A 72,089-nucleotide genomic window follows, 5' to 3' on the forward strand; every position below is an offset into this window, starting at 1 on the left:
TTTGGTTTGGTCATGGGCAGATCATGGTTCCCAAACCTGCTAGACTGTTTGCAAGGCAGCCACCCAGGACATACATCACTGAAACGAGCTACACACATCCCACATAGACTTTGAATAGCCCTTTTCCAACATCCCAGGCACATGTTGTATCCACAAAATCAACAATCTGTGCATAAATCTGTATTGTCATATGATGGATTGGCAACTGGTCCACAGATAGATCACACAAGCTAAGAATTGTGGAGTCCTGTTCAAGCTGTTAACACCTGCTGTCCCCCATGGTGCAGTCCTGGGATTGCATAAAACAAAGTTCACACACATTACCATGTCTAGTCTGATGATGTCAGCATCCTACAAATATAGCAGGAAAAAGGAAAACACCCAGTAAAGCATATAGTGCGTCGCGTTAATGTGTATTTCTCTAGTATCATAAAATAGTTAGGTAGGGGTTTGAATCCTGCAATTGCTGTGTGTGTGTGGGTGGGTAAATGTTTGTGTGTGATTTCCTTTGAGAGGAGTGCCTTTTCTGGAGAGTAGAAAAACACCTCAGAGGTATATACCTTTTTGGCAAGTCTGATGACGTCAGCATCCCACAAATAGAGCAGTGGAAATGAAAATTCCCAGTAAAGCATATAGCACGTCATGTTAATGTGTATCTCTCTGGTATCATAACCTAGTTAGGTAGGGGTTTGAATCCTGCAATTGCTGGGTGTGTGACACTCTTGGTCAATGTGCTATGGGTTTTGCTTTTACTACTGCATGACATATCAGTAAAACAACAGTATGTGCATTGCACACTTCAGGTATCTGTGTGGCAAATACATATATGTACGTGTGACCTCAATTACAAGTTCATAGGTGTGAAACCTGCTTTCTACATTTATACATCTGTTACCTCTGACAGACTGTGCTACTGCTTCTCAGACCTTAGGTCACATATGTATGTTTGTGACAAGGCCGGCCACTGTAGTGATCTGTGGCCTAGGTCATCTGTGTCACACACACCCATGACAGTTTCTATAGAATAGTGTGAGTGAGGGTTCATGCCTGGGGTATATTTCAGACATGTTCAAACACAACAAAGTCTATCAATAATGGACATTCATTATAGGTGTACGACAACTTTGTGGATATGCAGACATACTCCTTATTGCTCATGTGATACACCGAGGGACTTCAGAATACCTTTGGAAATGTGAATACCAAAGGACAGATGACATAACATGTGGCTGTATGTACACATCGGTACCCCTTCTACATGTCGTGGGCTACTACCTATGTGGCACTGTTGGGATACTATGTTTAGTAAATGTGGATGACTATGCTATAGTTGGCTTATAGCTTTACAGCATGGGTTGGTCAACAGGTATCTGTCTGTATGATACCCTTGTGGAGGATAAGTGTCTCATCTGGTGAATGCATTGTAGGCCACTGTATGCATTAGCAGATGTGGATGGACATATCCCTAGTGTGTTTGCTTGTACCTAAGAGGGCTACATGCCAAACAGGAGTGGTCCCAGGAATGGGTGACAGTCAATACCACTGGTTACTGGTATAATATTGTACAGGAAGGATCCAAATGCTACTGTGTTTCCTACATCTGTATGTCAGTTGTCAAGACATCATCTAACAATTGGTTATAGTCAGGCTGTTGAGGTTGTGTATACTACCAGAATGCAAACCAATGACCGATATTAACAGTATCACCCACAGCATAGTGTCAAACCATGTCATACACACATGTGTACCCAAGTTAAAACATATGTGTAGTAAAATGCATACTGGCCAGCAATAGAAACTATGAAGTGTTAACACTGTGTAATACAGGGCATGTCACCCTTCCCATGTGTCCACTATGCATGTACATGCAGACAGTGCACCTCGACCATGTTCACAAATGTACACCTGCAAATCTGTACTGCACACATCACACATGTACTGGCCACTCACCAACACATCCTGCCAGAACTAGACACATCAGCCAAGTGGCACATTGGCGGACAATACATTTTTGGAATTAACACTGGTGTAAACAATACTACATTGATAATCATAGCTTTAATGCATCATGCCTGCTCAGATATACCTACAAGGATATCATTACACTTTACTGTTGACACCATGCTAACATTGCTACACTGCTATTAAGTCACCCTGTGCATCAGCACCATATTAGCCTATTCCTGCATCAATGTTACAGATAACAGGAGGTGGCACAGTTTCATCATATGCACAGAGTGTGTTGTTGGTTTACCAGAACCCGACACTGACCCATCCAATCGACATGTATGTGTGTGTGTGTGTATGTGTGTGTGTGTGCGTGTGTGTGTGTGTGTGTGTGTGTGTGTGTGTGTGTGTGTGTGTGTGTGTGTGTGAGGGACAACAGTACAGCGTGGGTCAATGTTGATGTAATGTGTGTGTGTATGTGTTAGCCCTAGGTGTTTGGTTTATGTGTGTGTCTGCGTGCACACAGCTCCACCATGTGGCTGCCAAATATGGGCGGTTGTGGGACAGTCACAGACTGTACCTGCCAGGCAGTACAGATCACCATCTCTGGCCACAGACACAGTACCTGTGCCTGGCAGGGGTGCCACGGACAGTATCAGGTACTAAGCCAGACTGGGTACTATCATCAGAGGCAGAGGGATGTCGACTGGACCCATGTCCCTGCTGTGGCTGGCCAGAGCCACATGCACGTGGTCTTCTAGGACGGTCTATTGACAGCCCAGCCCCAACATTGCTGGAGCTGGTACTGCCACTACTGGAGCGGCTGTGACTTGTGTGCCATCCGCGACGACTGCCAGCTGATGATGTTGCTGGCATACATCCACATTGACATCTCAGCCATCCTGCACTGTCCTGGCACATGGACATAACATTGCAGAGGAAATCTAGTGTCTCCCCCTAACGTCTATCAATGACCTCAGTGTAATTATGGATGGTACCGGCAAGGTCACGGATACTGTCATTGATAGCGGTGTTATGAGCCCTCTGCGCCCTTAGTCCCTGTCTGGTGTACCGTTCCATACGTGCCTGTGCTTGCATTACAGCCCGGAACATACCTGAGGTTGTAAGACCTGTGGGGGCACATCTGCTAGGGGCATTATGACCAGCAGTGCTCCCACGAGAACCCCTTGGCATCTGCCTATGTGGTTCCATTCCAGGAGTCTGGGTATGGCTGCTGTGAGGGGATGCATATGCCATAGATACCACACTGTCCTGGTCAATGCCTACTGTATGCTGTCCCTCAGCTAAGGCCATTGGTGATGAGGGATGTATTGGCAGTATGAATGTGCACATAGATGGGGTGGAAAGCTGTGTACTGTCGATTGGCGGACCAACAACAGACCCTGTCAAACCTGTCTGTGCCACAACACATGTATCATCATTTCCACTATTTGTGGCAGTGACTTCAGGTTCCCTGCTGCACTCAACTAACACAACCTCAGCACCTGTAAGAGGAAGACAGGAAACACACTTTACAATCTGTACATGATATTAGCACACATAAACACATGCACACATGCACACATGAACACATGCACACATGAACACATGAACACATGAACACATGCAAACATGCACACATGCACACGTGCACACATGCACACATGAACACATGCACACATGCATACAAATACACTACTCAGTAAAGTTGACACACACACACACACACACACACACACACACACACACACACACACACACACACACACACACACATGCACACACACACACCAACAGCAATCCAGAACATACTCATTAGTGGTTGATGGTGGAGTACAGTATCACAAGCCAAAGAATCCTATCACACGTGTCAGCATGCAGGAGGTGTGTTGCTCATCAGCATGCAGTGCGAGTGTAGAGTGTCTTTGTTAATAACAGTATACATGTCTTTGATGCATGTGTGTTGTTCAATGATTGGCCTCACCCTGGAACACAATGTGTACATGGACACAACATTGCTGTGCAAGTATTAAATGCTTTCCAATGCCCTGTGCACCATCACTCATAGGTATACATACCATGGCCAGATGCACATAACTGTCAGGTGTATAGCAATGAATGCTATGTTTAGTACTGTAGTTACTGTAACTGGATGTAGTGTAGTACCATGAGCCATCATAAGGCAGCATCATGTGGTCACTCAAGGCCACTAATGTGTGCCACACTGGCAACTATCTTGCTGTACCTGAACTGCAGCACTTTGTCTACATTAACCATTTCAAAGGCAGTTGTTACATGGGTATGTAAGGTGTTCAGTAGGGAGCATTGCCTAACATGATTGTATTGTGTGTTGAAGAGTGTCGCACCACCCCATGATAGGCCTCTACCCCTCAGGTATAGTATGTGTACTGTGTGAATAACATTTGGGTTACTGGAGTCTGACCTTACAGCAGGTGTCTAAATAGGCCATGTGCATCATATTAACATTGACTGCGTATGACAAAGTGGTGTATGTTGTGTGCATGTGTATTGACTCTGCCTATACAATGTCCACTACAGTATACCACAATTGGTTGGGATGCTCTGTGTATTGCATGTGTTTGAGGCAGCTGCTCATGATACTGGGATGTGCATAGTCTCACAGAAAACATGCAGAGCATGCATTATGTGTTGGTGTTTTAGATGTGTATATGGCCTACAACTCACCTATGACATGCACATGTTATTTGCTATATTAAATGTAGAACACTCACCAGCATGGGTCTTCTGTCTTGCTGTCACACCAGAGGGAACCTACAAGGATATGAGACAGTCTGTCAGTGTCAACAATTATGGCATTGCTGCTGTGAGTTTGCAACTTTACAGTAGTACAACATGTGACAGTCACAGGCATACAGGTTATGCTCCAAATTATCAGTATTGCACAACACCAGGCTCCATATCTTCTAAATACACAGTACACATCTGACATATCCAACAGAAAAAAGAAGAAACTACAGGTACTCCACAACAATCGAAGCCAACCAGTTGCTAGTGTACTAAAACAGCTTTATTGTAAAAGTAAGTGCTTTCACATCTGCTCAGGATGCTTCATCAGACTTTAACAAACATCTAGCTTTCAAATATTTAAATACACACCCTACAATTCATTGGGCCAATGAAATCAAACAAACAATTATCACCAAATTGCATCCAATGCTATATATTAAAGACATATATTCATAAGGCAAAAACATATATATATATATATATATATATAAATGCACAGTAAATAAGGACATCCATTACATATAAAACTACTGTCAAAAAGTTGCTGTCAAAAAGTTGATTAAATAATCTTTATCAAAAGGTTAAAAACTTTAAAACATTTATATGTACATTGCCAGATAAAACATACTACTATTCTATAAAAACTATTAATCATTACTAATGCTTTAAAGGGTGGTCCATAAGAAATGGTGATACAACTGCAGCGAGCCCATATACTTTTGGCCCAGTAGTGAGGAAGAAGACTGTTACACAATCGGACACCAGTGTAGAACCCAGTGAACACATCACCACCGATTTATCTTTCCCTTTATCCTATCAAGGTCTCAAGCAGAAGGCATGGAGTCCACAGTACAAGGGAAAGAAACGGAAACAATCAAACGAGTCGACAGAAGGTTACAAGAAGACACACAGGACATTTCAGATGAACTGGTAATTAATTTGTCTGATTATAATTTATCAGAAATTGAAAGCAGCATTTTAAATAAAGGTTTGTCCTTTGTGCCTTCACAAGGCATGGACATAAGTAACTTAGTTGTAGAGCTTAAGAGTTTTACAAGGGGATTAGCGCTAGATTTGCATTTTGAGAATTTTAATACAGATAAAAATGTTACTTGCAGCTATAGGAAGCCTTATACTTTTATTCCTGAATCAAATCCTATTATTGAAACGTTTGAAAAAGCTTGTATTAATGACTTTTTTGCACTATATAGGAGTCAGGATTTTAAACCTGAATTTCATAATTTAACTTCTATGGAAGCCTCAGCGTTGAAATCATTACAGGGAAATGAGACCATAGTCATCCGCCCAGCGGTTAAAGGGGGAGCAATTGTGCTACTTAACAGCTGCTCATATAAGAACAGCATGCAAGAAATGTTATCTGATGTTGACACGTATAAGATTATACACCTGTTTGAGTTGAACAAATTTATTAATAATGTATATGCTGAGTTGTACGATATGCTAATGTGTAATATCATAGAAAATGATCTCTACAGATATTTCTTGATTGAAAAACCACTAATACCAGTGACTAGAGGCCTTCCTAAAGTGCACAAAACTTTGGTAAATCCCCCCCTTAGGCCCATTGTATCGGGAAAGGGGTGGCTTACTGAGAGTATATTGATTTATGTTGAGAAGCAGCTCAAACCCATTGTTAACTCTACACCTTCTATTCTGAAGGATACTAAGCAGTTCCCGGAGTCCTTATCGAATGTTACACTGGACAACATGGTGTTTTTAGATACAGACATCATGGTAACTTTAGATGTCCAGTCTTTATTTACCAGCATACCCAATGATATAGGAATTGAGTTCTTGCGATTATTTTTGCTAAACAAGGGAATGACTACTAATAAAGTGTTAAGAAACACTACGCTGATGGAGATTGTTTTAGAGAACAATGTATTTCACTACGATAATGACTATTATTTACAGACACTAGGAGTGGCCATGGGCACGCCATGTGCCAATTCATATGCTAATCTGCTATTAGCCTATTGGGAGTCTATGTATATTCTGACGCATGAATTTTACTCTGGGTTTATTAAGTACTACAAGCGGTTTGTAGATGACCTTTTTCTAATTTGGAATGGCGATCTAGCCGCACTAGAAGATTTTATAGTTTACATTAACAGTACTACTACATTTTTGTGATTAACAGGTGAAAGTTCACAATTTCAGATAAACTTTTTAGATGTCACTCTCACAAAAAGAAATAGAAGTTTGACTACGAATATTTATAAGAAACCATGTAGAAGGAATGCCTATTTACATCGTGATAGTATGCATCCACCACATGTTCACAGGAACATTATTGTGAACCAGGCCACACGCTGTTCACGGTTAGTGAGCAATGATTTCGATTTTCAGCTAACAATAACGAACTTACAGCAGAATTTTATGACTAGAGGTTATCATGATAAAGATCTAACAGCTTTGAAGAAAGTAGAACGTAAAGGTGTAGCTTTACCATACATTAGGGGTACTTTGAGAGAACCAGCTGCACAGAAGGGATCCCCCAAGAAAATGAACAAGATAATGGTCATTACCTATAGTAATAAGAATAGAAGTATAACAGGAGTTATTAAGAAGAATTGGGACATTTTACAGTTAGACGAGAAAATAAAGGCCTTAGTAGGTCCAAGATGTAGTTTTAGTTATAAAAACACAAAATCTTTGAAAAAAATGCTTTGTTATGAGAGACATACATTTGATAGGCCACTGTCAATAAGAAAGGGCACCTATCCTTGTCATAACTGTAATCAGTGTACTTTTATTACCAGCAGAGACAATTTTATACATCCAGACACATTTAAGTGTTATAGATTTAGTCACTATGCAGATTGCAAGACTAGAAATTTAGTTTATTTAGCCATATGTAAAAAATGTAGTGCGTTCTATGTGGGCAAAACAAACAGGACTCTCAGAGAAAGGATCAGGGAGCATTTGTATGCTATTAATAGAGAAAATGAGAATAATGCTCTAGCAAGACATATTTTGACGCATGGCACTACACATAGTTTTGAGTTCATGGCTTTAGAACTCATATATACCACCATGAGATTAGGTAATACTGTTGGTTTTACAGAGATAGAAGAAGGGAAATGGATAATTAAATTACAAGCGGATTCAGGACATGGCCTGAATGATAGGGTTAGTTTAAAACCATTTCTTATGGACCGCCCTTTAAAGCATTACTAATGATTAATAGTTTTTATAGAATAGTAGTATGTTTTATCTGGCAATGTACATATAAATGTTTTAAAGTTTTTAACCTTTTGGTAAAGATTATTTAATCAACTTTTTGACAGCAACTTTTTGACAGTAGTTTTGTATGTAATGGATGTCCTTTTTTTGCTGTGCATTTATATATATATATATATATATATATATATATATATATATATATATATATTTTTTTTTTTTTTTTGCCTTATGAATATATGTCTTTAATATATAGCATTGGATGCAATTTGGTGATAATTGTTTGTTTGATTTCATTGGCCCAATGAATTGTAGGGTGTGTATTTAAATATTTGAAAACTAGATGTTTGTTAAAGTCTGATGAAGCATCCTGAGCAGATGTGAAAGTGCTTACTTTTACAATAAAGCTGTTTTAGTACACTAGCAACTGGTTGGCTTCGATTGTTGTGGAGTACCTGTAGTTTCTTCTTTTTTCTGTTGGATTTGTTGATTTGGATACAACAGGTACCTTACCCTCAGAGGACTTTATTTTCAGAGATACATCTGACATATGCTTGTTCTAACAATCAAGCTAACAGTAGTCTACAAACATGCCATGTTACCTGCATGCTCTGAGTCAACTTGCTGGGTGACTCCGGCCTCCATGATGACACATGTCTGTTGTAGTGGTTGGCCAGGAGCCACCACGCTGAGGAGCAGCTCTTCCACTCTGGTGAGGGGTGGGTGTGATGCTGCACCACCACCTGTGACAAGCTGTTGTCTGCGGACATCGGAGACATGCTGCCGGACATGTCTAATTAAATCACTGCAGTGATGGCGTACCTGCTCATAAGTCCGGTTATGCATGCCTACGTCATTCACCCGATGGACAACATCTTGCCACAGTACAGTGTGCCCATGCTGGTCCTGGCTGGTTCTGGAGAACAGCAGGGTGTGATGTTGTAGTAGGGCATCTAGGATTATTTCCTCCTCTTCAGGAGAATATGCAGGTTTGGGATTGTGAGACATGTCCCTGGAAGACAATAAAACAATAATTGTGAACAAGTCATGTGGCACACTTAACATTCTAAAGTACAGACATCAATGAAATGCCATATATAGCAACCTATTGGCTGTCAGTAGATACACACTTTTAATACCACATATCAGTGCTCAGCCCACAACTGCCTGACAGTGCCTGGCACATTATATATATTAAACCATGTTCTGCACAGCAACAAAGTGAAACCAGTATGTAAGACTATACAACAGCACATAGCACACTGTATGTGGCACAATGCACCACCTAGCCACAGGAGGTATATATCAAGCTAATGGATGAAGAAAGATGTCATCCATTGCAATTAATGTAAAGTACAGTTACAGTATTACCAGTATACCACAGTAGTCTTTGATGCCAAACCCCTGCCTAACATATGTGCACAGTAGGTTGATATAGGTGGCATACTGCTGTACTAGACTATACATGTTGCTAGATACACACGTATACCCTGTAACACAGACATGATTGAGGTCATGCTACAGGCATAATTACACACACATCAGACATATATACAACACACAAATGTATGCCAATACAGATGAGCTTTACCTGTGTACAATACAGTACTGTGTGTCACTACTTACAAAACCTTATGCCTGAGGTATGTAATCTGTGAGGACTACAGAGAAGACACAAAACAGTGTTTCCAAGCAATGTGAACATACACCATACTGTACTGTTTAGGCCTACAGCTTCAGGTAGTACTACAGTTCATATGGGAGTTGGATTCACTAGCAGTACCACTCACTAAGCATACATGTATTGCTTTAGCCTACAATGGGACACCACAGTCGACATCAAAGGACTATGTCACACCGTATGCCATACTACTTTTTCTGCCTAGCAATAACATACACATCTTTTGCTGGGATCACAGCTAGGACACAAACTACCATGACAGAAACAATTTCACACTAAGCTATCACACCTTTACAGACCTTGCACACATTCACCAACACATTCATCATCACACTCAGTCAACCTCACATAGGAATTATTACACTAAGTACATGTGTGTGTGCTTCGTGTCATGGGTAGGTAATACGCTATTGTCCCTAGGACCTACAGCAGCCTAGCCATTCGCTACCCTGGCCTTTGACACACATGTAATTTAATTTCACTTGCCCCTGTCAACCACAGCCACAGAGGTGATTCCCGGGGTGTATTTCTTATCTCCCAAACAATCATCAGGAGTATTTATGACAACTGCTAATGAGGAGCTTTATTTGCTATTGATAGGTGGTTTGTTCCACAGTATGGCATGTCTCTGAGTTAGGATTCTATCCCTCCATCATGTGCTGTTTAGTAAGCTGACAAGGTGTAGGGCCCTACAGCGTGCATCTGGGAGGGATTGTAATATGTTTACGTGGAGGATGTCCAACAGCTATGGGTGTGACATAGCTCAGTTTGTTAGGCAGAGGTCACCTCTGGGTAGGCGCTATGCAACACAGTGTAGCTGTGGTTTTGTGAGTCGGTCTGCATAGGACATCTGTTTGAGGCCGGTATTACTCTTTGTGAGGTATGTCTATGGCCTTTCCAGTTGGTGTAGTTGGCATTGTACTCTCTAATGGGTTTTAAGTGTGATAAGTAGAGGGGAACACTGACCTATATTTCCCTAGATGACACAGCTTTTGTGATGATGTGTACCAAGTAGACAGAGTATATGACCAGTGTGGCACTGTGATTATCAAAGGGGAGGCTACTGTCCACCTGTGTCCCATGTTCCCTTATCACACCTTCGATGTTAGGTAGGCTACCACCTATGTGGTAGTTAATGGGTATAGTGTTCTGGCAAGAAGGAATAGCACTGCAGTGTCAACACTGAGCTTCAGTCCATACCTTGGTCACCAGGCACCTGTCCCAGTAAGTATGTCCCATGTCTCTCTCCCTCTATCTATCTATCTATCTATATATATATATATATATATATATATATATATATATATATATATATATATATGTCTATATATCTATATATAGCTACATATATTTACATATCTATATATATATAAATATATATATATATATATATATATATATATATATATATATATATATATATATACACACACACATACATACACACATACATATAAACATCCATTGCTGTACATATAGATGTACATATAGGCACATATACAGTACACTATTCATGGTGGGAATATCACTTATGCGACAGTTGGGAGATATACAGTTATGTAATAATATTGCACAGTATTGTGCAGACTGCATTGAAGGTGTCCTCAGCCCATGTAGCTTTAGCAGGCCTCACTGGCTACAACACTGCAAAACTGACAGAGCAAACCCACAGCGTTTAACCACCACATGTCATATACGAGCATAGCATGCTATTTTCTTTTCCACACACTACAACCTACATAGAAATATGCACATAACAACCTTCAACAATGTATATATGTACACCCTTCACAAACAGATGCAGTATGTCCCTTGCCCTATGCACATGTACAGATACATAGAGATACATACTGCTGCCACATATGGATGATTCACAGTATGTAGAGTACTCTTCATAAACATCTACTACATGCCAGCAAATACATATGTGTTACATACATTTCGTTTGTATTGCTGTGTTCCGTTTGTTTTTAAAGGAAATGTTTTTTTTTTTTTTTTCTTTTCTCTGTCGTTCGTTCTTTTTCTGTGTTTCTCTGTCTGTCTTTGTGTCTGTGTCCGTGTCTCTGCCTCTGCCTCTGTCTCTGTCTCTGTCTCTGTCTCTGCCTCTGTCTCTGTCTCTGGCTCTGTCTCTCTCTCTTGCTGCAATGAGATTATTGCATGTGTAGACAGCAAGTACAGCCTGCTTTTCTTGGTATCTGCACATGTGCATGTGATGGCCTCTGCACCAATTGGTGCCCACCATTTACTAATTGCATGCAGCCTGCTGTGTGGCAATTGCACTGCTCACTGTCATAGCAGCCCACTGCTATACAATACTAGGTTAGGTAGGCATAGCCCTTTCAGCTTTCCAAAGTGGGGCCAATGCTTGTTTGCTGTGGATACCATTGTGTCAGTCAGAAGGTTGGTATACTTCTTATCTCTGAAGCTAGGGTTGTAGCCAGTGATTTGCATGTTGTACTCAAACCTGAATGTTGCTGCTTCTAGTACACACTTGTTAGTGTATAACTTTACTCACCCCTCCACATGCTTGCACAAGATACATGGGAGTATGTACTTTCTTTTCTAATTAGACAGTTAACTGCCATACAAAATTAGTTATTGCAATGTATTCCTCTGGCACATGAACTGTTTGTGAACTACTATACTGTAAATATTAATTACCTCACTTCTGAACAGTTTGTTGTTTATTTGTGTTGACATTAGCACGGGCTGCTCAAGACAACTGGACCCATTTCAGTACTGAGTATGCCAACCTACATCCTTGGTAGAGCCTGAATACACAGGTATAATGTTCTTTTTGATAGGGGTGCAGAAGTACAGAAAGCATTATATATTATTGTGTGATGTTTATCTTGCTGAGCATACAGGGTTGCTGTGTACCTGTTAGTCTAACAAGGCAAGTAGTCTGTCTGCGTAGCTCCCACTTGTGGACATATCCAGATGGTAGCCAGAGGTTAGACTATTATTCTTTGTCTGTGCACCACACCAGTCTTTTCTGCACTGGAACAATGGCATTGTCACAGTTTGTTGCTAACAGTACATGGCTACATCCTTTGATATTTCTGTGTTGTACTCCTACATAAGGGTATGCTTGTGGGACTCATTCCAAAGCTATTTGCAGAGTGTGTAACAGCAGACAAGCTGATATACCTGTGTGTTTCTGCCTTTGCCAGGCCTCTTATATACTCAGGCATATATTTGAACAGCCTCAGGGAAAGGTACATATAAGTGGGGTACACCTGTAATATATTACAGACATTAAGTTGAGACTGTGAGTGAATCTGAGCATATGTATTAATACACCTGTTCTGACATGCATGCAGTGTCTACTATTACTTATTGACATTATTCATTAAGTGTAATTCCCCACTCTCCAGCCTACTGTCAGTACTTTTCAGAGGGATTCTGAGAGACAAAGCTAACATTTGTTTAGGAATCAGGGACATCCCTGAAAAGCAGTCACAGTTGGGAAGTATGGCCTCTGCCCTATTCAAATATGCCAGTGTTTATCCTGCTCTGATACTGTGTGGGGTTTGTAAAGTGCTACTGTAACATTATTTCCTGGTAGAATGGTTGGTTCTCATTTCACAGTCATGTCATACAATTCCGCAACAACTGCTGGTAAAGATCCACAGAACAAGATTTGTGTTATGACATTCCTATTTTCCCTTTACATTCACTCATTGTAATGCATGATATATTTATTACAGCACCAACTTGTTGTAAATCTACTGTGGCCTAGTAGTACTTTATGCAGTCTACTGTGGCCAAGGTCCAGGGTTCGAGACTGACGGCGGTGTTTTATTTTGCTGCTCAGCAGAACAAGGGCCCTGCCATGCAGAGTGACTAAGGCACTTTTAAGCAGTTGTAAGCTGGTTTGCGTGGGTTTGCATGATGCTTAGCTAAGCGTACACATGCGCACACTCACTTAAACCCACTTACTACTGCTTAAAAGTGCTTACTTCCGCTAACCCCCACTTTAATTTCTTTGAAAGAAAAGAAAATGGGGCGATAGGAAAGTGGTGAAAAAGGGGGCACAAAGAGGGAAAGACAATAGGGAAACAAGATCGGGATATGCAGGATGGGTGTAGGGAAGGTCCATAACTGCCCATTTCTTTACCAGCAACAGCTGTGCATATGCAATAAATTTGGAGTGAAATTTGAAACCTTCCACCCCTGAGAGACAGGTGAGGACAACAAAGTCTGTTGTACTGCCAATTATAATTATCAGTTTACATGTCCAGCGGACATGTGTGCTAAATAGGCAGCTATGTATGGGGCATCAATTTTTTGTCGGAAGAGATTGCCCCTTTATTTTTTTTCAGGTGAGAGCAGAAAGTGAGGTAGAAGAAGTAGGTATATTTGGGGAGGTAGGTTTGGGAGGTAAACAGACAAGACAAACAAGACGCATACAGGGGAGGAGTATGACACATGGGGTGAGTGAACACAATTGATGGGGACGGATGTTTGGAAATCGCAAGCCCATGAGCCCACAGATGGTAACAGTGGAACTGAGATCCGCACCCATGGGCAGTCACCACTGCACCTTCACAGCCCCGAGGGTGGCTGTGCTGGGGGCTGCGTAGGAGGGGCAGGCTTACCCATGAGTCACACCACTCTCACTTCAAGCTGGCATAGGGGATCAGCGACTGAATACTGGATCTCCCTACGCACCACAGCCCGGATCCTTTGGAGGGTGACAGGTGGCCCTTCTCCACCCACGCTGGCATGGGGGGATGAGCCCCATCCCCTGCAGTGCTTCCACCCGAAGGTGGCACAGGACCAATGGAGGAGGGGAGCCTGGGCTGGGCACCGGACCTGCTGGAGCCAGGTGCAATCACCAGCTGAGGAGGGACAGGTGGCTCTGCTGGGACCGGCCTTCCCATACGTTCTGTGATTAGGTGTGTTTAATTACAACATAAACAACAGCATTCCAAATTAGTTGTAACAGCATGCAGTAATATTCCCATTAACCCAACACACCAAGGTTCCAACAGTTGAACAGCAAGCATAACACATGCATATATTGAATGACAGTGGACATTCCAACAGTATGCAGGGATGATTTGTGGCAACAGGCCACCAATATTGTGGTGTTTGAACAGGGCACATGCATCAAAGTAAATGCAGATATTTATAGAACAGTAGGACATATGTCCCAACAAATGTTTTGAGATTAGACATACCCATTGAGGTGTGGAATTGCATTGTTTATGCACATACAGTAGGGTGTAGAAAGAAACCTCAATTAACATCTCATAAGTACTTTTAGTCTACACTACATTCCAATTGACTGCAGGTGTATATCCCCTACATGTATTATTACACTTGGCAACATGCATTAGGTTGTGTAATGGGTTTGGCTAGTTCATTATATACCTGACCTATATCTGACATACTAACTGTCCAAGATGCAAATGTTACTGCTACATAGTTATTTATTTTATTTATATTTATATATCTACATATATGGATGTGTTCATGTGACATTTTCAGTTAAATTTCTACAGAACCCTACATTTCGTGTAGCACACTCACATTTCTGGGGAACACATTAACAAGATACTTGTGTGCCAGATTTACTTATGCATGCCAGCCATTAACTGACTGTTGAGGACTGTATTTATGCTTCACAGCTACTGGCACTTCCATCATCCACTTTATATGGGACTGCCCAACTGTGGGTTGACAGCACTTCTTACAACAGTACTATTTGTATAATGCAAGGGTACAACAACATTTCAAAGTAAGTGACACAGACACACTCCAAGTATTATACCTTTATTAATTACATAACACACTTTTCTACAGGCTCTCTCCTTTATTTGATATTACAGTGCATACTGAAGACATATTCAAGACATATTATACCTTTATTAATAGGTTACAACACTCTTTTTTAGGCTCGCTCACTTATTTCATATGACAGAACATGCAGATATATTATTCCGGACTCATTTTACCTTTCTTAATGGGTTACTACACTCTTTTTCTGGCTCTCTGACTTATTTTATATAACAGTACATGCAGAGGTATTATTCAGGGCATTTTATGGCTGTATTATTGGGCTACAACACTTTCGTTCAGGCTCTCTCACCTATTTTATATAAAAATACATGCAGAATAATTACTAACCTGCCTGGTGGCGCAGCCTTAGCAGCCTATCTGCATAGGCTTGCTGATTTGCAGCACGGACACCTGCAGCTGTGAAGTAAATGAAGGGATATTGAGACATACCTATCCATTATATAGACTAAATTAGCATGTGTTACTTATACTGCATTCCATGGCTACCTACTCAGTAGTGGGGCATCTTGCATGTCACAAGCCTCCTGTATCCATTGGTTCAGTAGGTCCTGCTTCCATCTCTTCAGGTCTGCATGGTGGTGACAGACCTGCTCACCTGACCGAGGAATGCCTGTGGCACTGGTGAGATCATGAGCTAACCGGTTCCAAGCCCCTGCCTTGTACTCTGTCCCTTGGAACTGGCCCTGCAGGAGTCTTGACTCATGACGATGGACAAGGAGCCAAGCCATGTATTTTGACTCCTCGATGCCCCAGCGTTGCGCTCGAAAGCAAGTACCCTCTCCAGCACCAGCCATTCTAACTGCAGATGGGAGCTACAATCAGTTATGGTGAGTATTCCTACCTTTGGGGCTTAAATATGCTGCATTTCCCACACTTTTTTGTGATTGGCCATTTTTGAAAATTCTCAGCTGACTGCAGACCTGCTTAGCAATGGGTAATCTACCATTTATAAGTATATGTATATTAACTGTGGATGCTTATTGTAGGCTGTCATGGCTTAGTGATTCAATACTTTGATTATGGTGCATAGTGTCCTGGGATCGAACCTTGTCATTGCTTTTTATTTTACTACTGTCCAGACAGGCTAGGGGGTGTGGCTGTGTTTAGGCAACTTTGCTCTATGTTGCTCAACGTTGCCCCACGGTGTGCTGGTTGGCATGGCGCACACCTCTGCACAAACCTATTGCGCTGGGTAAAGCGCTGCTTAACTACGGGCAACTATATTGTGCTGGGTAAAGCGCTATTTAGCTATGGACAACTCTATTACGCTGGGTAAAGCGCTGCTTAACTGCGGGCAATTATATGTCAGTATCCTTTATAAATATACATTTTGTTCACTGATACATAGGCCATTTCAATGCTTTTTAGTAAAATGTTAATCATATATGTCAGGAATTATTTCATATACTAATTTAAAACATAAAATAGAAAGGGGAGTGGTGGGACTCGAACCATGAATGCCTCCTTTTTGTGCGAAGGCTCTACCACTACACTATTGCTATTTGGCTTAATTTACATAAACATTCCTTATTATGCTCTTCAATGTCGAGATTGCTAACTGCAGCTAAGCAATGGGCACACCCGCATAAACACACGTAAATACGGGCAGCTATATTGGGAATTAGAAAAAAAAAAATTAAAGTTTTACTTTTCATAACTGTACTGGGGGTTTACAATGTGAGGGAGTGTAGTGTTGGGTACGTAGACATTTCAGCGGACTCGCTCATGTGTATTGACATTTCACAATTCAGACACTTGCAGGGGCGTGGACCTTTGGACTGCTCGGCAGTCAGACATGCCCCCTGCCTTCCTGCATGGTCCATGTTGGACTTGGATTGGACTGAGAGTGCCCTCATGAATATGCATGGCATGCTGATGTCATACTGTTCAACTGCAGTTTCTGAGTAAGATTTATTTAGTTTTACATGGAGTATTCGTGAATCCGGGGGATAAAGTATAATGTGGAAGTTAAACAAATATACAATAAACCATAAGTGAGTGTCAAGGTGTCTTGAGACAAATGTTTAGTGTAAAAAGTAACAGACACTATCTGTTAATAAAAGGGTAAAGTGTTTGAGTAACCTTAATTTCCTGCTAAAAGTGAATTTCAGCTGTGTACTGTTTCCCATTTTGGTATGCTTTAACACTAGACCCTTTTGCAAAAACTACCAAATAAAACTGACACATTCAAGGGCTAACCACAACCACCAGTAAACAAAATATTAGCAAATTACAGGCTACTTTTTAACAATTTGAAGTTCCCTAACCAAGTTATGGAACAGAATAAAGCAATTTTATTCCTGCTCATCCTAATGATTATAATTAACTTTTCTACCTCTTCAGTTATACCATAAATTTTATAAAACAACTTATTCTTACCCTTCCTAGCAGAATACTTGAAACTACAGGAATACATAATTAGTTGTAGAACTAGACCCAATTTTATAACAATCCAGCAAACTAAACTGAGTCAACTACTGTAATGCAATTTAATAAATTCTTAAATAACTGGGGCCCCAGTCAAGCATCACAGTATGAGCAGCTCCCCCACGACTCTGATGAAATAAATTTTTCTCTCTGAACTTTCATTATTTTATTATAAATATATTGTGTTTACTCAAAATATGTATTCATGCAAGCAGAAATTATTGCCTCACAAGGAAGCTGGGAATTATTATTTTAATCTCATGGCAGATAGTTGTGATGTCAGTGACCCACCAATGCTCAAAGATGTAAACTATTCAATGTGCAATTTTTAGTGTCCAAAAATTAGCCGTAGACCTCAACAGAGATCATTAAAAGTTTCACTCCATTTAGGTAGTGTCCAATATGGTTTATCACACTATCATTCATCCATTCTAAATTTAATGATTTCTAAACTGTCCATCACTATTTCACATGATTGCTAACTTAACCAACCTGTTAGCTAAGATATCATATGTCACAGCTGCTATTAAAAATAATAAAAGACTTGGTTTGCCCATGGAATTTGGGGAATTTGTAGAGCTAGTACAACCTTTTAATGACAACTAAAACATTCAGACCCTACATTCACAATAAGCCATTCCCCAAATTCAGAAGTCCAACAAAGAGAGAGCATGGATACTCAGAAAAATCTGGAGGTGATGGAGAAAACACAATGCAGAAATTTTAATTTAGTGGGCTACCTGATGACATTAGATGTTAGACTTATGCACTACACAGTTGATAGTCATTAAAAAGGATAGGTTTAGGAACATGTTTTATTTTGTATGGAGGCTTGGTGGTTGCTTAGGAAATTACCTTCCTCATATCATGTTAACAGTTATTGTCTTTCTTTATCATATTGTTTTTTTTTCCCCATGTATAATTAATTAATTTGTGTTAAATATAAGAATATCTACTTTCACAGTGTAAAAGGTTGATCATAAAATGGTTAAACAGGGAAAACAGGTGTAATCTACTTAAATGCAGGCAATCTTGCTCTGAAGCATAAACATTTGTTGAGAAGTTTCTGAAAAGGGGAATGTGTCAGTAGCTGTCCTTCACGAAGTTATTGGTGTCTGCTAACTCCTCAACAGCTCTGTCAGAAATCCAAACATATCTCTGTTCTGACACAACCTCTGCTGAAAGCAACAGAGGTACATCTTGTGGGGTATGCTGCAAGGCCTCAGAGGATACACAATATTTTGATTTCTACCCTCCATCTGGAAGAATACATTTGCCATACCTCCCTGTGATCCCTGGGTGCATCCAAAGTGTGATCCACTGTATCTGTAGACAATGTGGATCTGTGATGTGTGTATTCTTAGGCTGTTGATGCAGGCCAAACCAACTGCAGAGCACTTTAATGCTTAAGTACAGTCTTTACTGGCTGCAGCATCAGCCATGGCACAATGGATGGTAACCTGCTCCTGTACCATCCTTGCATTCACTGTCTGTACTAGATAAGCGATATAACATTTAAATACAATGGACTGAGAGGAATCAGCAAATCCTTGCACATGGCACAGATACTGTAATCACATAACTTAATATTGAAAGCATAATATGAAGTTTGATGTCATCACTGGTATGTAAACATGTACCCAATTAACTTGCATAACCACACACTTTGTGACAGGGAACGGATGGTCATTTGATGAAATTGTATGACATTCTGCTTTGAATGATAAAACACCACCATAGTTATTGTGATCAAATTTGAAGTTGCTGCACTTCAGGGGAAGGGAAGTCTCTGGTGTTGCAGTTTTATCATGTCAAAGCACATTTTCCACACTTTAATATTATCAGTCAGGTAATCAGTCATCCATCACTCTTCCAGTGACATACAGAGGAAAATTATTGTGTCAGCAGTCATGACCAGAATGTTATCTGTTTGAGACACTGATGCCAAAAAATTCTTCTCAAAAGTAAAGCTTGAGCAATCAATCTTGACATCATGTTGAGAGCATATTACATGAAGAATTATGATCAGATCTGATCAAAACTAACTTATGTCTTCTGAACATAGATGGCAAGAAATTCACCTCAACAGCAGAGCTAAAGAGGCGAATCTTGGCATTCATGTTGCAAACATGTAATGAGTGTTATAATCAGCGAAACTCAATCATAATTCTTTGAGGTCCATGGAGTTTTATCTGCTCCATCTAATACAAGTTACATAAAAAAAAAGTGTAGAAGCTCAAAGTGATTTACCAGTTTTCAAAGCCATTGCAAGCTGGTAAAACGCTTAGTGCTGTCAAGCAGACAAGAGGCAGAAATGAAGTGTACTGCTGAAGAATAAATGGCTTTAAAAGCTGTTAGGCATTTCATCCTGCCATGATTTTTTATGTGTTGCAGAGTGAAGTATCCAAAAACTTGTATGTCTGTTTAATCATCTGCTACTGTCCTTTCCCAGATGACACTGTCTGCTGCTAATCCCTAGTGTGAGGCCCAGTCTTAACAGGTCTCAGGGTTGCGTAACAAAAGCTAATTAGCTACCTTTTTGTCATCAGAAAGGTGATTAACAAGCTTGTTTTTTCCCCTGTTTGTGGAGCATAAACCCTGCATTTGTGTATTACAACAAGGCAATTACTACAGTACCAGTCACTCATCTTGGTTTATAATTGAAGATGAACAGATGCATTAGTTCATTTATTTGCTTTATTTCATAGAAACACATCAGGATGGAAAGATGCAGTACAAAAAATAAACAAACTGATTAACTGACAGACTACACAGACATACATGCTTACATCTCAACAACTTACAATAAAATGGCAGTCAGGCTCTCACGTGCTCAGTATTTATACACTTGTGCAAGCCCCTAGAAAGCTTCTTAAAGGTGTTCCTACATATTGATCTACATCCTCCCTCTTTAATGAATTGCCCATGATATAATGACATTTGAAAAAAGAAACATGCAATTGTACAGGCAGTAAGAAATAAGCACAATGTTCATGTCCAAGTTGCCATCTGGAAATCCGACCTGATCTAGTACTACAGCAATCAGAACTGGGTTAACAACAGGTACAGTCACTGTTGAACAACTTCCTTCAGGAGTTTCGTGATTCTTCTCAGGAACAGAGATATTTTCTGGAATGTCCTCTGGAAATGGAACACCGGATAACTCACTCTGAGATCTAGAGTCTTTCTCACAGGTATGATACTGCAATACAGGCTCAGACACTGGGACAAAATGTTTTTGATTCTGCCTAAATTCTGCTCCTTATGATTCCACAATGTACGACCTCGCCTCTGGACATACACTTTTTATGACGCCATTCCAATCAAAACATTTGGATGTCTGAATCCTCACTATCTCCCCTTCTTGTAACAGTTTGAGCAGTTTGCTGGTCTTTTCATAATAAGACTTCTGGGATAAGTGCTTCTTTAACAGATTGGCTTTCACTGATCTGTTGTTCTTGACACATGGAGCCAATAACGAACTTCTAATTGGTAGCGTGGTTCTGGTTTGTCTCAACAGAAGTCCCTGTGCATGTGAACCAAAACTTTTATCTCAAGGAACATTTCTGAGATTCAAGAGATTCAAGAAAACATCACTATTGCCTCATTTCAACTTCTCTAGTAACTGTTTCGCACTTTAAACTGCACATTCTGCCAAACCATTTAACTGCGGGTACTCAGGGCAACTTGTAACATAATAAAGTCTGACTCTTCAGCAAATTTCTTGAATTGTTGGCTTTTAAACTGTGCACCATTGTCAGAAATAACTTTGTGCTGACTACTACAGACTGCAAAATTACTACTACGGACTGCAAAATGACACTTCATCTTAGTAATGACATACAGGACGCTAGATTAGGAAGTAGGTAAATCTTGAACCAATATGAATGAGTCTACTAACACCATGTAATATTGACCATTCCACTTGAAAATGTGTGCAGCTACTGTTGACCAAGGTAGTTCTGGAATCTGGTTTAGCTGAAGTTGTTCCTTCTGCTGATGTAACTTAGTACTGTTACACAAAGAACAAGATGAAAGTACTCTCTCAATGTCCTTTGATATAGAAGGTCAAAATACGAGTTCTCTCTACCTTCTTATGGTAGAATCAGTTCCTTAGTAGCCACAATGCAAAATAGTAATATACTCTTGTTGCAAGGATTTTGAAACAATCACTTTTGGACCTTTCATGATAATACCATCGCCAGACAAAATCTCATCTCTGTAAGGACAATAAGACTGCACTTCTACTGGTAAGCAAGTTTGCTTTGAAGGCATCCTCGACTGATAAAGTGGCTCAGTTTCTGAAGAACTGCATCTGTGGCTGTATGACTTCTAAGCTCATCAAGTCATGTGGAAGAAAAAATTATCCCTTCCATGACATCAAAATCAAGTTTCTCATTCTTATGCTTTTCAGTGGTATTTATGGGTGATCTGGATAAAGTATCAGCAAGATAAAGACGTTTGCCTTTTGTGTAAACAAGATTGAAATTATACTTTTGCAATTTAAACATCATGTGTTACAACCTGGCAGGAACTGTATGCATAGGCTTACTCAAAATAGTAACTAGAGGTTTGTGGTCAGTCTCGATTTGGATAGAACTACCATAAATATAATCATAGAACTTTGAATATGCAAACACAATTGCCAAGAGTTCTTTCTCAATCTGAGCATACTTTATTTCAGTTTGGGTCACAGTTCTGGATGCATAGGCTACTGGTCTACACTTTTGAAGAATGATGGCACTAAGACCAAACTTTGAAGCATCACAAGAAAGAGTAATTGGTTTGTGAACATCATAGTATCTGAGAGTTGGTGGACTGGCAATTCTCTGTTTCAGACATCAAATGCTCTCTGGTGTTGTTCTAACCATGAGCAGGATATTTCTTTACATATCAACTCTTTGGGCAGTGATAAAAGTTGGCTCAAGTCTGGAATGAACTTGCCTAGATAGTGAACCATGTCAAGAAAACGTTGTAGGGCCTGAACATTTTCTGGAGCTGGCATTTCAAGAATAGTTGTTTGCATGGAAGGATCTGGTCGTAAGCATGAACTGGTAAACAAATAACCAACATAAGTAACTTCTCACAGCCTGAATTTGCACTTCTGAGGATTCAGCTTAAGATTCAGTTCACATGCTCTTTCCAGAACTTTCTTGAGGTTTCTGTCATGCTCAGCTTCACCATTACTTCCTACTAGAATATCATCTACTATAACAGGACACAGAGATCCAGAAAACAAATTTGCTCCATTGCATTCTGGAAGACTTCACTGGTTGAGTTTATCCCAAATGACATTCTCAAAAATCTGTACCTGCCAAAAGGAGTACTGAAGGTGGTTAGCAATGAAGATTTTTGTTCTAGTAAAATTTTCCAAAATTAACTCTTTGCATCTAAGACAGAAAATAAATAGTGGCAATTGACATAAGAGCTGCAACTTCTTTGACTGTACACATCGGATGATAGGGTCTTTTTAGTGATTTTTTTTCAAATATCTTAGGTCAATACATATTCTGATATTATCTGAGCTTTTCTTATGAGGTACGATGCTGGAGGATACCCATTCAATAGGAGCTGGTGAACCTATTGGACAAATCACACCTTGCTCCACCATTTTATCTAGCTTGGCTTTGACTCTATTCTGCATAGGTACTGGAACTCTTCAGGCTGGTCTTACAGCTGGGCTGACCTATGAGTCTAACTTCATGGAGTACACAACTGGGAGTTTGCCTAGTTTTCTTCTAAAAGAGCAGCATAGGTAGAGAAAATAGACTGGGCAAAATTAAAATAGTGGTCTTTCAAGCTAACATGATGGACTTCCTTATTAAGTGAAAGCAGTCCCATTTTTAAACTGTCTCTAAGACCTAATAATGACTGTATGTGCCTTTTGACCACATAAAATTACAAGTCACAGCTGTTCCTAGCAGAGTAACATGAAAGGACTACTGAACCCTCAGTTTGAATTTCTTCACCACCATAAGCAACAAGTTTCATACACTTTGCCAAATCTAGCTTCTCACCAGCACATACTCTAACAAATGTTTTTGTAGACATAACATTGTACTTTGAACCTGTGTCAACTTTGAGCTCTATGGGTTTCCATTTATCTGAACAGTGCAAAATATTTCATTCTATGCCCAGAGATCTACTGCATTGATTGTTTCATTAAGCACAGACACACCGTCAACATAAAGAGTAGAGTCACAGCTTTCTAACTGATCAACTTGTCACTTGGAATGTTCCCTTTTAATAAAAGAATGAACCTATTTTGATTTACAAAATATTTGGGTTCATGATTCCATTTTTTACATCCGTAGCATTGCTGACAGAAAGCTAAGCACTTTTCTCTTTTAGATTCACGAGTGCCACCACACTTACAACAGTTGTCTATGAGGCTAGGTGAGAGTGTTTTCTTTGAGTTTGCTGACTCACCCTTGTGCTTCACTAAGACTGTGCGATTTCCAGAGTGCAACTTGAAACTTGCTAGAAAGCTATGGGGTTTCCCAGCGAGTGTTGAAGGGCTCACAGATGCTGCCATGTGCTGGGGCATGTCTGTTTTAACCAAGTGCTACATAATATCAACATTCACTTTAGAAGATACTGGAAGCATGCATTTCTCATTTGTATGCATATGTGTGTGCTTTTCTGTAAGCTCATATATCTGACAAATCTAAATGTCCTTATTCAAAGTTAAATCACTGTCAAAAAGCAATTTTTTTCTCACAGCATCATCTTTAATACAACACACAAGCCTGTCTTTTATCAACTCATCCTTTAAATCACCAAATCTACACGACTTAGCTTTGTTTCTCAAGTCAGTTATATATGCTGCAAAAGTTTCCCTTGTCATTTGATCTCTTGTGTAAAATAAGTGCCTTTCCATAGTAATATTCATTTGGAGGTTACATATTTCTCTAAATTTATGTTTTAAGCCACTATATGATGGTTTTTCCCTCTCCACTTTAACCACAGCAGGTGCATGCACAAATAAACTCTCCCTTTCTATGGCTTCTGAACCAGTTAAATTAAGCAGAATAAATGCCTTTGTATATGCATCTTTATCAGAAAATGTAGCTTGTATGAAAATTTGTCTGCCATGCCAACAAAGTATGCCCAAACACACTGTAAAAATGGCCCTTGTAATTATATACGAATATGCACACACAGCAGGTACTTGTAATAACATTTGAATGGACAATAAACTCTTCGAAATGCCATGCTTTGCAAAATATGCTTTGAAATGGCTGTATTTTGTGAAATGACTTTACTGTAATACTGCAGAAACTGGCAAACACTTCACGCACTTCGGATATCTCAAATAGCTTTAATTGATGTGAAAAAGTAGCACATAGTGAGAAAATGCGGTAATATTCCTTATTTTATTCATTTTATGTGACTCAGACATTATTTGAAACTTCTATAGTTATTGTGAATATGTTTATCAATATGTCACAGTTTCAGATATTTCGTTTAACTAGAAATTAATTTAGAGCATTCTGAGTGCTTTGTTTTATATTTTGTGAATAAGAAATCATTTGACTAAACTTTGGCACCTAAAATATGTTTCTGACCTGTTTTTATGAGTTTTACATGCAGTAGGGATGATCCATTACTATAAATTCCTCCACCATTAACTGAGTGCCTCTTGGTCCTGAATTTGGATCCCACTTCTGACACCAATGTCACTCATCTTGCTTTATAATTGAAGGCAAACAGGCAGGGTAGTTTGTTATATGCTTTATTACAAAGAAACACATCAGGATGGATAGCAGCAGTACAAAATATAAATGAACTGATTAACTGACAGACTACACATACATACATGCTTACATCTCAACAGCTTACTACAAAATGGCAGTCAGGCTCGCACATGCTTAGTATATACACACTTGTGCAAGCCCCTAGAAAGCTTCTGAAATGTATACATACATATTGATCTACAGTACCTTTTAGACCAAAACCTACATTCTTGGTCTCAGCATGGTTTGCATACTTACCACAGTACAACTGCCTTGGTATCATTCCTAAATACCATTAATCTACACTGTAATAACAATCCTTTGGTTTCTGTCACCTTTCTAGATATCTGAAAGGCATTTGTCACAGTATTCCATTCTTTACTACTCCATAAGCTCAACACTCTCAACCTCTCGGCTAACACTGTCAAATGGTTCTATAGCTACCTAAATAACAGAATACAATGTGTTAAGTGGCAAACAGCATAGTCTTCCTCCCTCTTAACATAGGTGTCCATCAAAACTCTCTACTGGGCCACTTGCTGTTTAATATATTTGTCAAAGATCTACACACTGCTTCTGGCCCCTCCTTATTTTTTCAGTAGGCATGTGACTCGATCCTTGTTTATTATTCCCCATCCATATATCCATAGAATGCAAGCCAACCCAGGAATCACACTCCTCAACTGAACTCTGGCTACAGGAGCATGACCCAATACTCAGTGCTAAAAAGAAAAAAAGTCATGATCTTCCTACCTTGATCCTGTCCTGTCTTTTCATACATACTGATTTTTCCATTACCTCTTTCAACAATATTATTGTGGATATTGTCTCAGATATGAAACTCCTTGGTGTTACCCTGGATAATGAATTACAATTTGACAACTGTATATCCCATGTCATACAAAAGTCATCAAAAGCTGGCTGCCTTATATAGAATCAAAACCCATCTCTCAGAAAAAGCATGTAAGGCTACAGTCAATGCTTACCTCTTACCAACAACAGACTAGAGTAATGCTATAACAAAATATCAAAATCCGCTGCCAGTCTCCCTAGAGCAACCCATCACTGCATTACTCTACATAAAACAACTGGATGGAATTTCATAGCTATCACAACTAAAGGTAGTACTGCACCAACCATCTAAATCTCCTTGCTTAATCTCACTGAAGACGTGGTACTGTCTTACAACAGAACTCTGCAATAAAGACAAACACTTTGCCTAACAGGACAAGGCCTCAAATGTACACAATGAAGCCATGTACCCATGCCATATGGCCAAATTCTTTAACCAACTGCATCTGATCTCAGATAAACTCAAAAGCAAAGTAGTTTCATGAAACATCCTCACATGCATCTCCTCATCTCTATTACAATTACTTGTTTGCAAACTATTTCTTTCTCTCAAACTGCAGAGCTTCTCCTCTCATTAGTACCTCTAGAATTTTGCTCTTTTCATAGCTCTTGATGTGACTTCTTCATTTTTTTCTGTACCCTTGATCATGACTCTAGCAATGCAATCTCCCCTCACCCACTTTGACACCATATCCTCTGTATTTTTACACATTATAATATTTTTGGGTCTCTGTCAGCATTTAGCTCCTGATTAATTTCTCTTCTTGTACTCGCATTCCTACTCTATTACAATTAGTTTTTGCTAACTACTTCTAGTACTACTACAATCCCCTTTTCATTACTTTTTCCTTCTTTGACAACTAATAATTGTCATATTCACCTAGATGCCTAGCCAGTGTTGAATCTCTAAACACTATATTTCAGATATTTTTTTGTCCTTGCAAACCATTCATCTGCTAGTATATCCTTATATATTTTTCTCTCACTAAACATGTTTTTGGAGCTTTGCTCCCTGAGCCTCCTCTGAAAAGGGGTCTTGCATAACCCAGTTGGTCCTCCCTGGTAAACAAATGAATATACATAACCCAATCATAATTCTTTATGGTACATGTAGATTTACCTGCTTTCATGTACTGCAAAGGTTATAGAAAAACTGTAGTGCACTAAATTCTTTACTGCTTTGAAAGCTGTATACATTTATACTGCCACACAGTGCAATGGCATGTATAAATATTGTGAAAGTGTTATGGACTCATGCAAGGGGCTCCTACAATGGATGATGGGTATGAACGCCACATAGGTGTTCAAGAGAGCATGTAGTAAGCACCGAAAGGGTGAAGGGGATGGTAGGGACGAACATGAGGTACAATGCTAAATGGACTTAAATGCCAGACTAGATAGGCTGTCATCTTCTCTTACCACCTAGTAAATGTAATGTAGTACAGGAGATGATTGTGTTGTGATTTTATGCAGAAACTAAAATTAAATTGCAGGCTTAGGTAAGAAAGAAGATTCTACTACTAAGCTTGGTAAATGGTAGGAGATTGGGGGGGGTGTACAATACAGAAGAGGAGTGGGACAGAAGGCAAGGGCTAGTATGTAAAACTGTAGGGCTAGGGTTACAGAGTTAGAATTATCAGAGCTTACATTTGAGGTAAGGAGAATCCAGTATAATCCTAGCCATTAGGTTGGCATTTTCATGGCTACTTTGAGGTGGAAAGGCACTAGAAACAACCTATGGATGATGCAAGCAAGTACTGGAGCCAGGATTATTGGCATCGAATAGCTAATAGATCTCTGTATGTAGACAGGCTTGTAAGATGGATGGGAGATGGGGTAGAGAAAATTAATGTGGCTGGGAGTTAGGGGTGAGGAAGAGGAGAACACGAATGACTATAGAGTCTGTGATGCAATGGGGGGCTACAAAAGCATCACATTAAAAAGGAGTTCTGCTTAGAGATAAGTGATTGGGTATGGCAGTATTAAGATTACTGGAAGGTTAGCTCAGGGATGAAGAGTCAGAAATGTTGCAGAAAAAAGATGGGCATGATATGGGACAATAGTTTTGAAGGAGGCAAGAAAAGACAGTGTTATTAGTCTGCTGAGTGGTGTGTGGAGATCCACATTACCCCACATATGCCACACTTCTTAAATATACTAATTACACAAAAGCACAATTATGGAGTAACTCCACACATTGTATTATCAAGTTAACACACTTTGTGAACGCAATACAACATTTCACGAGTGAACTCATGAAGAACCACAGTGAGTCAGAAAATATAAGGACAATGCTTTTTTCCTAGGGAGCAAGCCCTACTTTAATCCACCTACTTAAATATACTAACCGTATCAACAAAGCAGTAAGTAGCTACTTCACAAACTGAGCTATGTTAAATACTGCTGTTCATGTAGTCAGAACAAGATCTGTTGTGTATGCATATTCATCAAGTAATATAACATTTAGCAAGCACTGACCTGTACTTTAACTTCTCCAGTACAATTAATTAAAAATACTTTCTCTAAAAGAGTTCATTAAGTGTGCATATAACTCAGCAGATCACCAAGCAGTCTATAATAACCTACGTCACAACAAAAACAACATTAAGCAATATGCTCTCTATATATATGACTTCTCTCTCTCTCTCTCCCTCTATCTTTCTCTGTCTCTGTGTGTGTATATATATATATATATATATATATATATATATATATATATATATATATATATATATAGTCACACATATACATGCAGAAAGATTTCAGAGTTATATAGTCACACACATACATACAGAAAGATTTCAAAGTTTCTTACAGTTTGTGTTTTGTTTTTCAGTTAGTGGGAGAAAACCCAAGTACTCAGAGAAAACACATACATACAAATGCAGAAAATATAAGTTAAATGCATACACAGTAAATGGAATCATAACGTGAAGTCCAGCTATTGTGAGAGTATCTGAATGCAATGAGGTTAGTGGCACTTTTTATAAGCAGTAATAACTCATACATGTGCAGTATTATTTTGACAAATTAATTGCACGTACATTATAACTAAGATGAAGCAGTGACCGTGTTAGTATTATAAGATGTTGGTGTAAAAGACATTACAACTACACCATAACTCATTCACAGTGTGGTGTATGATAAAGTTGTCTACAAAAAAAAAAACAAAAAAAAAAAAACAAAACAAAAAAAAAAAAAAACTGCATCAAAAACAAACTATTACAAAAGTTACCATCTGAATTTTTCATGTCTTGGCATTGCTCAGTGCTGAGTTCTGTTTCCACAATGTTAACATAAAGTTTGACAACTGCACCATTACAGTATATCTTCATTCTTATGCTACATGACTGGCTGTAAATTACCATTCTGTACTTGACGAATGGTATGCAAGGAATGCCTGTACTTCATACTGTAATGCGACACAAGTTGTTTGCCAACAGCTGAAACTGAAGAAAAGAGCAGATGGAATTGCACCAAAGGAGAGACTGAGTGAGAAAGAATATGTGGTCTGCTGATACGATGCAAAGATAGCTCTAATAGTCATGATATAACTGCCTATAGTTCAGTAGCTTAATTTCCATGAGCAATACAATGAACAGTACAAAATCTCATCTGGCACTGATACTATCCCTTTTGCATGTGACTTAAACTCCATATCCTGCCTGTCTATACCTCTCTAGGAGGGTAAAGAAATGGGTTGTACAGTGGTTTCTCTGATCTACTAGTACTTGATAAAACAATTAACAGTAGAAGAGGGGGATATATGATTTGCACTTTAATAATGGTAGTAGAAGTTCTGATTAGATTTCCTTCCATCCAGTGATACTGAAACATATTTGACTCCAGATGAGATCCCACAAACAGCCATCACTATCCACAGAGTTTACTATATAAGTAGGGCATGTATGTAAATCACCAGGCTTTTTGTTTACATCACAGACAAACAAATCACACCTATGAACAATTCAGAGTCACTAGTCAACATATTATATGTCTTCGGGATATGGGAGGAAACTGGGTTACCCAAAGAAATCCCTGGTGAACTCAGGCAGGACATGTTGACTCTGAATAGAAAACACCCTAGTCAAATATCGAACTGGAGTACTTTTGCTGTGAAGTGACTGTGGTGTTCACTGTGTCACATTTTACCCCCAATCAGATTTATGTGGTGAGTATGAGATATCCTATCAGTCAAGATTGACGGATAGGTTCTATGGCATTGTATTCTGCTCACAAGTCATTACTATTTTGGCTGACAAAGTATTCATTAGCATCTTTGCATTTCTCAAGTAAGATCTGCATTGTGTTTCGAATGCAGTTCCATTTTGAAACAGTAACCTAAGAAAGCCAGGCAGTGTTGATTATAACAGAACTGATGTGATGTGCCATTAAAAGATAAAATGCTTTAAAACATTGCCATTTAAAGGTTGGTACATATGTATGCATGTATATATATACATATATATATATATATATATGTATATATATATATATATATATATATATATATATATATATATATATATATATATATATATTTTTTTTTTTTCTGGGGTGTAGATTAGTAGAGTAAATTACTTTTTGTGGAGGGGGTGTAAGATTGTCCAAACACATTAAGTGTAACATATGCTATATGCACTAAAACTAAATTGTATTGCATATGTGAAACAAAATGTTTTTTGAGTCAGGAATCTGGCTCTGTCATGAAAACAAGGACTTTCAAATTCTGTGGTATATTATTTCTGGGGAGTAGGGTAAGATAGTGGGCCCAAAGAGTCTAACCTATCGCAACCAAAGTCTGAATTGATAAAAAGTGAATCAGACACTTCTTACAAGAATATGGGTCCAAAACATTTATCTTTTCAGAAAAAAAAATTGATCCAAGTTTGAGTTTTACCATGTGTTGCATCGCTATATTGCTCTATCAAAATCACATGAATGCTTAATGCAAAGTAAACAAATGGCATCAATAATGGAAATAATTTACAAAATGTAACTACACTGATAAGAGTTACTTAAAAAGAGTGACAAACAATCCTGGATCCAGACAAAAGTAAGTATCAAGTAACCAAAGATGCCTTACAAGTAAAGATGTTTACAAAATGATGCAAATTGTTTTTTTTTTATGAATGATGAAATACCCTTAGACAGCCCTGGAAAGGTTAACTTTCACAGAAGTAACTTATCTTGACAAGAAAAAAATTCCATGCATCGTAACAAGAAAAAAGTTCCATGCATCGTAACAAGAAAAAAGTTCCATGCATCGTAACAAGAAAACCGTTCCATGCATCGTAACAAGAAAAAAGTTCCATGCATCGTAACAAGAAAACCATTCCATGCATCGTAACAAGAAAAAAGTTCCATATCGTAACAAGAAAACCATTCCATGCATCATAACAAGAAAAAAGTTCCATGCATCGTAACAAGAAAAACGTTCCATGCATCGTAACAAGAAAAACGTTCCATGCATCGTAACAAGAAAAATGTTCCATGCATCATAACAAGAAAAACATTCCATGCATCGTAACAAGAAAAAAGTTCCATGCATCGTAACAAGAATGAAAAGGAAATGCACAAACTGGGGAGAGAGTGGTAGTATGACAGATAATCACAAACCCCAGAATGGTTATAGTCATCAAATTACATCTGCCATGAGAATAAATACATGAGTGAAATACTATATGCAATTATTCTGTGGGGCAAGATCTCCAAGACAATCCTGAGTGGTGAAATGTTAATGACAGAAGCCTATCCTTGCAGTCAGTTTAACTCATCCAGTTTTATTTAGGTAAAAATGAACAAAACATTGATTATCTCTTAAGTCATCCTTTCCCATCTAGAATTCTAAAATGTGAGCATCATAGACAGCAGACAACCACCTAGCAACCCATCATTTTTGCATGAAAAATATTCCACTACTTTATACAGGAATTTGTTTTAGACTGCATGACATATCTTAGGCCATATGCTGTAAAGCTAATGAGAACTTGCCACGGTGATGCCATATAAACTATTCGTCAAAGATAGCTAGGCATATTAGTAGGAAAATTAGATTATACCACATCTTAGCAATACACCGTGCGGGCTGAAAAGTTTAGTTACTAGGAGTTAACCATCAGAATGCCTACCAAAAGCCTGGTACTTCATCTGGAAAAATGTTTTAAATGTACCTCAAAAGGCATTTTAGTAGCTTGCAGTTGTGACAAACCATATCATCAGTGCAAAAGTAGTGTTGTCTCCAGACACAGTTCAAAAAGCCAGTGGCTGATAAAGCTACCATAAGTAAATACAGAGATAAACCAGCTGAAATAATGGTGTCTATGGTATATCATATTATGAGGATATAACCACCCTATGAGAGACAGAAAGCCAGACTGAAAAGCAAAAATCATATTAGTATGACCATTGTGATAGATAGATTATAAAATAAAAACTAGCATTCTAAACGGTGAACAACTGTTACTTATTCACCCTTGTGTGTTTGTTATAATTAAGCAGTTCATGGAAATAAGTTGAGAGAGGAAACTGCCATCAGAAGCCATTATAAAAGCTTTTAAAAAATATAAACATTTAAAAAAAAACTGTAAAGTTTCTGTGCTATACATTACAGAAAGTCATATTATGAGCTAAAAATGTGCAAATCACAGAAGTAATAACCTGATCAGAAAATCTAAAGCAATATAGCAGTTTCCAGACTGAACTGGTACAGAAACGTTAATCGCAAACATCAATATACATTTAAATAACAGTATTAAACTAAAAAGCTATCATGATACTATTTGTACCATTTCATCCCTGTAATAAGTATTATAATAAAAAGGTATCAGTACAGAGACCCTTATCACTCTCCACCAAATATTTCATTTATTGATACAATCTGTTGCAAATATTACAGAACATGTTAACATCACTGTGGCAGCTAAACCATCATTTTTAAATACGGTGTATGTGAAATTTCAAACAAATGTTAGTACTCCATGTGTGTTCTCACAGGATTCCAATCATTGGCAGAATGCTTTTTATCTAACTGAAAATATAGTGAAAAAAATCGCTGAAAACTATTTTCAGTGAACAGTATTTTACACATGTGAGAGGAGAACCCCCATCCCCAGATATTGTATACACCAACTCCTTGATTACACAACAGTGGAGAAAGGGCAACATCACCTGGTCAATTAAAGTAGCCTTCAGTGAGAAAGTTGTCATAACCAGGCAGACAACATTCACCAAAAAGACTTGCTCTTTTCTCACATTCATAGAGGTATAAGTGGATAGTCAATGTCATCCTCAGACTCACATGATATGAAAGGAAGTAACCAAAACACACTGGCATTATTTTTTAAATAATCTATTCATTTTTAAAATCATGTCATGGTATAACAAAACAACTCACATCTGGTTGTGAATACTGCAGACTTTACCTATGGCAGGCTTGTTTGATCACTTGGACATTGCCTTAATAATTAGACTACACCAGCCATAGCCAAACTCTGCATTAATCTGAATGCGAGTTGTTGCTTATTTATAACACACCATCTAGAATTAAACAAGTGGTTTCATGCTGTAAGAGAGGCAAAGCTGCAATGAAATGCATGTTTCTGTTATCTGATGGTACTTCCATTTAAGCTACAGATAACAAGAGTATTATACACTGCCACTGCTCAACAATTTGCAGATTATTAATGTATGTGTAGGAGTGGGAACAAAAATTTTTAATTCGACCATTAAAAAAAAAAATGTGTTTAAGAAAAGGAGTTACATTATGCTCCAGAAGCATTTAATTATACTCATTTACTAATTTTGTTTCATTGTTAACCAAGACGGTGCAGATTCACACAAGAACAATTTAAAGTACAACTTTGCCTGTAAGCAGAAAAATAGAAAGAAAGTGTAATATACCAGTGATACAGACCACTATTTCTCCATAGAACCTATGTCAATAAAATCAATAGTTTGTGCTATAAAAGTAAAACATCTTAAATTGTTGAAACGCTTTATTATCTGAAAACCATAACACAATGATAGCACACCAATTCACTCCTTTGTTCAAATGCACAGTGTGACAGAACCTTCTTGAAATCTGGGTGCCAGCTGGTTGGTTCAGCCAAGTTTGAGTTGAATACCAACCTCAAGTGCTTCATGGCAGAATATTCCCTGAGCAAAATACATCAATCCTGCGCACAATATTTACACATAAAGCACAAATACCAAACAAGCAAACCAACCCCCCCAAAATAAAGTAAATAAATAAATATGACATAAAAAATAAAACAATTATAATTACTATTTTCATTTTTTTATTCTAATCATAATATATCTACCCCCTCTAGTCTGTACCCATAAACTGAAACAAAGCACACACACACACACACACACACACAAACGCACACACACACACACACACACACACACACACACACACACACACACACACACACACACACACACACACACACATGTGCACGAGTGCACTTCTCCTATAATATAGACTGGGAGTCAAAGAAATGCACTTTGGAGCACTGCGTAGCAACAAATTCCATTTCGTCTGTACTGTGATGCAGGATACAGCCTGTAGCTGCTAAGGTATGAACCAGGATTCATATAGTGCTGATAGCATGAGAAAATGAATACATCAGAAATTAGTGGAGCCAAGTTACAGGGGCAAGATAGGGGCAAGTGACTTTAGGCAAGTGTAGTGGAGGAACAGTGCTATGAAAATTTGGCTGACAGGAGGAGATGGCTTCAGACAAAGTGCGCACAACTATGCATGAGTCAGTGCAAGAGTCATGCATGCAACAAATGGTGGCTGACACATGTTGGAAAAGCTAAAAAGGACCAGCACAGCAAAATGACAATCCAGCTCAACATATAAATGTGTAACAAATGAATAAGATAGTAAAATTAAAAATGGGAATAGCAAGAAGGAGAAAACAAATAAGAGATACCTATAAGGAATACTTGGAGTTCATGAGAAGGGCACTTGTTGTGGGAAAGGCTCACATTTTCCATCATTTTCCATTTTCATACAAGAGAATAAGTGAGGCTGGGAAAGTTATCAGCAATAGTTGGAAGAAGAATTTAGGGACAGACAGGGATGGTACTGATACAAAAGGAGGTTACATCAATGAAAGGACACATACTGGTAGACTTGCCAATGGGCAGGATTGGAAGAATAATGAGGTCTTGGGAGTGTCATACAAAGCTTGGTAACATATGGATGCTGGATAGGACAGAGTACATAGCAGATTCAGCACTACTCTAGAGACCACCTGACATAGATACTGATTACCTTCTTGGCTAATGTTGGGCAGCTACTGCCCCTTGTGGAACAAAAGTAGGCAAGCCTGATCATACAACTCAGCAAGCTATGTCAGGAGGTTCTCTACAGTTCACACCAGGTACCCAGCTATTGGTGCACCTTTGACATCACCATCTTAAACAGATGATACTAGGAACCTCTCTATGCCAGTATTAGAACAGGAACTCTCTCTCCCCTTGAGTAGTGGCCACAGAGGCCAAGACTGAGTCTTTATTAGGGGCATCTCCATCTCCCTGATGAGAGGCAGACCTGGTGTACCCTAATGTCACAGCACTGAAGGTGATGACCAGCAGAGACTGAGGTGACAGTCAGCAGTCCACCACTAATACTAAAACAGGACTTGCAGAAGAAAAAGAAAGAGAAAGAGAAAACAAAAAGAAAACTCACTGGTACAAACATGAATATTGAGAAATCTATACAGTGCAGTAGTGCACATGATATATGCACCCCGCAATGGGTGGGCAGCTCCCTGGGTTCTCCGTCCTGGTCTTTTACACCATAATACAGATTAAGATGAATACACTACAGTGTTGGACCTAGTCCCGTGGTGGTGGTGCTGCGGTAGCGTTGTCGCCTCACTGTTAGATGTTACCCAGTTCGATTCTCAGTTAGAGTGTCTTCTGTGTGTCGACATGCGTGGTTGTGCGTTTGGCCTGGCAAGCCAACACGTGAAAATCTACTGCCAAGCATTAGCGGACCGGAGTTCTGCTGTGGCAACCCCTAACCGGTTAAAGCTGAAAGACACAGACAGACACTACAGTGCTGGACCTAAAAAAATATAAGAAAAAATTACCAAAAAACTATGCTTACAGTAAAATGTTGTCTGTCTGTTTCTAACTTCAGTTTGCAAATGGCTAAGCAGGTTAAGCTGATACTGTTGTTGATCTTCATAACAAGGCCTGCACTACTGGCCAGAAGGAGTGATGACAGTGGCATCACTTACTGTCCTGGAAAGCTCATACCAAGCATCAGCTTCATAGAAAGTGCCATCATTATAGCCCATAAATTGGCCAGCAGATTCGAGAAACCTAATTTATTTGTGAAGAAGTAGAGACCAATTTCGGTCTAATGACCTTTATCAATGTATCATTTGGAATCCGCAAAACACTTACAAATATAGTAACACCATAATTTGAATGCACCAATCAAAAAAACATAAAACAAAACATGCTAATGCCCTCATCAAGAGTTAAAGGTATATGCAATATATATATATATATATATATATATATATATATATATATATATATATATATATATATATATATAAAGTGATACACCAAGTGATAAAAATGTACATACATTGTATATTGAATACATCAAAATCCACATAAATGTACATACTTAATCAACCTTTATAAAAATAATATTAGTGTCTAACAAAATATATATGAAAAAATATATATAATATATATATGATAAATACATCAAAATAACCATATATGCATATACCATAAAAACTAACCTACTCTAAAACACTAATGATTTGTTAATGTCTCACAAAATATTCCATATGTATATATATATATATATATATATATATATATATATATATATATATATATATATATATATATACACACAGACACACACACACACAAATATATGTTCTTATATTCAAATGGAACTAGATATATATATATATGTATTTAAAAAAACTGGATCAATGTTCATAAATAGTGATTTAAACCTGGGGGAAATAAACCACCCAGATTAATGATCCAAGATCTTTCTTTTTTATTAAGAATATCATGCTATTTATTCTTGGAAATTTTGGAACCCACAATTCTGTCAATGATGGTGAATGAAAATCTCATTGTCTTGTAAATCTGAACATTTTTATACAGTGCATTGGTGATTACCTTGTTACATATATTACTCAAATGCTCAGAAATTCTAAGCTTAAAGAATCGCGATGTCTGGCCTATATAAAAAGCTGAACATTGACATTCAGCAAGGTAAATCACCCAACTGCTACAATTAGACAATGTATGGATTTCAAAGACTTTGGATGTATTTCTGCTTGAGAATTCTTTGGTTTTGAGTGCATACTTACAGAAGGTACAGTGTTCACATTTACATCCATATGATGAAAACCCCCAATGGTCCTTTGTATTTTATCATGCAACTGAATAGGTGGATGTTTCTTAAAATGATTGAAATGTCCCTCTAGAGTGACTCCCTTTCTATAAGAGAACTTGCATCTATCATCTAATATAGTTGCCAGATGTTCTTCAGCAAATAATATATCCCAATATTTATTATTGACCCCAATCAAAAATTTAGTGTGGTGAATCTAATCTTAGAATTACATCTAGATTTGGATTCACCATAGGTCATTAACTGCTGTCTAGGCATCCTATCTACAAAATGTTTAATCTCAGATAGATGACCCTCTGAATAACCTCGTTCCATAAATCTTTTGGTGAGGTCTTGATTACATAATTCAAGATAAACTGTTCTTGAACATCATTCATCATCTTCTTTCGGCTGTTCCTGTTACGGGTCACCACAGTGGATCATCTGTTTCCATTTCTTCCTGTCCTCTGCCTCATTCTCTTTCGCACCAATCGCCTGCATGTCCTCTCTCAGCACATCCATAAACCTCATCTTAGGCTTTCCTCTTTTCCTCTTACCTGGCAGCTCCATGCTTAGCATCCTTTTCCCAATATACCCATCATCCCTCCTCAGCACATGCCCAAACCAACACAATCTCGCATCTCTTGCTTTGTCTCCAAACTGTCCAACCTGAGCTGACCCTCTAATATACTAATTCCTAATCCTGTCCATCCTAGTCACACCCAGTGCAAATCTTAACATCTTTAACTCTGCCACATCCAGCTCTGACTCCTGCCTTTTCGACAATGCTACCGTCTCCAACCCATATAACATAGCTGGTCTCACTACCCTCTTGTAGACCTTCCCTTTCACTCTTATTGGTACCCGTCTGTCACAAATCACTCCTGACACTCTTCTTCACCCATTCCACCCTGCCTGTACTCTTTTCTTCACCTCTCTTCCACACTCACCATTACTCTGAACTGTTGATCCCAAGTACTTAAACTCATCCACCTTTACCAAGTCTACTCCCTGCATCCTTACCATTCCTCTACCCTCCCTCTCATTTACACACATATATTCTGTTTTAGCCATGCTGACCTTCATTCCTCTCCTCTCTAAAGCATATCTCCACCTCTCCAGGGTCTCCTCAACCTGGTCCCTACTCTCACTACATATCACAATGTCATCTGCAAACATCATAGTCCATGGGGCCTCCTGTCTAATCTCATCTGTCAACCTGTCCATCACCACTGCAAATAAGAAAGGGCTCAGAGCTGATCCTTGATGTAATCCCACCTCCACCTTAAATGTATCTGTCACTCCCACCGCAGTCCTCACCAATGTCACACTACCCTTGTACATATCCTGTACCACTCTTACATACTTCTCTGCCACTCCCGACTTCCTCATACAATACCACAACTCTTCTCTAGGCACCCTGTCATATGCTTTCTCTAAGTCCACAAAGACACAATGCGACTCCTTCTGACCTTCTCTGTATTTATCCAACAACACTCTCAGAGCAAATATTGCATCTGTAGTGCTCTTTCCTGGCATGAAACCATACTGCTGATCACTAATCATCACCTCCCTTCTAACCTAGCTTCCAGTACTCTTTCCCATAACTTCAAGCTGTGACTGATCAATTTTATCCCTCTGTAGTTACTGCAGCTCTGCGCATCACCCTTATTCTTAAAGATAGGTACCAAAACACTTTTTCTCCACTCCTCAGGCATCCTCTGACTTTCCAAAATTTCATTAAACAATCTGGTTAAAATTTCCACTGTCATTTCTCCTAAGCACCTCCATGCTTCCATTGGTATGTCATCTGGGCCAACAGCCTTTCCATTCTTCATCCTCTTCATAGCTGCTCTTACTTCCTCCTTGCTAATCCTGATTCACTTCCTGATTCACTATCCCCACATCATCCAACCTTCTCTCTCTCTCATTCTCTTCATTCATCAGCCCTTCAAATTAGTCTTTCCATGTACTCAACACACTATCCTCACTTGTGAGTACGTTTCCCTTACTATCCTTTATCACCCTTACCTGCTGCACATCTTTCCCAGCTCTGTTCCTCTGTCTAGCCAATCGGTACAGGTCCTTTTCTCCCTCTTTAGTGTCCAATCTCTCATACAACTCTCTATATGCCTTATCCTTAGCCTTCACCACCTCTCTCTTTGCCATGCGCCTCATCTCCTTATACTCATGTCCACTTTCTTCATCTCTTTGACAATCCCACTTCTTCTTCGCCAGCCTCTTCCTCTGTATACTCTCCTGTACTTCCTCATTCCACCACCATGTCTCCTTGTTCTCCTTCCTCTGTCCAGATGTCACACCAAGCACCTTCCTAGCAGTCTCCCTTACTAGCTCTGCTGTAGTTACACAGCTATTTGGTAACTCTTCATTGCCTCCCAGTGCCTGTCTTAACTCTTCCCTGAATTCCACCTCACAATCACCCTTTTTTAACTTTCACCATTTAATCCTTGGCACTGCTTTCACACTCCTCTGCTTCTTGATCACCAACATCATCCTGCAGACCACCATTCTATGCTGCTTAACTACACTTTCCCCTGTCACCACTTTACAGTCTCCAATCTCCTTCAGACTGGCCCTCCTACATAGGATATAATCCACCTGTGTGCATCTTCCTCCACTCTTGTACATCACCCTATGCTCCTCCCTCTTCTTAAAATATGTATTCACCACAGCAATGTCCATCCTTTTCGCAAAATCCACAATCATCTGACCTTCTGCATTCCTCTCCTTAACACCATACCTACCCATCACTTCCTCATCCCCTCTGTTCACTTCACCAACATGCCCATTGAAGTCCGCTCCAATCACTAGTCTCTCACCCTTGGGTACACTCACCACCACTTCATCCAACTCACTCCAAAATTTTTCTTTCTCATCCAACGCACACCCAACTTGTGGAGCATATGCACTAACAACATTCATCATTACACCATCAATTTCAAGCTTCATAAACATCACTCTGTCAGACACACTCTTCACCTCCAAAACACTCTTGGCATACTGTTCTGTTAGGATAACCCCTACCCCATTTCTTCTACCATCCACACCATGATAGAACCATTTGAACCCGCCTCCTATACACTTGGCCTTACTTCCCTTCCATCTGGTCTCTTGCACGCACAATATAGCAACCTTCTTTCTCTCCATCATATCAGATAGCTCTCTCCCTATACCAGTCATACTACCAACATTCAAAATTCCTACCCTCAGTACTACACTCCTAACCTTCCTCCTCCCTTCCTGCCTTAGGGCATGCCTCCCCCCTCCTCTTTGTCTTTGGCCAACAGTAGCACAATTTCTGCCTGTTCTTGAACAAATTCTTTTATTCCTCATGTACAGGGATTTAGGGATGTTTCACCTAATATGACCTGGATGACAACTGGAGGCATATAATAATGAATTTGAACAAAGGGGCTTTCTGCCATCTGTGCGAGGGGTTTTTTGCTGACTTATCATTATAGCCCAACCAAACTTGGAAGACCCTTTGGAGGAAGAACAAGAACATCTTGATCTCCCTCTAGCACTACAGGAGTCCTGCTGTTCCCAGTATCTGAAGCAACCATAGTCACTCAGACAGGTCTGCTCAAAGAGCAGCAATATAGTTGCCTTATGTGCATGGACACAAGTTTTATTGGGCATCCCATAATGCACATTTCAGTGCAGCAACATACTTATGTAGTGTACATACCAGGTTTAGTTTCCCCAAGTCATTTGAGTTTCTAATAACATAACGGGAATGAACCCCATTCCTAAGTCAAAGTATGATTAAATTTCATGAAATTAGTATTGTTTCAATCTTTGATGTTAGCCAGAAGTGCTCTTTGCACCACCCGCAATGTGCCCAGAATTGACTCCCTGCAATACGGAGTCCATGTACCGGTAACATATCTAAGTATGACTGTAAATTCTTTTTTATAAAACCCATTGCTTCTACTACTATTGGAACTGTCTGTATATCTTTCTTCTACATTGCCCTTGTTTCTACCTGAAAAGTCTAGTATTTTATAATTTTGTGTCTCTCTCGATGTAAAACACTGTAATCACTGGGTGTACCAATTTCTATGATCAATGCTACTTTTGTCTACTTTTTATGGAGCACTATATCTGGTTTTCCCCCATCTATTTTTGAACTGCTGGTAAATGATGAGCCCATATGATATAAACTTCATCATTTTCCATAATGCTTTGTGGTTCATGTTTCCAATGCTTCTCAGCTACTTCAATATTATAATATTTGCACAATCCTAAATGCAACAGTCTTGCCACATTATTCTGCCTTTCAGTATACAGTCCTTCTGCCATTAGTGTATCTCACCAAGTTTTCATTTCTGTTTTACAAGCCCTGCATTTGTCTGTTTTTCCCACATGGTCAATTGACTTTGTAAATCAACATGTAAGCATGTCCACTATTCTGGGCCACCAACCTTTCATCTTTTGGTTTTAATTCACATCTCTTTAACCATTCCTGCATTTGGTCCTGATCAACATGAGGTTGTTCCAACAGTTTTCTGTACTTGCAACTATATTTAGCATTTTCCACATTTCTTGCCTTCTCATCTGATCATTCACTTTATATTCTTTCTTTTTGTTTTGGCACATTCATTTGCTGCCTGATTTTTATCTACTTCTGGTCTGATTTCCATTTCCACTTGACACCAATATGCTTCTCCTAAACTAAGCAGGGAAGTCATCTTAAGCTTACTCTTCTCATGTTTTAAAATTTTCACTATGTTTAAATCTTGTGAGGTCAGCAAATATGTGTGCAGTCCTGCGATTGCAGATCTGTACATGTAATCAATTTTGAGGAGGCCCATACCTCCCTCAGAATGGGGATTACATAATCTTGGTGTCCACTGATTTTTACAAATCATTTGATTTGCTGCATGATGACATGCAGCATTTTTCTTGTTTTCCTGTCCAACTGATCCAGTACCTTTTGGGGCCGGTCAGTCACTCCAAAACTGTAAGTTAGGACAGGAAGAACAAATTGGTTTATAGCTTGGACTTTGTTCCTAGACATAAGAACTGTTTTCAGTATTAATTTTAGTCTTCTAAAATATTCATTTTACTCACATTTGTTCATATTTTATTGTTGATCCTTCATCACTTCCTAAAATATTTATATACTCCCTCTTGCTCAAGTTCTTTTATATCACATTCCTGCTCAAGACTGGTGTTTTCTTGGTGCTGCAGCTTTCCTGCTTTAAGGCTTGCTTTTGCACATTTATCAAAACCAAATGACATTCGTACACCTTGACCAGTTTTGACCATTGTAGTTGGGCTTTCAGTTCCTCATCTGATGAACTATACAGTTTTAAATTATCCACAAAAAGAAGATGAGAAGTCTTTACACTTTGTTGTTTTCAGAGTGCTGAACTGTAGCCATGACCTTATCTGTTAAGTAGACAGATTAATGGGTTAAAGGCAAAACAGAAGAGCAGTGGTAACAGAGATTCACCCTGGAATATCCCCTTTGAATTTTTATTTTTGGAATAATAGTTTGTCCTTTATTTATCATGACTTAACTGAAAAGTGGTTTTCCACTCTTTCTCAGTCACTGAAATGTAGTTGATTAGTGTAGAGCTTATTTTATACATTATTTAAGCACTCTTTTATCCATGAATGTGGACTTGTGCCAAATGCTTTTTGTAGTCTAGCCATGCCGTACTTAGATTCTTCCCCTTTCTAAAGTTCTGCATTATGATTTTATTTAATGACAAATGATCCTTTCTTCCATGTTACTTTATTTGTTACCCTTTTGCTCTATTGCCAAGATTGAGTTTTCTTCTAAATGACTATTAATTCTGTCAGCATCAGTTCCAGTATATACTTTAAACATCATTGGAAGGCACTTTATTGCTCTATAATTTTTAGTATAGTTTTCAGGCTCGCTCTTAAGGAGGAGTATTGCTTTTCTTGATGTTAACCAGGTTGGACATTTGGGACTGGGGTTTCCAGTCAGGAGTCTTTCTTAATTTTGTTTCAATTTCTCTGGCCGTTACTTCATCCCATTTTATATTTTGTACATTTGCTATTTACTTCTGTTATATCACATTAATTTCTATGAATAGTCCTGATTACTGTGTTCATTTGTTTTAACAAATTTCTTACATTTTGGGCCTTATTGACTTTCTGTAATCTATTTATTTCATTTATCTTAATATGTATATCCATCTCTGTTTAATTCAGCAACTCTTCCCTTGCACCATTTTCTTCTAAACTGAGGGCATGATCTTTGTTCTCCATTTCCTGTGAGCATTGTACAGAAAGTTCCAGATCATCTTCCTGTGCCATATTCTCTTCAGTTTCATCCTGTGTCATCTGTTGCCCTTTTATATGGAAACTCACTGGCTTATCACTCTACAACATTAACTGCACCAGAGTTGCCACAGTTTCCTGTTCCTTCCCTTACTGTGCAAGTCCAGCTGAAGTTTTATACTGGTTTCCTACTGAAGGCTCCAAAGTATTTTCACATTGCAACTGATTAGATGTTTCCCACTCCACTTTTTTGTCCTTAACTTGGGGATTCATTATTCTGTCCTGCTGTTGTGTTATCAGTTAGATTTTCTACAGCAAATCCTTCACATTGCAGGTAATCCATAACCTCAGCTTTTATTTCTTTAACATCTCCATTACTAATCCTCCTTTCTACTTTGCCACTTTGTTTTCTTATATTTGTATTGTAAAATGTTCATATCCAGATGCCTTTGTTTGTATTTCTCTTCAAATATTTTTGGTGCTGCTCTTTTTGTATTAATTAGTTTTGCTTTCTCCTTTGCATAAATATTGTACTATATTAAATCTCTTTTTTTTCTTTCTCATGTCCATATTTCTTCTTCAGAAGTCTCCTGCACCAGTTTCTTCTTACTTGATTGACTCATTGTTCCATCATGCTGTGATATAACCCATGTTAGACTTTTGACACTAAATCCTTCACTTTGTAAGTATTCCATAGCTTCAGCTTATATTTTTTTAACTTCTACTTTACTAATCTTATGTTCTGCATTCCACCTTTGTGACCTTATTGTTTATATTGTGAAATTTTCTGTATCTGGGTTCCTTTATTTTTCTTTTTCTTTGAATATCTTTGGAGGAAACATTCAGGCATCTATGCAGGAATAGTGTAACCTGCAGAAATGTATTCGGTTACTAACCGAATACATTTCTGCAAATTACAAAACGCAGGCATGACAGCTCCAAAGAAAGCATGTATTCAATGTAGTAGGCATGCCAATGGCCAAATATATGGCCATTGGCATGGTAAATAGTTGCAAAATTATAAAAAATAACTTTTATATTTTTTGGTCGATTTCAGCCGTTTAAGCATAGGGCAGTGGAGCGCAAATGGGATCGGCCTGAAAATAAAAAAAAAAAAAGCTGGCAATAAGCTTTTAAACCAAAATCAGCATTGTGCCATAATAGTCAATGGCATGCAGAAGACAATAATGCCATTGAATAGTTGTTGCTAAGGGGGAAGGCTGTCAGTCTTGTAACCATGCATTAGCAGTTAGTTTTATGCAAATGAGGGGATCGATACGGAATCACAGATTTCCCCTCAGTGTTAGCTAACACCCAACTGTGTAAGTGTAGTAACACCATGGTGCAAGCCTAAGAGGTAGCTGACTTCATAAGGGGGTGTGTCATGCATGTTGTAAGCTTATTGGAGCTCTGTGGCCTGTGTTTGCCCTTAGCTAAGCACAGCTAAGGAAGGCGGTGTGTCTGAGGCTGCCTGGCAATGTTTAAATTGCCTAAACAGGTGTGCACGCTGCGCATCGGGTTTTAAACACAAAAAAATAAATAAAACAGGAAATAGCAGCTCTGTTCACATCTAAGCACTCAATATGTGTGACTCACCTCAGGGATTAAACAAGGAGGCAATGGGAAGGGAAAACAGCAGCAGGAAGACAATCAAAGTATAGCTGGCAGGTGAAATATATCAGAGTCAGCCAATTACACAGTCAGCAGCCCAGCCTAGCCCAGCATACTACTATAAACTATACAAACACCTTTAACTCTAGTTTTTCCCATAAAATCTACACCACTGATGTACACAGATGGGGACATTTTACCAGACAAAACTAACAAAATGATAGGGATTGCTGTCGCTATCACACATCAATATGTGGAAGAGGCTGAGGGTAGTGAGGATGAGAATGCTAATGACCAACCCAAAGTGAAGAGAAGGAGAAGAGTGCACAGACCCAGGGTAACTTACCAAGGGCTACATGAGCTGAAGATAGTGGAGTGCTATAGGGTGGACAGGGACATCCTACAGCAAATTGTTGAGCTGTGCTGGCCACGTCTCACACATAGAAACAACAGAGGGGAACACATCCCAGGGGATACCAAGGTATGTGTAGGCTTAAGAATACTAGCCACAGGTACCTTACAAAGGCCAACTGTGGATATTAAAGGGATCTCACAGGCATCAGCATCAAGGGTACTGCACCAATTCCTGGAAGCTATGTCAGCACATGCCAGTGAGCACATATATTTCCACAACACCTGTGAGGCATTGACCAGCAATATTCGTCTCTTCCCACCAAATAGCAGACTACCCTGAGGTAGTGGGTGCTATAGACTGCATGCACATACACATCAATGCGCCACCTGGTGAGCGAGGTAGGGTCTGCATAAACCGCAAGGGCTTCCCCTCCATCAACAGCCAGGTTGTGTGATGCCCAGGGCATTATAATGAATGTGTGTGCTGGCAGCCCTGGAAGCTAACATGACTCCCACATCTGGCATATGACACAGCTGTACCAGAGATTTGCCAGTGGGGACATCCCATATGGCCACCTAGTGGGGGATGCTGGTTACGCACTGGAGCCATGACTGATGACACCCATCATAAATGCACACACACCTGAACAAGAACTCCATAATGAGGCACACACACAAACGAGAATCATAACAGAACATGTGTTTGGGATGCTCAAGTCACGGTTCTGGTACCTGAACATATCTGGTAGAGCCTTGCAGTACTCTCCAGCTACATGTACACATATTTTCATTGTATGTGCCATGCTACACAATATGATCCTATGGAAACAGCTACAGCAGGAACAACACAGGGCAGGGCCACACAGCCTTCCACCATTGCCAAGGCCAGCACAGGCACAAAGTGACTCAGAGGAGGAACAACCTAAGCCTACCCATGTAGGCAGAAGGAGGCATGCCCAGTACACCCAGGCTTTGGCAAAGAGGCAACGTATAGCACATACACTGACATGGTAGGAACCCAGGGAATGACACCTCTCTCTGACTTGCACATACAGTAAAAGGCATGCCAAACATGCCACTACCTGTGCTTTACCATGTATAGGGAGTGTACTATGTACATCCAATATAGTCAGCCCTCCAGCACCATCCTCAACACTGGCACAGACACAAGTAACTCACTCTTCCTATCAATTGCTGAATGGAGTAGTATGTTCTGCTAGTCATAGCTATGGTATGGATGCGAGCATGCAAGGGAATCAGGTGGCTGATTGGGATGGCAGCAGATACTGGACACCTAATATGGGCAGCATGGAATCCATAACAAATACTGGTGTCAGCAAAGCAGGCAGTACTAGAAAAGGTGACAAATCCCACTTCAGTACATGTGGTGGCACAAATGTGTGTCCATAGGACATCCCACTGCAGTACATGTGGTGGCACAAATGTGTGTCCATAGGACACACACATGCATGGCAGTGAGGTTCACATACCCAGCAACAGCCTCAGCTAGCAGGACAGGTATAGATGACCAAAAAGAAAGGTTGTACTAAGGCCTCCAATTAATGGCAATGGATAACAGACCCCCTCCAGAGCTACACAGACAGACTACAACAGGTCAGGCATTTGTATATTAGTTCTGCAAGGTATGAAGTCTGAAATTGAAATGTAGGTCAATAAAACCTAAGATCTGTACAATACTGATATGCCTTTAGTCTGCATGATAGGTCAGAATACAAACAAAATGGAAGCCAACAGAGTACCTTAAATACTAGTACAGTCAGCAGTAACATGTACAAGTGTGGTTAATAATAGTAGAGCACAGATTACCTGAGCAGGCCCAATTAACAGTATAGAAAATTGCACGTGTACAATATGCAGGGCTCTGTATGTTAGGTTGCTGTGTGTTGTACATTGTGTGGAAGTGGTCAGCATATAGGCATGGAGGGTTGTGTCCCAGTGGCCTATGGCCACTACTGTTGATGACAGGGCCATGTTCTGACAACTGCTGTGCCAACCACAATGCATCCCAGCAAGACCCAATTCCGCAGTCATCCATACTCATTGTTCAGATGGCAATATCTTTTACCATCTGAAAGATGGACATGCCATGAATGTGGACCCAAGCATACACACAGTACACAGGTGGAAGTACCCCAGACAGATTACATAAAATGTAACTGTCAACTGCACACACCTTTGGAATTGTACATACAGGTTAGCAGCACGTTAGTTGTATGTGTAATATGGAATACTGATGTAGTCTGTCCAATCACTGGCACACCACAAAAGGCACAGTTTTGAAGTAATGAGAGAATGCCTATGTCCCCATACAAGGCTGCATAAGGGGAATGTCCCAGGTATATCTGTGAGAAACTTCCATATCACACATGCACTCAGCTCACCCCACCATCATCCAAGGGTTTATCACAGGTCATATCCCTGCTGTTGGGAATGAGTACAGCATGACCCTCACTTCTGTATGGGAATACTCACAGAATGTAGCATGCCAAAGATGTGTCCTATGCAGGTGTGTCCCTACCCTAGCTGTAAGCATCACCCTGCCAGCATCCAGACCAATGGATTAATACAGACAGGAAGTATTGCCATTAACACCTCCCACACTTACCCTGTCACCCCAGGGGAATCCAGTGGCTCACAGCCTGGGACTTTAGGAGTGACAGAATGCACTGGCCTGCTACAGATGGCATGCATCATTACCAAATGCCCTACAGTCCTCTGTCAAAGGCCAGTGCCTAACCTGTACTGCCAATGTATGTTATCTCATGGGGTCACACATAACAACATAACACAGCCCACAGAACACAAATGCAAGGCCATGACCACAAATTACAGTAGCATGCCCACCATGTCCTACTGCATGAACTGTGGACCAACCCCTAAATAACGCTGGGATGAAGGGACAACTATAGGGATACTTCCCAGATATCACTCACATAATGTTAGGAAGAGGATAGAATAACAGAGTGGGGGGGGGTGAAGAAGCATGGACTCCATGGAGTGTGTGAAATCTGAAACTTTGATGTGTGCCCATACTACCCCTGCCTGCAAACCTAGTAATGGGTGGCTACAAACCTGCTTGTAAGCCATAATGTGAAGGGAAACTTACAAGATATATGAGCCCTGCCTCTGGATAACCTCAATGAATCTGTAAAGCTGAGAGGTATGGCCACAGCAGGATATGGCCATTCTGTTATGTTGATAGATGTACAAGCAGGGGATCCTCAGCCACCACAGTACAAAGGTGCTGGACCATTTTCACAGCTCCATCAGCAAGTGTCTGTACCTGCCCCTCCAGAATGGCATGAGTGTGCAATAATATGTAGGCTGCAGACCACAATACTAGATACAGCTTCATTCATCTTGTATTTCCCTGAAAATAACTGAGCAAATAAGTATATCTGTTGGTAGTTGATGACATAATACAACACAGTGTAAAAATGTATATGTCTGAATATCTCTGCTAACACCAACCATGTAAGACAAGCAGCACAGACAGCAATAGCTACAGCATCCCACTATCTGTTGACCACTGTGACTCCATATTGTCAAACTATTTACAGATATCCTGCAGGAACAGGTTGATAGCTGTTGGTGTAGAACACAAAATCCTGCACTGGTGAATTTGCACACTCAGTACAGAAGGTTATACTGGGCATGATCCTACACTATGAAGCCCATGTCTGACAACAATAGTGGACTATACATATCTGTCAGTCACAGATGTCTGTGCACACACAACACATTATACACCATTCATGCTTTGCACACACATTGGATAGGAATACTCAAACATATCCAAGGCCAACACACTATAATAGGTCAAACATACACACACAGATGTGGGGAAGAGAGAGGCAGACAGTGACATAGAGATTGCTATCATGAGTCCTGTCCCAACAACCACACATCCAATTGGCCAATATCACATGATTTGCCAAAGTCAATCACTGTAGACATTTGCTTTTGGTAGCCCTCAGCCCTTTAGCATCTGTGGTGCTTCTGATAACTGTGTAACATGATAGTACAAATCAGTATTCATCCAGCACTTGTATATCCAGTCCTGTGAAATGTAAAGTTGTGTGTGACCGAGTGTTGTGTGCGTGTGTCCACAAAGGAATGGTTTATGGCCCATTCACACACACTGCACTTCCCATAGCCCAGGTTAGCACTCATGCTGATGTCAGTCACCTTGAAATAATCCTCTGGCCAATAGTCATCCCTATAATCTCTGGTGCTTGTGATAACTGTGTAATGTTATAGTGTAACATACTGGTTAGGTAGGAGTTCTACTCCCAGACATGACAACTGTGTGTGTGTGTGTGTGTGTGTGTGTGTGTGTGTGTGTGTGTGTGTGTGTGTGTAGAGATTAATGATTTTGAGGCCATTCACAGTCACTACACCTCCCATTGCCCTACTTTAGCAAGCCTGCTGATGTCAGTCACCTTGAAATACCCCTTTGGAAAAGGGCTAGCCCTGTAAGCTCTGTGGTGCGTGTGATAACTGCATAATGCTATAGTGTAACATACTAGTCAGGTAGTAATTCTAATCACAGACATGACAACTGTGAGACTCTGTGTGTGTGTGTGTGTGTGTGTGTGTGTGTGTGTGTGTGTGTGTGTGTGTGTGTGTGTGTGTGTGTGTGTGCATGCATGTGTGTGCGTGTGTGTGCATGTGTGTGCGTGTGTGTGTGTGTGTGTGTGTGTGTGTGTGTGTGTGTGTGTGTGTGTGTGTGTGTGTGTGTGTGTGTGTGTGTGTGTGTGTGTGTGTGTGCGTGTATAGAGATTAATGCTTTTAAGGACATTCACAGTCAGTACACCTCCCATTGTCCTACTTTAGAGAGCCTGCTAATGTCAGTCACTTTGAAATATCCCTTTGGATAAGGGCTAACCCTTAAAGCTCCATGGCACATACAATAAGTGCGTAATGTAACATACTAGTCAGGTAGGAGCTCTAATCCCAGACATGGCAACTGTGAGACTCTGTGTGTGTGTGTGTGTGTGTGTGTGTGTGTGTGTGTGTGTGTGTGTGTGTGTGTGTGTGTGTGTGTGTGTGTGTGTGTGTGTGTGTGTGTGTGTGTGTGTAGAGATTAATGCTTTTGAGGCCATTCATAGTCAGTATACCTCCCATTGCTTTACTTTAGCAAGCCTGCTGATGTCAGTCACCTTGAAATACCCTTTTGGAGAAGGGCTACCCCTATAAGCTCTGTGGCACGTGTGATAACTGCATAATGCTATAGTGTAACATACTAGTTAAGTAGGAGCTCTAATTCCAGATATAGCAACTGTGAGACTCTGTGTGTGTGTTTGTGTGTAGAGATTTATGATTCTGAGGCCATTCACAGTCACTACACCTCCTATTGCCCTACTTTAGCAAGCCTGCTGATGTCCATCATCTTGAAATATCCCTTTGGACAAGGGCTACCCCTATAAGCTCCATTGTGTATACGCTAACTACATAATGCTATAGTGTAACATACTAGTTAGGTAGGAGTTCTAAAAAACTGGAATGCAGGCAAGAGGGCTTGAGGCACGCACACAGTAGTAGTTTCCAAAGTTTATTCTTCAGACTTTGCTTCAAACAAACAATAAAAACATTAAAAACCAGTAACCATAAAGCTCTTTTCATCTCACCCCTTAGTGAGACTTCATCAGACAGTTGCAACAAGAATGTTTCAAACATAAATACAAATGCAAACCAAATCAACTTCCTCCAACCAAATTTACTGTTGGAAACATTCTTGTTGCAACTGTCTGATGAAGTCTCTCTAAGGGGTGAGACAAAAAGCGCTTTATGGTTACTGCTTTTTATTGTTTTTTTATCATTTGTTTGAAGCAAAGTCTGAAGAATAAACTTTGGAAACTACTACTGTGTGAGTGCCTCAAGCCCTCTTGCCTGCATTCCTGTTTTTACAGTTATCTATTTCAGTATTCTAAGCCTGTCTAGGTAGGAGTTCTAACCACAGATATGACAACTGTGAAACTCTGTGTGTGTACAGATTAATGATTTTGAAGTCATGCACAGTCACTATTGCTCCTATTGCCTTCCTTTAGCAAGCCTGCTGATGTCAGTCACCTTGTAATACCCCTTTGGACAACAATCAGCACTATAAGCTCCATGGCGCATGCCAGAAATGCGGAAAAATGTAGCAGCAGTAACTACACAGGTATGGGTTTGAATCTCATCTGTGGCAAGTGTTTGTGTGTGTACCTCAAAGATTTTGGCTCCATTTACAGACAGTACACATCTCAGATCCTGACTTTAGCAGTCCTGCAGATATCATCCACCTTACAAGTACTTGTTGCCAAGCCTAAACCATGTCAGGTCAGTGGTGTATGTGGTAAATGCATAACATAATGGTTCATAAAGATTGTTCGACAGAGGTTTGAACCTCACCCCTGGCAAATGTAAATGTGTGATTAGGGTAAAATTATTTTGGGATCTGTCATCCACTACATCACCCAAGGTTGGTATTTACAAGCGCTGGTGATGTTCTTCATCTTAGAAGTACCTTGAGACAACATCCTTCCGATAAGCTCCATGGTGCATGTGATAAATGTGGTATACTGTAGTAGCAATGCATAGCTAGGTAGAGGTTTGAATCTCAGTATTGGCAAGTGTGTGTCTGTCACCAGTATCCTGTGTGGAAGTTTCTGTGATCCTGTAATGACAGCATAGATTGTGGGGCGGTTTTTGCTAAATTATTATATTGAGGACCTACTATATGTCACAATGTCCACCTTACAAGGACAACAGATGTCAAACACCAGAGAGGTTGGTGTAGACAATCCATAGACTTACATGTGACATTATGGATCGGTGAACAATATAGGCAACCCTTGTATTACTCAGAGAACACTCTCCACCGATGTTTCATACACAAACAAACTTGGCTAGGCAACAACCACTATATTGGTAGATGCCTGCATATTTCCCACAGATATTGACCATGGTGTGATTGCAGTGGACTATATGCCTGTTGACCACAACAGCACCACTGACATCAGAAAGTACTGTGATGTGTAACATCTCCTGACTGTGTGTGTGTGTTATCCAGCAAGCACCCTGTTCCATCCCTACAATAGGCAAATAAATGCTTACAGTGGTCCTTTTGCTATGTTCCCCATTAGACGCCTGCAACAACTGCTGAGTCTGCAAATGTAACCCACAAAGGGAATTCCATGCCTTATACACATACCATATATGGACAGACACCATTAACTCCACTGAATGCCTGTATCATGCTGTCAATGTAGGTGCAAGCACAACCTCAATTACATAACCAGATATCCCCAAATGAGGTCAGGAATGCTACATCAAAAGATAACAATCTGTACATACAACATGCTCCAAAGACCTCAAGTACACTTCCATATGTCAAAGAAAATGCATGTGGAACATGTGCAAAACCCAGACACTGTCCATGTTATAGAATATAGCTCACATACATGGGGAGCAGTGCACATCACTGGCCACCCAGAATATTAACCCAGATGAGTGGATGGTGAATACAATACCCACCTGTGGGAACCATTCCAGGAACTACACCACTTAGCCACACTGGAGACCATTGTTATGTGGCCTGATGCCAAGGTATTCTCTTTGCCTAACCTTGTACAGCTGTCAGACACAACCACCTACTACACACCTACGAAGCAATGAACCAATGCATCTCAGTACTGGCAGATGTGTGTGTATGTGTGTGTGTGTGTGTGTGTGTGTGTGTGTGTGTGTGTGTGTGTGTGTGTGTGTGTGTGTTTGTATGTGAAGAGAGTAATGATTTTGAAGCCATTCACAATCACTACACCTCCCATTGGCCTAATTTAGCATGCCTGCTGATGTCATCCATCTTGTCATAACCCTTTGTCCATGTAGCAGGCATATAAGCTCTGTGGCACATGATAACTGCATAATACTGTAGTGTAACAAACTAGTTAGGTAGGGGTTCTAATCTTGATACTGCCAACTGTGATGACACCTGTCTTTGTTGACATTCACATGTACTACACTTCCCTTATCCCATCTTTAGCACTGTTGCTGATGTCACTCACCTTCAATGATACCTTCATACAACTCTCCAAAATATAAGTTCTGTGGCGCATGCAATAACTGCATAACACTGTAATGGAAATACATAGTCAGGTAGGGGGTTGAGACTCAGTACTGGCAAGTGTGTGTATCATCAGTATCCTGTGTGAGTGTTGGGGTGAGTGTGTGCTGACAGTATCCATTTGCTACATCATTATATTGAGGACCTATATGGCCCATTCTCCAGATTACAAGGCCAACAGTTTTCAAACACTGTAGAGGTTGTTGTAGACAATCCTCAGCCATAAATGTGTGCAGCCATGTGCAATTACTATGTGACAGTATGTATTAGTAAACAATATAAGCAACTGCTATAATATCCAGATACCCCTCTCCACCCAAGGATCATACACAAACACACTTGGTTCTTGCTCTCTTACACCCTTCCTTTCTTACTTTGTCTCTGTCTCCCTCTTTCTTTCCCTCTCTGGTGGATGTGGAAAAGTACATCTGTTTTGCATAGGCAACAGCTTGAGTTTTTTAATGAATGCTCATGATCAGCTGATGGCCTCTGCATGAATTGCAGTCCCCCACTTGCTAATTGCATGTGGAACAGCTGTGGTATCATTCCTATAGCCAATTGCATGGAAACACACTCCTATAACTAAGCACTTCATGTGGGTGTTGATCCTTTTCCTTCACTGTGAGCAGGACTTCATGTGGGTGTTTGATAAACAGCATCACAGAGAGTAGTTGGAAATACCTCTTACAACATACACTGTGGAGACAGGCCAACAAACAGGAGGGGGATCTTCCAGACATGGGGGACATAATGTAAGTAGTGCTGTTCTACATTTGAAGTAATGTTGGTTTAACAGGGTTTGTGTGGATAGGGCTGTTCTACATGATTTAAAGTATGGCATGACAGTGTTATGTGGTTGAGGAAATTCTCACCTGTAGGGCTATCTGCAGACTGTCCAGAGTTTGGAATCTTACATGTGTTGTGTTACTCACACATTTCCTATCTTTAGATATGCAGTAGCATACTCTGATTATTGCAGTCAGTACATGGTGACATCCATGTGAGTTACTGACTTCATATCCCTCAGAAGAGATATGTCACAACAAACCCTGTTACACCAGGAAATTTCTCAGATTATCACAGCAATATGTCAATATTGGTGCTGTGTCTGTGCCTCTCTCCCCCAAGTCTGTCACCCTTTGTCCATATGTCATGCAGTAGGAGGTGCATATGTACAGTACATCATTTACAGACATCATACCTGGTCACAAGCCAGTGAGATATAAGAGTGCTAGACATGTTATGTATAGTAGGCCTTATATTTAAGGACAAAACCCGGGCATTCTATTGTAGTGTGTACAGTAGTGAGGTATGTGTATTTATAATGATTGCTGACAGATTGTGTATTGTGAATATTTTACTTGGCTTGTGTACAGACTGTGGTAGATGTCATTGTTTTTGGTCCTGTTCTATCTGATATTGCATGCTGCTCCAGTTTATGGTACCCTATCAGTGTACATGTTTGTAGGGCCAGACTGACACATGTCCCATACCACAGTCAGACATCAGACTACACTGTGTATTGGCTCAGTATATGTAGGGTTATTGTGTGACTGGCTCATATGAGGGTGGTGGTGTTCACACAGTACATATACTGTAACATTACTTAGGCTTACCATAATGTGACTGTGGCTATGTTCATATTGGTTGTGGGTATGCACTTTCACAATGGTGTCTGTTACTCCATGCTGTTGCATGCCTGTAGTGCTTGCTATATTTGCAAGTACATGTGTATTCCCCCATATGAAACTTGGGTCAGTGTGGTGGCAGTCTGCCTGTAGTTTGCACAGTGCTTTGTGACATGCCTAGCTGCTCAGTGTATTTAGCTAGTGTGATGTTATGTGCAGATATTTGTCAGATGAACTATTGCCTAGCCACCATAACTGTTGTGTAATGTCTGAAAAAACAGTGGGATGGTGTAAAGATGTAAGCAGTGGAAAGTATGTGGATTTGGGACCTCTGCTCTTTCAGTTAATATGTGTTAGGACAGACAGGAGTGTGTGAATGCATCAACTGTGTGAGCTTATCTATTCCAGTATTTTTGTGATATCCCCATTTACATGGCTGTAAAGATCCACTTTGTCAGGCTTAGTTCACACATCTTGCACTAAGGAATTCTGTGTATACCTCTGCACTGACCAGATGTCAAACTGTCCAAGTTTATTGGTTATATCTCTGCTGTATTCCACAGGATCATCACTGTGATTTGTGATGATCTTATGATGTCTGTCTGTAACTGATGGTGTACATGTCAGTATCAGAAGTGACTTCCCACACACCATGTCTGTTAACTCAACCCCTGCTACTGTAGCAACATTCCACAGTTATACCTGCAATACTTACATGACATCCCCTTGCACTAGGAGGTTGTGACTCTTGGTGCTGAGGTATGACTCTGGTACAATGTTATGGGCATATGTTAGGTATATATATATATATATATATATATATATATATATATATATATATATATATATATATATATATATATATATATATATATATATATATATATATATATATATATATATATATATATATATGTGTGTGTGTGTGTGTGTGTGCTTGTGTGTCTGTGTGTGTGTGTGTGTGTGTGTATATATATATATATATATATATATATATATATATATATATATATATATATATATATATATATATATGTATACAGATCCTTATGTGTAGACATGACTGTTGTATACACCTTCCCAGATGTTATCACACCATATATATATATATATCTGATATGTGTATATTTAGATATAACAACATACTTGATTCAACACTAATATCACTAACAAGTACTACACAATTGTAGAAGACAAAGCAGTTGTTCAATACTATTCAGTATGTGTACTTACAAATATATGGTAAAAAACAACTCTTCACAGCTGTGATGGCTTAGTGGTTAACTGCTGTGACTATAGTGTACAGGGTCCTGGGTTCAAGACCTGCAAGGAGTATATATTTTGTTGCTAGTCAGAAAAATGACTGTTGGATACAGAGTGGTTAAGGCAGTTTTGAGCAGCTTTAAGCGGGTTTGCATGGGTTCGCCCGATGCTAAGTGCTGCTAATGTGCAGTTAAATAAATTGGCACTTACCATGTAGGCTTCACTTACCAGTGTGGAAATCAGCTTAGCATTTACATTTAATCAATGGTTACACTTGTTAAGCATAGCTTATCCTTGGTAACCAGAGATCACATTCCAGTCTGATAAAATAGCAGGGTAATGACATCTTTAATAAGTGTATTTATTTCTGTGTACATAACATGCTTCTATGTGGTGTCATTACAGTAGCAAGGGTTGTGAGTATACCGCCTGGGACGCCTGGGTATACATGGTGAGTACAATATCCTTTTCCTTTTGTATGTGTTTCATACATGGGTAGTATCCCAGGTTATATGCAGTCACACGTGCATGCATTGTATCATTATGTTACTACTGTTAACAGTGCTTTCCCAATTAAGAGTAGATTGCAGATTGTAGTACTGGAACCATACACTCCTGCATGCAAAGCTGGACTCTGAGTACTGACTATCATGTTCTTGGTGGGTGAGCTGTGTGTTATTAAGTGCTTGCTACTGGACATTGATCTAATATGTGGATATTAACTGTAGATTACTATGTGGATAGGACATGTCATTGAGGACTGCTGTCATGTAGTAAGGACATACCTATTAGTGTCAGACATCTATCTGTCAAAACATTAGTCCTAATGCATAACTTGTTGGCTAGCTGATTTCTGTCTGTCCTCGGTACAGATTTGCATATGTCAGGTATCCATCTGGGCTGCTCACAGGCAATCTATGCTTGACTGACACTGACATGTCTGCCCAGCTGTGTTATGAATGCCACAGCTAGGAAACCCCACCCTGCATGCACCACATGCCATGGATACCTCAACTAGACTACCACAGTCAACAGAACATGCTTGGGTACAGGTTTCCAACCCAGACACTGGCCATGTTATGTAATATATGTTGCAAACATGTCAACTAGAGCACCTCACTGGCCCTCTGCGAGAGACTACCAGATGATTGTATCTTGCATTTAACTATTATCCTGATGATCACTCACTTGGCATCATTTGATAGATGGACTGCTGGCAAATGTCAGGTGGCATGATACCACTATACCCACATTCCCTACTCTTCTCATCTCTCCATGGACAATATCCTGGTACACATCTAGTAACACCTGCACCTATGGACTTCAGTACTGACAAATGTGTTAGTGTGCATTGCTGAGAATAACAGTGTGTGTGTTTGTAAACCTGCCACTGGTAATACCGTGAGGACCTTCTCACACACTACACCCCCCATTGCCATAGTTAGAAATGGCTGCTGCTGTAATGCACACTAAATGTACCTTGCTGCACTCTTCACCCTATGGGCTACCTGGAGCTTTCAGTACCAGCACAACACTGTTGTATATATGGCTAGATAGGCATGGGTTACCCTCTGAGTCCAGGCAAGTGTGTGTATGTGTGCAAGTGTGTATATTTGCAGGATACAACATTCTTAGGCCACATTCTCCAAATACAATACACCTGGCCATACTGTATAATGAATAGTGATGTTGTTGACATTAGGAGAGCCATGACAAACCATCACCCTACTATCCTTGTGGCATGTGCAATAAATGCATATCCCTGTAGTAGCACTGATGATATAGACAAGGGGTTGTATTGCAGTCCTGGTCAATGTGTGATTGTGGGTATGTCAGAGTGTTTTCATGGGTTTCAGTGAGTAAAAGATCCAATGTGGGGGTTGGGTGCTGGGTATACTGTCTTTACACCATGGTACCCCAATACATGTCCCAAGGTCCACTTTATGAGGACCACTGTCACCATCAACCTTACAAGCAACTGAGTACACTATCCAGCCCAGTGATGCATGTGCTGTGCGCAAATTATCTGTAACAGAATGGACTCACTGACAAAGTAGTTGGCACTGATAAACCCAGGTCTCTCAGATGTGTCTATGACTGTTATGTGTTTGTCAATGTGTATATGATGGTATGGCATATTATGTATTGTCCATTAACACCTAGTACATTTCCCATTACCATAATGTACAAGGCCTGGTGATGTTCCTTACTTAACAAGAGACTCGGGACACACCTCATTCTAAAAGCTGTGTGGTGTGTGCAATTAAGGCCAAACACATTAGTAGCAATAAGTACCTGGGTAGGGGTTCAGTTCTCAGTGTTGCCAAGTAAGTGTGTGTGTATGTGAAGGGATCAACTTCAGTTTGCAGAATATACATGTCCCAGAAGGTCATCTGTCCAACAACTGACTGGCAAATGCAAACATATCAAATGAATCATATCATGAAAATTCATTCCATCAAAACTAGTAGTAGATGTGTAAATGCCCTCCTCCCCACTGTATAGCTGTACAGCGATACTGGAATTGGTATATATAGTTGGCTGTGGATGTTGTGGAAACAGCCACCCTCATTGGGGTTATTGCTGTGTGTATCTCCACACTTAGTCTACTGTAATATGTGGCTGCTGATGTTGTGGAAACAGCCACCCTCATTGGGGTGACTGTTGTGTGTATCCCCACTTTTAGTCTGCTCTAATACTGTACAGTGTATGTTAACAGGTTAGGTAGTCATCACTCACACTATGTGTGGCTTTACACCACCCCAAACCCTCCAAAGTGTAGGGCTGCGCCACCCACACTGCACACCTATGTTTACCAATGCTGGTATTGCACTATATTTAGGAAGGGGATGTATACCCTGCCAGTACCATCATCAATGACATTAAAGTAGCAGACTGATTAATTACTGATGTGTTGTTTTGTCTAATATGTCTTGGTGGAATTACATAGGCTAAAATGGGTTCAATGAAAAATTAAGTACATCCATGTGTACAGTATTCTCTGTGAATTGCATCAGCATCAAAGCCTCTGTGTGTGTGTGTGTGTGTGTGTGTGTGTGTGTGTGTGTGTGTGTGTGTGTGTGTGTGTTACACACAAACATGTGGTGTGTGCCACCCAGTACTCTTACCATTGTCAACTGTAGAAGGGCTGCTGACATCAGCCACCATGCACTCACCTGTATACATCCCTCAGACCTATCAGCCATGTGACACATGCAGTAACTCTTATACAGACCTGTTACTTGTGTTCAGCTGTACCCAGGATATGATACAATCAATGTGTCACCACAGTGCCATAACCCTTGTAAGAAACAACAGCAGACCAACATCCTGCTGAAACATAGACACCTACAACACAAACTGAATACATTATGGAGACCACTATCAGTCAGTGTTAATAACAGCTATAATGCATTATGGCTGGATTGCTACACATCCTGACATGTAAGAATTAAACTTTCCTGCTGAAAACATGTTACACAGCATTACATTACTACATCTTCATACATTCACCCTGTGCATCCGAACCATATTAGCCGGTCCCTGCATCGATGGCATGGATGGCAGGGATGTGGCACAGGTATCATCATATGCACAGGGTGGGTTGTTGGTTTGCCAGACACCTAGGCTGAGCCATTTGGTTGATATCATGTGTGTTTGTTAGGGGGGTTTCATTATTAATTGGGCTGTGCAGATGTGGTGTGTGTAGGTATGGAGGTGCCCTAGCTGTGTTGGTGATGTGTGTGTGTGTGTGTGTGTGTGTGTGTGTGTGTGTGTGTGTGTGTGTGTGTGTGTGTGTGTGTGTGTGTGTGCATGTATGCACACAGTTCGGCCATGTGGCTACACTATACAGAGGTTTGTTGGACAGCTGCAGACTGTACATGGCAGGTTGTGCAGTTCACCTTCTACGGCCATGGTCACAAGAACTGTGTCTGACAGAGGTTCCATGGGCACTACCAGGTACAAGGCCAGATATGCTACTCTCCCCCTGATGACACATGTCCACTGGATCTGGGTCCCTGTTGGGACCAGCCAGGGCCATGTGCACATGGCCTGCTGTATTGTGGTATGGACAACACCCCCTCTGCAGTGCTGGTGCTGGTACTGCCACTATGGGAGCGGCTCTGACTTGTTGCACGTCCACGTAGACCTACATCTGTTGGTGTTGCTGACCTACATCCACGTGGCTGTCACCCTATTCCCACCATATGCTCTAACACGGACATTGCACGGTCAAGGATTCCCACCATCTTACCCAACCGTCTATCTAGGACCTCTGCAAAAAAATGTTGGGCACATGCGAGATCACGGATGTTGTCAATAACAGCAGAATGAGTAGCCCTCTGGAGCCTCAGACCCTGTATGGTATAATGTTACATACATACCTGCACCTCACTGATGGCCTGAAACATGTGTCTGGTGACACCTGCTGTGGCACTTCTGCCAGGGGCATGATGACCAGCAGCCCTCCTACAAGCACCCCTGTACATCTGCCTGTGTGGTACCTTGCCGGTCATCCGGCTATGCCTGCTGTATACAGACACACTTGCCATAGTACCCACACTGTCCTGTCCCATGCCACCACCCACCAAATGTCCCTCATCTATGGCCACTAGTGGAGGGTATGCATAGGCAATGTGACTTTGTGCTGGGAAGGGGTGTATAACAGTGGGACATCAACCGATGGCAAAGGTTCAGCCACTGACAACCCTGCCTGTGCCTCACCATACCTATCATCATTGTCAGAGCCTGTAAGGACACTAACATCAGGTTGCCTGCAGGAGGGACCCTGACCCACCTCGCCACCTGTGAGGAGAAAACAGAAAATGTACTTTAAGACCTGTACATCATTGCTTACCTCTACACACACACACACACACACACACACACACACACACACACACACACACACACACACACACACACACACACACACACACACACACACACACCACACACACACACACACACGCACACATGCACACATGCACACACACACACACACTTACAGGAGAGATGGCACAAAGATATTACACAGACACTTCATTATCCAAATGTCAACATGCATGACATATGGCACTCAACAGCATGTACAGCAGCTATACTCAATCCCTCTTACCAACATTATACATCTCTGTGATGCATGAGATGTGTTAGTAGGTGATTCTTCTTCCTCTGGAGCACACTGCACACATGTACACAGTACTGTTGTGCACTTATTCAGCACCCTGCCATGTACTGTGCACCATACCTCACAAGTGTACACACCATTGCTGATTGTGCATATGTGCGGCAGTTATGTTTGCTCTGTTGCTCACAGGTCCTATGTGCTTGTCTGACACATACCTGGGTTGATATGAGGACAGATGTCAGTAGTGAATGTCTGAAGTCCGATTTGCAGATCTCATCATCAGCAGTGCATGTATGAGCAATAAAATCCAATTATACTGACAAACTCCAAAGCTTATGGTGGCTATGAGGAGTGTACACACCCTTATTAAGATGCCACTCTCTTCCCTGATATGCCATGGGGTCACAATACTGCATATGATAACACTACACACACCTGATATGTGACATATGACCTGTGCAATCAAATGCAGTATCAAACAAATGTGTTAGATGTGCAGATGTTGATTGGGATGCATACAATATGTGGGTTGCATAAGTGTGGACACCCTTAACATGATGGTTTGTTGCAGCACCGTTTAAGTGAACTACAACAGTCACCATTCCTGGAAGGTGTATACTAGCATGGCCCATCTTCACTTGCCATTATTTGGTCACAGAACCCTACAAATGCCCCCCAACTCTGCCAGATTGCAAGGTCAGCTCATGTGCACAGCCCTTGTAGGTCACATAGTGTCTTCACTATTTCTGTGGAGTCAGGGTTATGTCTGGCACAATGCATGACCTTGACTGTGTTCAGATACAGCCATACTTAGTGAGCTTTGGCTCTATGCTTCAGTTCACTGTTGAGTTTCAGGATGACACCCCTCCCCATCCTCAGACTTTTTGCAGATGCTTGACAACTATGGGCCACACAGGAGTGCAATTTTGCAGTGTCCCAAATTCAGAACACCATGTGTACTGGCCTAGTTCTTGCTAATGAACAGCAAACCTACAAGTGTACACTGGCACCAGCAAGGTATAGATGGGGATGGTGGGCCTGAGGTAGAGTGAGGTGTTGATTGTGCAGCACATGTATCTTTATTAATACTGTCTGTAGGTTTCAGCCTTGGTCTTGGTACACCATTAGACATTGCAACACATGCCTTTGGGAGACTCGATGTTATACATATGCTACCTGTAGAGAGCCCTGGATGATGTCTCCGGTGGAACAACTCTTCCATCTGATTACCCTAACCCATAGGTCACACTTATGCAGAGCCCAGGTAATTGTCAACACAGGTACTACACAGGCAGTGCTTGCTAGACATTCCTGCAAGTCCATCAGTGTTGCTGAATGTGTCTGGACAGCTTCCATGACCAGTTTGCAACAAATGTTGTTATCTGTCTTGGATGGGCATCTGTTTATTTCCTGCACCAATGGTGTCCCATACTTCATCGTCACATACATGCTTGTCTGAACTGTTTGCCATGGTATATGCAATGGCGAGGTAAGACTACCTCTCCCACTCCTGAGTGCTACATTTTGGATATGGGATCCATTCCATGGTTTGTAAGATGTGTGCAAGCCACAGCTGCCTCTGTTGGAGGTGAGTGGGCAAATGTCATGGACACTGAGGACTTATGCTTGATGGAAGGTGCATACTCAAGATGAGTGAATGCTGCAGTACCTCAAAAGCTACTTCCATAATATGTTATTTGGAGTGTGTGCACAGACATGCTTTCATTGTTTGTTAAGGTATGTATTCCCCATATTTGTTGTCCTAATATAGGATTTCATATTACACATTCATTGCTCATATTAGGATCACATTACAGGTTGTAGAAGTTGTGGAATGTGGTATTGTGATATGCTTTTGTGTAGATCTGCAAAAGTTGCCATTGTAATACTGGTATATACACTCACAGTTGTAGCCACTGTATAACGGTAATGTTTCAGACATGTCCTTACTGTAGGCCATGTGTCCCACCATTATGTTCATCTTTGTCCACACATCATGCACTGACAGGTTGTTAATTATACTGCAGGACTCTTACATACCCTTCAGATATGCACACCATGGTCACCACTGTGATGCAGTGCAGTTAACAGCAACAATAAGTGAACATGTACAGCATGTATTATGGGTAGGTGTGTTAAATGTGTGCATGGCAAATGCCATGACCATATCATAGCCGGTGTATTGGCAAACCTGAACAAAAGACCTCCATACTCAACAGCTACAGGCTGCTGCCCCAGAGGTACATCAGAGGAACCTACATAGTTGTGTGAGAGATGTGATGTCAGTAAAAACAAGGTACCAAGGTACTGGTATTGTTACACTACCCCTATGGCCTTGGTTTGGCCAGTGGTATGTTTGTAAACAAGTGTATACTTCAACTGTCTTATAGCTAAATTCTACCTGGTATGCATGTGGAGGGAATGTTTGTTAACAATACCTGACTGTTTCTACACATATTTCCATGTTCTGTGTTAATATTATGCACATTCCTATCAATCTCTTATTGCACACACTCTGGTCAAAAATTGACAACATGGGGGGGTGGAAATGGGACATAGTTTGAATATTGCTCTCATAAACTTGGCGGGGTGATAGAGTGACAGGATTTGTTTTCATATACATTTTTTGAAGGTTTTGAGGTCTGAAAATCAAATGTATGTCATTATCTGCTGACTACAGATCTGAGATCATCCCAATGATTTGCCATGGAGACAGGGGAACAGGCAGAAAATATGAGCCAATTATCTGGACATTCTGAAAGGATGTGTACAGTTGAAAGGTATGATTATGCTTACAGCTTACTACCACTCCCAGGATTCTAACCATGGCTGTGTCTGCTAAAAATACAACAATTTAAGTCATGGTACAGTGTGCTATTTGGATATTGCTGTCGACCTCTTCAGTGTTTTCTGTCTAAGTCTCTCATGGTTGTACAATCTGACCTTGTAATTACAACAGTCTTATACAGACATTCCTAGACATTTTTATTATGTAGCACAGTGTGGGTAACAGTGGTTAATACAACATTACTATTCAGAGAATGCAACACTAAAAATGCCATACAATACCAGACTAAACACTACCACTCCAGGATTTCAATCTTTATTGGCAGGCACAGTTTTCTTATCTGACAGACCTGTGGAGGGAATGGTTGTTGACGCTACCTGAATGTTTTCACACATATTACCAGATTCCGAGTTAATATTATGCACATACCTCTCAATCTGTTAATGCACACACTCTGGTTATAGCTTAACAACATGGGGGTAGAAATGGGACATATTTTGAATATTGCTCTCATAAACTTTTGGTGGGTTGCTAGAGTGACATGTTTGTTTTCATATACATTTTCTGTAGGTTTTGAGGTGTGAAAATCAGATATATGTCATTATTTACTGCCTAAAATTCTGAGATCATCCCACTGATTTGCTAGGGGGACAGGGTAACAGGCAGAAAATATGAGCCAATTTTCTGGACATTCTGAACAAATCTGTACAATCGAGAGGTATGATTATGCATACAGCTTGCTACCACTCCCAGGATTCGAACCATGGCTGTGTCTGCTAAAAATACAACAATTTAAGTCACAGTAGAGTGTGCTATTTGGATATTGCTGTCTTTCTCTTCACTGTTTTCTGTCTAAGTCTCTCTTGGTTGTACAATCTGACCTTGTAATTACAACAGTTTTAGCACAGTGTGGGTAACAATGTGGTTGTGTATTTGAGATATCTGGATGACCTATTTATTGCATGGAATGGCCCTGAAAATGATATAGTAGAATTTGTCAGCTACATCAATGGTAGTACTACTTTTCTGTAATTTACACACAATGTGGATGTAGTACAGATATCTTATCTGGATGTTTTGTTGACTAAAACTGAGGATGTTATTTTGAAATCAACTATTTTTAGAAAGTCAGCTTATTCAAATAGTATATTACATTTCAATAGTAACCATCCTTTTCACATCAAAAGTGGTATCATCAAGGGGCAGTTGGTTAGAGCAGCCTGGATGGTTTCCACTTGCGAGGATTTTCTTGAGGAATGCGGCCATATGTGTAAAACGTTTATGGACAGGGCTTATCCTATACGTTTAATTAATAATATCAGATAAGAAGTTGTTGACAAACGGTTAAAAGGATTTTATAAACCAATTTTGTTGAACCCACATGAGAATGTTATTGGCTTAGAGATGTTTGATTATAGCTGGGGTGGAAGTTATTTCTGGTGATCAGGAGAGGCCCTTTGTGTCTGATGTAGAGGTTGTGTCCATTGGGTCTGAACGTGTGGAGAAGGGTGGTATTTCCTGCCCCTTTGTATCCACTTTTTCGAGTGATAGTTATGTGATGCAAGATATAGTCAGTAAAAATTGGAACATTTTAAGAAGTGATCCTGTTATGAGGGCCTTCTTTAGTGAGCGCCCAGAGTTTGTGTTTCGGTGGGTCAGGAATATTAAAAATATGTTGGAACGGAATAAGGAGTTTGAGTCACGAGGTAAAATGTCATGCTGCAGTATGTGTAGCCAGTGCAGGTACATTTTGACTACAACTAAGGTGAGGATATGTAGTAGGGAGATAGTTATTAAAGGAATATTCAATTGTCACAGACAAGGAGTAGTATATGCTACATTGTGCTCCTCATGTCCGGGCTTTTACGTTGGGAAGACCCAACAAAAATTGAGCCAACGTATATATGAACATATGTATGAGATTCGTCGGTGGGATGAGAAGAATGCCCTATATAGGCGTATTAAGAGATTTCCTGACCACAATTTTAAATTTGTGGTAATACAGAAGATCAAGCAGGTGGATTGAGGTGGCCCTTGGAAATTGTGGTTGGAAGACAAAGAGGTTTGGTGGCAGGTTATTCTTAATGCTCATGTTCCCCCCGGTCTAAATGATGCTATTTCCATTAGTAGTAAATTGAAACTCCGGGTGTTGGATAGATTTTATATATATATATATATATATATATATATATATATATATATATATATATATATATATATATATATATATGTATATAGATATATATAAAAATATATATATATTTTTTTTTTTCTTATATTTTTTTTATATATAACATGGATGTATTTATTTCATTTATGTGTATATATATATATATATATATATATATATATATATATATATATATATATAAAACTTGTTATGCAGTTATAGTATGAACATTCATATTTTGTGATTTTTTTATATACTTTTTTTTGATATACATATTTTTATAATTAATTTAGTTTTTCATGAATTTCATATGTATTCATTTTTTATTTATATGTATGTTTTTTAGTCAATTGAACTAATAGTTATTTTTAAGCTGATAGGCTTGGTTTAAATTTTGTATTCATTGTAATTAATGAATGAATGTTGGTGTGTGGTTTTTGCATATATATGTTGAATGTGAAGTTCATGTTGTCTGATGAAGTTTGGTCTGTTTACCTTACGAAAGCGCTAACTTTGATTTTTACTGAGTGTTTTGCAGTAAACAGTGTGTTCCATATTTTTAGCTGTGTGGTTTCTTCTTTTTCTCATTTGGTTCCTATTGTTAGTTGTTCATGGCTCCATGTTAGTTTAAGAGCACAGGCAGCGCACCTTCATGAATATGCAAGGCGTGCTGCAGTGCTGTACAGCAGCAGTCCCTGCCATGAAGGAATAGCTCATTCCTGCATGGCTGCTTGCTGAATCCCAGGGACAGTCTATATATCAGAACCATCTTGATGAGATTTTATAAAAAACATGGTCCACATTGTGAAGGTAGTCACCAAGATTTGAGGATGAATTCAATTCAAGAACACTACTGCCCTTTCCATTCTGATTTTATCATCTCTCCACTCAGAACCTGTTTTATCATCTCTCCATTCAGACCTCTCTCTAAATTCACAGATGTCATGGAAGAACATATACTGCACACTGCCAAAACAGGGAGGATAGCACAGTCTGTTTTGATAGCATGATGTATTATGGTAGTGATTCAGAAACTGCTAAGATTAATACCCTTATTAATGAAGTGCCATGCTATGATCCCTGAATTTGCATTAATAAAAATGGCATCTCCAGTTTACAGAAGACCACAGTTAAATGACAATCATTGAATTAGGGCATTACTGAATAAGGACACTGTATTTTAAAATAGGTGATATAGGCATGTTGAGGAAAGACAAGACACCACTTAATGTAACCATACACTATAGTGAGCACCTCTAATGGGTGATAGCATCAGAATCGATGATAAACATCTATATGTATGTGAACACATCACAATGCAAAGACACAGACATGTCCAGATGTGAGTGAATGGTGCTCACCAGTGTCAATGTGCAAAGATTGCAAGTCATGCTATAAATGGAAAGATAGTCCCTGTGGTGGAGGTGAGGCATGCCAATACATTTTATGGAGAGAAAGACACTGCACAGTGTATTACAGGGATTCATTACAGTGAAGCAAGAAGAGTTGTCATGATAACAAGCCTATAGTTGCAGTACTTATAGGAAAGGCAGGAAGTAGCACATCACAACTGGGGATTGTTAAGTGGGTAACATGTGGGGTTGGGGGCACCTTACATATATATGGGACATCCACAGTCAACCATGCAAACACACACTGACCAACATGTACAAATTATAGGTATATGTAATTTGTCATGGATTCATGGGAGAGGCAATGACTGGAAAAGTTCATCACCCAAGACACCCGGGTGTCACTGTAAGCCATCTATGACATGGCACATGGACTCTGGTAAAAGATAAAGCAGACAAGCCTTTTCATGAGCAAGTTTTGATAGGGAGTGGAAGAGGAAATCAGTGTTGTGTGTAGCCCTAATAGAAGTGAGCATCACTTTCAGCTGTGGGTAAATGATATGATATTACATGGCAAGACCAAGGCACAGGGTATTTCCAGGGACATGACCACTTCACAAAGTGAACCATCACTTTGTATTTCCTTCTTTTAGTGGTTATACTTTAGAGGGCCTAGCACAAGGGCAGCATATGCCTGATGTCAGCAGGTAATTTGTGGCTGACAATGACACAGTGGCACTGTCAGCAACACTAACAGTGGAAGCCTGACACACACACACACACACACACACACACACACACACACACACACACACACACACACACACACACACACACACACACACACACACACACACACACACACACACACACACACACCACACACACACAAACACAACATAGGCTACAACACCTCTCAGTGGCAACTAACATATATGTGCCTTGTAATGCTTCACTAGGGCAGCTCAATAGGCTGCTGATACCCACTCCCATAGTTCTACACCATCACTATCCCTAAAAGGAGACAGAGTGTTACACTTACATATTGTTATAGTGCTGGTCATGGAAGCCATGCATCTGATATCTTCTAACAAGGGACACTGCATTAGGTTACAAAAATATGCTACTATAGCTCTGTACTGTCCCTGTCACAGACCACATCAAGCCTTGAGACCACAAGTCAATTCCTATAAATTATCAATGTTTGCAACTCTACATCTCCACCCCACCTCTGGATGATGTGATTCTTGACTCTCAACATCCTGTAATCAGACTATATGGCTATCACATTTACCTCTCATAACTCTGTTCCACATATCATTGCTGTTACCTGTCACTGTGTTACTTTCTACCTGTACAAATGATGGTGACTTTGCACCCATAATGTTAGTGGATAAGGTAATGCCTCCTGCACAGTGATGCCAGTGCACTCCCTATATTATATACCCTGGATTAGATAATTCATGCAATATTTATTCTGTGTCTTCTGTGTCATGACCCATAATTGTGGATTATACCTCAATGCTTTGCAAATTCTCCAGCACACTCTACCAGTCTCTGCCTTGCATGGGGTCCTGTTGCTGCTGCCTGCTCCTCTTTAGACTGACTGCCCTGATCCTCATTTTCTGCTCTAACAAGTATGCAGTCCCTGCTGGTATGGTTCTCTGATGCTGATACTATCTCCACATAGCCATGGTGTACAAAAAGACAAACACGACAAATATCTGACTACAGGTCATTGATGAATTCTGTAGTGCCCCAACAGGCTCATTAGGGCAGTGGAACCATCATTTAAATAGAACAAACACTCTTTCCTCAAGTGTTCTATGTCTATGCATGAGTAGCATTATATGTCATCTCTATCACAGATAAGGGTTTCTGATGAAGAGGCTCATCATCCATTATTTTAATGCATATCCAGCATCCCATGTAACTCACTACATGACACCATTGTACATGGCCTGCTACCTGATTACTTGGTAACTGTATGTAACGGGCTCTGCACCCACCTACCGGTAAACCTATTGAGTAGATTGTTCTGTGGAAAGACACCATGCACATAGCATTGGTAAAGGGTGAACCTATGCTAGATTTCAATATTAAGGGAACTGCCTGGGTGGTTAATGAGGTAACCATTTGATATTTCAGCATTTATTAGTGCACGTCTAGGAACAGTGAGACTGAATGACTGAAAATATCGACTTTCGCATACTGATGTTCCTAGGAGGTATGACGTATATGTTCACTGAGGTATAGTTATGTCAGAATTGGTATAAGATTGAGGGATTTGTAGAGTTTTTCCTGCCACATAAAGGTGCAGAGTGGTTTGCCACCCTGCAAAAATAACTTTAAAGGAGAACAGTGAAGTTTGTCATTCACTGTTCTCCTGTATTTTCTGTAATTATTTTTTCATAATTTCATGACTCATACATACGAGTCTTTAAATTACATTAGGGAGCTGGTGCATATGGACATATCACAAATGATATCTTTTGCATTGCACACTACATGGCACTTAGGGAAGTGGAAGCTATTATGGCTGATATATCTGTCACTCTTTCAACCAAATGAGGCAGTGATAGCAATGTTTGTTCAATAAATCAATTCTAGCACCCTTGGGAAATGGACAATATCATAGAACACCTGTATAGTGGTGGTTCTTCTCTCTGTAGTCCTTGACAGCCATATACATTCTTCAATATGGTAAAGCATGATATAGATGATCCTTGAGGCTGATGCTTGTGAAATTCCTAGTGTGTGCCCCATTGGTTGTTTGAAAGTTTCTCATAGCTAGGATGGCTAAAGCTACCTTACCTTAGTGCCCAGTGTGATGTGGACTCTGGGCACTAACTTTGATTTGTATGTTGATACAATTTGGCAAGTTCCCACCTGGCATTCTTATTCTTGAGAAGTAGTCCACTGTCTGCCGGACATCCAAATGATAGTATGTTAATCACTGGCAGTACCATCTTCATTGGTGCTGTGGGCAAAAGCATGCGCATCATGGGAACTGCTTCTGAACTTGTCCATTAACACATGGTATCTGCTATAGCTGTTGATTATATTATAGCATGCTTTATACTGTCAGCTCTTGATGATCAGAAAAGGTGATCATCTGGACATCGTGTGCTTGCTTTATGAATCACTCCACCATCTTTGATGGAATCATTTGAATATTTGCTGTCCTTCATTTGCATTTAGTACTTCTCCATATCACTATGTTGTTGTTTGTATACCTGAATACTATAATATTGTTCATGTAATGCAACTGTTCTGTTTGCATCTCTGAATCACCCTCTCCTTGGGTATTGGTTTTGTTCATGCTATTAGAAAACACCGCACTGTCAATTAATACCAAATGTACACATGTATGCATGAACACACACACACACGCACACACACACACACACACACACACACACACACACACACACACACACACACACACACACACACGCACAAAACCTCATGTCTGCCTCTGTCTTTCATTCTGTATGTCTTCCCTACCCGATCAGTCATTAAATTCACAAATGAGGTAAAATAACACAATACAGTAAGCC

This window comes from Protopterus annectens, chromosome 2.part0 (genome assembly GCF_019279795.1).
Source record: "Protopterus annectens isolate FY-2018-M chromosome 2.part0, PAN1.0, whole genome shotgun sequence".
Taxonomy (NCBI): Eukaryota; Metazoa; Chordata; order Ceratodontiformes; family Protopteridae; genus Protopterus; species Protopterus annectens.